General features: G+C 34.4%; 4 protein-coding genes across 7 annotated transcripts; 2 read left to right on the forward strand and 2 right to left on the reverse strand.

Moving 5' to 3' along the window:
* The first annotated feature begins 510 nt into the window (after positions 1-510).
* On the forward strand, positions 511-6,896 carry LOC143470924 (aarF domain-containing protein kinase 1-like). 2 transcript variants are annotated; one of them, XM_076969217.1, is made up of 11 exons: positions 511-1,101; positions 1,445-1,687; positions 3,507-3,683; positions 4,627-4,829; positions 4,954-5,101; positions 5,181-5,305; positions 5,551-5,763; positions 5,850-6,008; positions 6,137-6,278; positions 6,352-6,540; positions 6,653-6,896. In XM_076969217.1, the coding sequence occupies exons 2-11, from the start codon at positions 1,472-1,474 to the stop codon at positions 6,767-6,769; spliced, it is 1,689 nt and encodes a 562-aa protein (XP_076825332.1). In that variant the 5' UTR covers positions 511-1,101; positions 1,445-1,471; the 3' UTR covers positions 6,770-6,896. The 2 variants fall into 2 exon arrangements, with proteins under 2 accessions (XP_076825332.1, XP_076825333.1); XM_076969218.1 differs by lacking the exon at positions 511-1,101 and having other exon boundaries at positions 1,544-1,698.
* Positions 6,897-9,144: 2,248 nt separating this feature from the next.
* LOC143470460 (uncharacterized) lies at positions 9,145-25,524 on the reverse strand. 2 transcript variants are annotated; one of them, XM_076968610.1, is made up of 26 exons: positions 25,302-25,524; positions 23,723-23,841; positions 22,858-22,935; positions 21,424-21,480; positions 21,252-21,323; positions 19,274-19,361; positions 18,813-18,954; positions 18,250-18,392; positions 17,792-17,907; positions 17,512-17,645; positions 17,129-17,345; positions 16,609-16,689; positions 16,303-16,442; positions 16,022-16,180; positions 15,459-15,916; positions 15,041-15,363; positions 12,906-13,159; positions 12,643-12,816; positions 12,365-12,560; positions 11,107-11,250; positions 10,667-10,810; positions 10,215-10,384; positions 10,019-10,126; positions 9,673-9,926; positions 9,495-9,595; positions 9,145-9,370 (listed from the first exon to the last, which is right to left on the reverse strand). In XM_076968610.1, exons 1-26 carry the CDS (start codon positions 25,414-25,416, stop codon positions 9,218-9,220), a joined length of 4,140 nt encoding a protein of 1,379 aa, XP_076824725.1. In that variant the 5' UTR covers positions 25,417-25,524; the 3' UTR covers positions 9,145-9,217. The 2 variants fall into 2 exon arrangements, with proteins under 2 accessions (XP_076824725.1, XP_076824724.1); XM_076968609.1 differs by having other exon boundaries at positions 21,252-21,326.
* Positions 25,525-27,968: 2,444 nt separating this feature from the next.
* Positions 27,969-46,652, forward strand: LOC143470811 (uncharacterized). Of its 2 annotated transcripts, XM_076969089.1 has the most exons (15): positions 27,969-28,075; positions 32,089-32,267; positions 34,174-34,233; positions 38,049-38,224; positions 39,935-40,049; positions 40,181-40,334; positions 41,449-41,570; positions 43,176-43,258; positions 43,330-43,456; positions 43,532-43,663; positions 43,741-43,897; positions 44,446-44,555; positions 44,629-44,746; positions 44,864-45,021; positions 45,251-46,652. In XM_076969089.1, exons 2-15 carry the CDS (start codon positions 32,121-32,123, stop codon positions 45,266-45,268), a joined length of 1,677 nt encoding a protein of 558 aa, XP_076825204.1. In that variant the 5' UTR covers positions 27,969-28,075; positions 32,089-32,120; the 3' UTR covers positions 45,269-46,652. The 2 variants fall into 2 exon arrangements, with proteins under 2 accessions (XP_076825204.1, XP_076825205.1); XM_076969090.1 differs by lacking the exon at positions 34,174-34,233 and having other exon boundaries at positions 27,970-28,075.
* Positions 46,653-47,065: 413 nt separating this feature from the next.
* Positions 47,066-56,072, reverse strand: LOC143471315 (uncharacterized). Its single transcript, XM_076969760.1, has 3 exons — positions 54,874-56,072; positions 52,015-52,106; positions 47,066-49,036 (listed from the first exon to the last, which is right to left on the reverse strand). Exons 1-3 carry the CDS (start codon positions 54,950-54,952, stop codon positions 48,692-48,694), a joined length of 516 nt encoding a protein of 171 aa, XP_076825875.1. The 5' UTR covers positions 54,953-56,072; the 3' UTR covers positions 47,066-48,691.
* Between the last annotated feature and the right edge of the window lie 4,249 nt (positions 56,073-60,321).

Genomic DNA, 60,321 nt, shown 5'->3' on the forward strand with positions numbered 1-60,321 from the left:
CTGTGCGTGCACGTTAAACGTGCACGCGTCGATGTGTTTGTGTGTGTTTGGCAATCCGAGCGCTTGTGACTATTTAAAAATAACAGAAACAAAGGGAGCGACCGCTTAACTGGTTTACTTTAAGTTGATGCGAAACCACGGTGAGGAGAAAGAAAGAAATAAAAGTCGCACCCCTGCTTAATTGAAGAGGCAAAGAGACGCGGTGTTCCAAAGATACGCATACATAACAACTCTATACAAGCAGATTCAAGCGTCAAACGGAAAGGAGTATAGCTCACTTTATTCGTTAAAGCTGTTCGCTCGCGGCATGATGTGCACATTGTATTTCAAGAGAAAAATACAAAATCGATAGGTGCTCAGGTTATTTTGCTGAAAAGGCAGACGCTTGTATCTCGCGATACGTGAAAACCGCAGACAGATGGCGGCGTATCTGTTCTGTAGTTTACAACTCAATGCAATATTTTCTTTTGATAGCGTTGAAGCGGTGAAGTCTAGCGTTTCTAGCTACTCGTGAGTGTGTGTTCGTGATGTAAGTTAGCTTGTCACGAGACATCACGAATTAAGAGAGAAGAATATCAGCGATCGATTGAGTTTCTGTGAAAGACGACTGTGTGAATATAGACTAATGTTGATTTGGATTACCTACCAGTACTGCATGAGAACAGATACCGCTACAGCAATGGTATATGATACAGTTTTCGTTCCGTTTTGTAGCCTTATAGGCTACGCCTTACGATACGTGATTTGGTGATTAGATGTTGTTGTTTTTGGTTTTATAGATCTATTGATAATATTACAGATTTTTGCTATTTTGTAATATGATACCTAGTTAACTTATTGCTGCCAAAAAGAATTGAAGTCTAACTGTCCAAGTTTAACAAAGAACACAGGACTGTGTTACATTCAAAATTTTTCATAGTCTATGGTAGGCTATATAATCCTAACTCTTTCATTGTAAGTTGGCCGTAAGTTTTATTTCCAATCTCAACCATGTTACCATTTTCAGGATTTTTGTTGTAACTTGTATCTAAGTCTATAGTAATATGACTCTGAGATTTTAATGCTTTTGCCAACATATTTAACAAAAACTCAGTAATTTCGGTAAGTCTGGAATTTATCCATAAGCTTTTATAACCAACAGTTTGCTTCTAATATGCTTGGTTTTGATTTTTTTAACAGGATGAAATGTTTAGAAGCCTATGGTTATCGCTGTTTGCTTAACAGTGATATTGCATTGTGCAATACTTTCAAGTTTATTTAATATAATATCATGTACTTAGGCAGTAATATAGCTCCCGGCTGGGAGGTCTAATATTTAAACAGTGTTGTACTGTCGTCTGTATATATAAATCAGTAGAGCTTCTTACATGCAGGTAATCTAGTGCAGTTTGCTTGAAGTAATGATTAATAAAATTACTAATTGTGTTGCTGATGTGGTTTTTAGGATGAATTTTGCATAATTACTCAACTGATGTGGCGAATTGTGAAATGGGTACTTTGGGGAGCACCTGGTTCTCTAGGCGGAGTAATAGCCTTGGATTCACAAGATGTTTTAGATTTAACACACTATCCTATTTTTCGTGCAATTCGAACTGGAATAACAACAGCCTCCATCATATTAGACTACAAATGGTCTCTGTATAAGCTTGAAGTAGACAGCAAAGAATATGAAACAGCTAAATCACAGGTCTGACTGAGGTAAATTTATCAGAAACCAGTAAACGGATTTTATACAAAACCTGCTTACTTTGTACTGTTACTATTCAACTGCATGAAAAGTTTTGGAAAAACATGGCACCATTGTGTTTTCTGTAGAAAAAGACAAATCATACTTTCTAAAGTGGAAATTGAAATTTAATGGCAATATGCAGTACAGTACCATATTTATTTGGATATAAGTCACATCCATGCAAAAGTCACAACTTTAGATTAAAATATGGTACAAAATTTTTCATGTGTATTATGTTGGTTTGGAAATTGTATCTCAAAAAATGGGATTCTTTCTCTCTTTCTCTCTCTTTCTCCCTTGATGTGTCCTGCTCAATTAATGCCTTGACACACTTGAAATTTAAATTGATTTAAAGTTCTTAGTCCAAGTCCCAGAGTGACTTAATTGGCAGTCTGATTGGTTCAGTTTTACTAGGGATGTGCTGCAAAAAATATAATTCTGGTCCATGCCAGTTTGAATATCATAAAGGTTTCCTTGAAGGATTCCCGAATATATGTTTGTGTCAGCACCAAGTGTTAAAATGTCATCCAAAAATTGTCAAATTTTGCCTGCAACGTGTCGTAATCACTAAACAAAGTGCTATGTTTCAAAAGAATGGTTAAATGGTATGATTTGAAAAGCGTTATTGTTCCAAAAGTAAATAAACTTCAGTAAGAAAGTGTAAACTGTGGTTTAGTATACCAGAAAAATAGATCTTTATCAATTAATATATAAGTAATTTATACATACTATGTACGACTATTCATTTTCACCTGTGTTAGTATTTACGACAAAAAGAGGAAATTTGTAAAATACAGGTAGAAAAAATATATCCACAAGCTGGAAATGTGTCAAAAACAATTAGAGAATTCAAAGTAGGCTACCAATATAGAGAACCAACTAGTATATCTCAAAATTTAATTCTTATTTCTGTTTGTTGTGGTGAAGTGCTGGTGGTTAATATATAAAGTTTTTTAGACACGGTAATCTTGACAGCTTGAAAGTTAGTAAACTTTCTGCATAATGCGCTTCATTAGTCACAAAATAGCTGCAAACAGGTACTAAAACTTATGTGTGCGTCTTGTCTGGCCTTCATTTCATATTAAATGTAAGATAAATTTGTTTGCCATATAATCAAATCCAGGCAATTAAACTAATACAGGAATTTCATGCCAATCAGCAATTTATGTTGACTCAATTTATGCAATCAAGCAACAAGACACCAAATTTCATTGATTACAGCGAAACGAATACTAAGTTCTGCGTAGTAGGTCACACATTTTTTGTTCTTATTATCAAAATCTGATGGCAATATTAAATTAGATCAAAACCACTACCTTGATTGTGACAACATCTCTTAACTGTATTTCTATTTTTTTATATATATAGACAGAATTAAAACGCACATAATACCCTATTGGGTATTCCATTACTAGCACCTCATCATTTATGCCAGGTGTTTAAAAAAATATGTTCTAATCTCTAAAATCGCTCACGATTTGCCCACCTCAATGTGTATAGGCCAATAAATTTATTCTTCGTTTTTCAATGTAAACTATTTCTTGCTGTTATTCTGGTATCAGTTCTCGACACTCCTGGTGAGTGACCTAACCGGCTTTCAAGTTGATTCCAAATTTTTTGAAACATAATTTGCTATTGTGTACAATTATTCCAGTAGCAGCATAAAACATTGGCTTTCTTTTTTCCTTCTTTGGTGCAAAAAATTTTTTGTCAATACAAGCTTTTCATCAGGAGTAGGTTTAATTGATAATGTTTTTACATGTTGCCTTAAACACAGACTCATTCAAGATCTGCCAAGAAGATGCTTACGCTCTGTTGGAGAAACCGTGGAACTTACATTAAAGTTGGACAACATCTTGGCGGAATGGATTATTTGTTACCACCAGAATACACTAAGGTGTTAAAAGTTTTACACAGTCAAGCGCCGCAGAGTACCATGCAGGAAATAGAACAGGTATATAGGTAACTATTCTTACTAAAATTTGGCTTGATTCTTTCACTGAATAATAATTAAGCATTGTACATGTATATATCTTATTATTTTAAAATTTTTGGAAATGATCTATATATCTAGTCTTGTGATACTGTAAATAAGCAGAAAGTATAGAAAAAAGTTGCTTATAGCGAGTGTTAAAGATGTGCCAAAATTGCCTTTATTTGGGTTCATGCGAGCAAGAATGCCAAGTATTTTGAACTAAACAAATCTCAGTTATATATGTGTCAGTACCTAATGCAGTTTGCTAGTGTTAACATTCATTTTTGCCTGAATCTAGTGATAGGCTACTATTTAATGAAACTGTTTTATTATGGGTTCTTATTCTTCCATCTCTAGAATGTACGCATTAATTATATCACTACATTGAGCATAATTTTCAAGCTGTGCAGACTGTAAATTTTTTTCAGTACAGTTTTTTGTACAGATACAGTCTTTTTGCAAAAAGTTTTGTACAAAAAACAGGAAGATTGCTAAATACCGAAGCATAACTTCAGTGTGTTATCATCGAAAAGTGACATGTCAGTAGTAATCAAGCAATATTATCAGCATTTTTCAGGTTGCTTACATGTTCTAAATTGCAGGCTGACTATTGTGTTGGCATTTTTAAGTCGCAGAATTCTGTTCACTTAGTTTGCATTCAATTGTACTGTTGCTTTTTATAACTTTTTTGACTTTGACAAAAGTATTTTTTATGTTATGTAATTCTTGCTTTGATATGCTTTTGTTTGGTTAGGCTACTTTATGTGTTTGGGTAACTCTCTTGAAACCCTGGAATGTGCTTGTTAGGCTATGGGACTATTTTAATTGTATACAAACAAGAACGTTTTTGTTAGCCTGTATTAATTGTAAATATTGGATCTTTCCAATATCATTTAGTTGGAATTAATCACTGTTGTTAAAGGTTGTTAAAGAAGACTTGAAACTAAAAAGTTTGGATGAAATATTCACTGATTTCGAAGAAACTCCTTTGGGGACTGCATCACTTGCACAAGTTCATCGGGCCAAATTGAGGCGGGATGGAAGTAGGGTCGCAGTAAAAGTTCAGCATCCTAGTGTTCGTGACCTTGCTCATAAAGATATGAACATGATGGACCGTGCTCTCAGGTAGTCAGAGAGTCTTTTTATCCTAATGTAATGGCAGCAATAAAATGTTATGTTTATGATGTAAGTATAGAATGAAGAGGATATTGTTCTTATTTTATCTGCTTTGTATCTTAACTTTATGCAGATGTGTGAAGCAAGTATTTCCAGACTTTAATCTCATGTGGCTTGGTGAGGAAACAAGGAGAAACTTACCTATTGAACTTGACTTTACCATGGAAGTCAAAAACTGTGAGGAGGCTTCTGCTAATCTCAAATGTTTTAGCTGGGTGAAGGTATGTTTTAGTGCATTCGTGATTGCTATATAAACGTGCTGAATATACATGATGACTATTTTGTATTGCAATTTTTAAGCTTCCAAAAGTTTATCACAAATATTCCACTGATCGTGTTCTTGTAATGGAATACTTCGAGGGAGGTCAAGTCAATGATAAGAAATATTTTAAAGAGCATTCCATCAATTTCAATCGTGTGTCGAGGTAGGTTCTTCATACTGTTTTAAATATAATAAATACTACGCAATGTAAAGGTAGATTCCAGTTCACAATTCAAAAGCTTATGACTATATTTTTGTGATGTTTATTTTCTTATACCTTGTTCTTTGCTGTGTTGCTTTTCTGTGACCCGCATATGTGAAGTGCATATTTGACTATGGTAACCTTTGTAATTGGGTTTGCATATGTTTGCAATGCTTTATACATTTGTGTTATTAACTCTTGCCTAGGTTATTGGGAAAATTATTTAGTGAAATGATATTTGTTCATGGCTTTGTGCATTGCGATCCTCACCCTGGGAATATATTGGTGAGATGGCGACCAAAAAAGCAAACTTCCCTACTTCAAAAAGTGTGGTCCTTTTTTTCAAAAGATTTTGGAGAAGATCTCGAACTTGTATTGCTTGATCATGGTTTATATCGTCGGTTAACTAAGGAATTCAGGTAGAACCTGTTTCACAGTTCAAAGGGTTTGGGGAAAAGCATCAACCACGAATGTTTTAATTATATTTATTTTGTTTTCACTTCAGATATAATTATGCTGGTCTGTGGCAAGCAATAATAAACACAGACGTTAAAGACATGGAAAAATATGCTAGGGCTATTGGAGGTGGAGACCTTTACCCAATCTTGGTCACGATTGTAACTGGTAGAGCGTGGAAGGTGGTGGGGCAAGATGGCATTAAAAAGTAACTGTATTTTTTAGTAAAAACAAAAAAACATTGTTATTGTTAAGTATATTGTATTAAATTTTTGAGGCTATGGGAATACCTAGTTTTACCATCAGAGATTCAGAAGTACAAATTCCTGTTACTAGGGTCAAGTTCTCCAAGCAAGAGGATGATGCCATTAGATCTGGAGTAGGAGGCTTTCTCCCTGACATATCGCAAGTTCTTAGCAACGTTCCCAGTGATATGTTGTTAGTGCTTAAAACAAATGATCATTTACGTGGTTTGGAAGTAAGTACACCAGGTGATATCATGCTCCTAGTGAATATTACTGTCTCTAAATTAAGAATAACATTTTTTCAAGTATGCCTATGGAGTGCGGGGCCATGCTTCAGGCTTCTTAGACATGTCTCGTTGCTGTCTGCGTGCCCTGCGTGATTTGAAACTCGAAATGGCACCTTCCAGCCAACGAAACATCATTTTTCGCATTCAGTGCCATCTTAGGTTGCTTGTAGGTCTTGCCAAAATTTCGTTGTATGAGCTCTTTTTATGGGTGAGGTTTTGATACTTTGGTATAGATTGCATGTTGGTAACTAGATTGTCATCAGTCATTGCCTAATCGTAACTTTTTTAGTAAGGTCTTAATAGCATCATTGTGTTACTAGATACGAGAGTTTTCTGTTGCCAAAAGTAAGTCCGAGCAAAAGTCTCTAAAAGAAACCTTTCAGGACGCTACTGTATGCGAAAGCAACAACTCTTTTTCTGGCGAAGTTTTTGTTTAAATTACCGTTGTTGTATTAATTATTTATTATATTGGTTTATTTCTGTGTTTAGATAATTTCAAAGCTATTGCACGTGCCATTTTTAATTTTGTGGCAAAAAAATATTAAAATTGTTTTCATTAAAGAAGTTTGGTTTTATTCTGCTATGTCCCATTACAGTGCATCTATATTGGATAGTGACCAAGTTTGTTCCTTCAACTAGTGTTCTAAGTTAGAGAAGACGTTTTGGTGAGGAGTTTGGACGCTTTAAATTAGAAGTGTAGATTTGACTAAATTGGATATAACTACCGGTATACTACTTCCAAACTGAATTTTTTGTAATTGAAAACAAAAACAGTCTCTAATTTTTCAAATAAGACATGAGCAAATTGAGATATTATAGACAGAAAATAGGCGTACTAGTAAACTACGTGAAATACCAAAATAAAAATAAAGAACAAACCAAACCCGATGTTATGAGATTTTGTTAAATTTGCTTTCTTACTGGTTGAAATACCTTCTTTATAGGTTATATTTAAATTTTGGTTTATTCAAAATTTTTTTAAATGTTTTTTTTTCAAAATATATTAGTTGTTCTTTTCATGTAGGGGTGGGCAATATCGCAGTGCTATAAAATTCAAGTACATGTTTATACAAATCGGAATTTCTAAATAGCAAATTTGGTTTGGTATGAAAGATCTATATTTGTCCCCGGACTTAGGAAAGTTTTTCCACGTCTTAAACAGGGAACTACTAAATTAGATAATTTCGTAACAGACATGCAATGCATTATGTCTATAAAGTACTAATGCAGATATAACTACGTTAGAAAATTTCAAAAAGTAAAATGTAAAACCGGAAAATACACAACATGAAAACAACAATCGAGAAACGGTGTAAAATTCTTGCATGCATTTTCACACATTGGGTTTTCCAAATAGAAAAGTAAAAATTGGAAACAATTAAATAGAATCCGGAAAACTGCATAGAAACACCTAAACAGGAAATAAGCAAATTTTATTAGTTTAAAGAATAATTTGTCAAAGCTAGTTTCACACAAGGTAATATAAAAGGCGGAATTAAGAAACGATTTGAATTAATGCATTTTGTTCATTTTGTATTTCGATATTTCCAGTTTGCTAATTTCCTATGTAACTTTTCAATTGTTTAATTTTTTTTTCGTTTGGAATTCGTTTTGATTTTTGTAGTGAAATTTCACAGCGCAAGTTGTTTGTTATTTTCATGTTATATGTAATTACGGATTTAACATTTTCTTGTTTGAAATTTTCCAGTTTAGTTAATTTTCTACCGATATTTCTACAGTGGCCTGTATTCTTGTTTATTATCAAAATTAATAGTTCCCTCTTTGGAATATTCAAATGCATTGATTTCGGTTCTGCTACATTCCGTCCGGTTTGACAAATTTTTGTTTTATAAGTAACGCAATTTGTGTATCCATTTTTGCAGCATAAATTGAACGTATCTTTTACAATGTTTTCACGTAAACGTTAGACGAGATTAAGCTTCCTAGCTTCCACACAAAGAAGATCTTACTGCCTTTCTTACAATCTGGAATAGTGCCGTGTTAATTTAATCAATAAGTTACTCTAAAGCACTGTTATTTTAAAAAAGGTCCCTGCAGCAAATAAGGCCCCGAATGTACAAGCTTGCCCTTATATGTTCTGCTCAGAGCAGGGTAGGTTTTTATTCCGATGGGTTTTAGATGTCATTGCCACACTGAATTCATACTGATTTTTGCAGTTTGGCATATATTTGTCCAGTAGATTTGGTAAGAAAAAACTAAAAAGTTTCATTTGTGCACGATGGCACCATCTTATCAATACTTTAATTGTTATGTTTGAAAATTTCGTTAGTTAGTGACATTTTTTGGTACTTTCAAGCATTTTGTAACAACTGCAGCCTTTTTAGAATGGGATGCGTATGACAATTAATTACGAAAAGAAAATTTTAGTATATTTTTCTAGCCTTGTTTATGTGGGTATAGCGGGCAGGCTGAAAATGGCGGTAGTCACAGTGACGGTATCCACTGTTTCCATTTCTGTTGTAACTTTGACAGTTTGGTTACTTTAAACATTAGTACTGTACTGAATAAAATGTAAAAAAATTATCGAAAATTTAGTTAGGATGTTTATTAGTCCATGGAAATGGGATTATTTCGGGATAGGGATCTATGTTGAAAAAAGCTGCTGTTGTAACGGAAATGGAACAGTGCGTGACGTCACATCGATCGAAACTACTTCTACTTTTTATGCAGTGACATTCGTCACAATCGGGGTGTTGCCATGTCAACACAGCTAGCGAGGCATGGTACCAATTCTGTTATCCATGGTCAAACAAAAACCAAGCCTGGTATCTACAACCAAAAATCATGAAAATCGTGTTATAATTTTTATTAAATGAACATTCATGAACTGGAAAAGGCAGTGAAAGGGAAGAAAACGATGAAACTTATTCGCCATTGCTTTCTTTTGTGTCCGTGTCACTATCGCTGTTTTGACCGGTTGTGTCAGTGTCAGTTTGGTCAGCACTGGACAGTAAGGCCATGATCGCATTAAAACGATTCGTAGCTTCCTTCACGGTGCGTTTACACGCTTGTGCCACCTGTGAGAAAAGAATAGCTGAAGTGTGAAACCATAGCGTTGAAAAGCGAATATCTACTCAATTAAACACGTCGACTTAATTACGGGAACACAATTCAAAAACTTTCTGAAACATCACTGATTACTTGATGAAATGCTTGTTCAGTTGGCCCGAGTTGTTTGCAAACACTTAACAGCATTGTGTCTTCCTCGCGATTCCACGGAATTTCGTCATTTTCGTCCGGCACTACAAAAAAAATAAAAATGGTGAAATGCAATTCATCATTCATCAAGTTTCCGTAATGGGTAAACGGGGTTAGATACTTTTCGGCAGTCCAACTTCTGCTTCTAACGACGACTTGGAATGAGAAGGAGTTAAAGGCAAGGATAGACCTTGCGACGAACACTGATCGTTTATTGGGTCAAAAGAAGGAACAGAAATTGAATCATCTGTACTAGCTTGTATGCCCGTTGGAGTAATTGGCCTGTCAACGACGTCCACAAATAGAGCTGGTGTCATGTTGTTTGTCACAGGTGGTTTTCCACCACCCAAGCTCTGTAGACTTGGTGGAATAGTTCTAAACAATAAACATTGAAAAGAATCACTATGACTAAAATATCATTTCTAAACATCCTGTTAGCAGTTCGATAAAAGGTATAAATTCATTACACTGCTGGGAGAGTTGTTGCCGGAATAAGCCGCTTAAACGGGCTGCAGGAAAGAGCATCTTCTGATATAATACCAATATCAGTTGATGCGTTGGTGTCATGATTTATGCTAAAAAAACAAAAAACATTGCTATAGTGGGTTGCAAACAGCCAAACACACAGTAACTGCCCACACATGATAAATTAGAAAAGCTTACTCGTTATTGTCACCCAGTGGGTCTTCCTCTGAATCTGATTTGTTTTCATGATCAGCCACGCTTTTAATTTCGTCAGTTTTGTTGGAAAAGTTCTCACTGGTGCTAGCTTGTGCTTCCTGCCCCTCAGAAAACGGAATGATCACTCGTTCAAATTTGCTTGTCATCGAATCCTGTTATGTTACTCATGGTATCAAAATTTGATGTTGTTTAGTTACCATGTGCTTAGTTTACATTTATTTCTAAATTACCATCACTGTATGGGTGAACAAAAACACAGAAAATCACTACAAACCACACAGAAAATTAATACAAACCTAAAATACCAATATTTCATCACCATAATAGCAAACTTCACCCTGGCTTTTGTTGCTTGAATAATAAGATTTAAGAGAAGCACCACTTATTCTCTAGTAAAGCTCACGATGAGCCGCAGTAATTTTTACTCAAATAACCTTTATAAGATCATCGTTCCAGAAAATCTCCTCACATTCTCCATGAAGCCTACTTTCAGGTGGACGTTCATTATCAAAAAACATGAGGAACTCCTCTTGAAGGTAAGGTTCCGACTTCAGCAATGAAAGAATGGTATTCTTAACCTATTTTATAAAAAAATGCAATGAACCTATAGAGTAAACACTGACAATTAGCTAAAATTAGGAGTTTTATCAAAACTCAAAAACGAATGTGAACAGGAAGTCTTCTCAATTTCACTTTGGCAAAACTATGCGCAAGCACAACATTATAACAAGTCACCACAGGACCTTAACATAAGCTACTTGTAAGAGATGGTTGAAAATACAAACAAATTCCTTAATCTCTTATCAAGTGACAAGTATTATTCGACATTAGAATAAAGATAATGACCCATCAAAACACCAAAGAGTATTCTAACCTCATGTTCATTGAATATGACACAAGATGACATTGAATGAAATGCGTTAAGTATGCGGCCAAGATGTTGAGGATTGTCCTGAAAACGAATTTCCAACTGCCGAAGAAACTTTCTGGCGCGAGCATAAACTTGCTGTTCAGAAAGCTGAAAAGCATTTATTCTGTGACTCTACTGCCCTCTAGAATTTTCGATAACAGTGGAAGATCATTAAATTAAAGTTAAAGGACCAATTAAATTACTTGAGAGAAAATACACTTATTTTCAGCATTTAGTTAACACAGGTGTTTTCTTGTAGGTATTTTTGATGAACTTTGTTCCATCTAAATGATGCAGGTACTATACAATGTAATAATTGCATTAAACCAAGCGCTAGTAATGTCCAATTGTTATAACCATTTAGGCTTGCCACGGTACTACCCTTGGCCTTTTCTAGGCTTGTTTAATAAGTTATCATAGACATAAAATACCATAACCATCTAAACTCATCGAACTAGTATACCAACTTTTATCTTGATCGGAACTTAATTGCTTTACGTGTTTATGTGAATAAAAGGTTCTGAACTAACATATACCACTTTATAGTCCATGAGTCTTAAGGCAAAAATAACGTTTGAGATTTATAGCTTGTAACAACTCACTAACGAAGCCTCGATTGCCATTGTTGTTTACATTGCTATGAATAACTGTGTGACAAATTTGAGATAATGAGAGCTAGACCCTAAAAACACTGAAATTTTGACCTACAAAGCTTCAAGTTATTGATAGTTGTTTACTTGTATTTTAATAGATTGTTCACTGGGAGCAGCAGAGTTGCTACATGCTATCAAAGATTTTAAGCAAAGCGAATTCCAGTTACGGAGCTTTAACTATTATGGCATTTACAGGTACATACAAGGTAGCAAAACAAACTACATGGAGACTGAATATCATGTGCAAAATGACACAACTAACAAGCAGATTAGCAAAGGTATGGAAAGTAAGTATAAGTTAAATTGGAAAGAACTGTACAATAGATACTGTACACATACATTTCATGAAAGGAATAAGATCAAAACAAAAACATTTGAATAAGACCATCATGGGATGCATTAGAACGAACTGTATAATTACCTAAGCATGGAAAGGATACAAGAAATTATTGCTTTGAAGTTGTTTTTTGAGCAAAAGATCTATAAAGGTTTACCTTCACTGAGAGTTTGCCCTCATTACCTAAATGTCTATTCATTGAAAATTTAGTTGCTGTCGCATTCATACTTACCAATCCACACAATTGTGCTTGTTCAGGCAGAAGAAAGGGAGCAAAGCCCTGCAAAAGTTCAGGCCAGGGAGCTAAAAGTTTGGAAAGCTTTTTAAATAAACCTGGAGGGGATTGTGCCGTATCACCATCAAATTCAGAAAAAATTTCCAAAACATTTGTCAACACATTTGGATGATCTTTTAGAACATCTTCCATTCTGTACAACACAGCATATATTACATTCTGTAAGAGTGTTATGTGTGCCAAAGCTAAGTGTTGTCTTTGTAAAATCAGCTTACCGTGTGAGATATCCTTCTGCCAACAGCATTTCCTTTTCTACTCTGCTAGGATCAAGTTGCACAATTGTCTCTTCCTCAAGAAGTTTTACTTTCTGTGCAGACTGAAGCAAACTTCTACTCAGAGGATCACTTGACAATCGTGTTTTTTTCTTACCTGAAAGTCCTGGATGCAACCTATTTCCGAAAAAACAGAGAAATTCAGTTACATACCAAGTAAGCTGAACCACCTCTTATATCTTAAGAGTTAAGTTACAAATAAACACCTGTGCAGTCTTCCACCTAACTTCTTTGATGTGGTTTCCTTTCTCTTTTTCCATTTTGTTTTCAAGTCTCTTTCACTTCGGTCAGCCTGCCTCTTCTGGCCTGACCAGATTTTTTGTTCAGTTAAGGTTTCATCTTCCGATAGATCTTCAACTCCAACTGTATGCTCATCATGCTCATTCTCATCAAAGTCTTCTTCTGTCAATAAGATTTCATCGTCCAAGTCGTCAAAACTTTCTTCAACAACGTTTTTAGACTATAAGATACAGTAAAGATGCCCCTGATAAAATTATACTGCTGGTTAGTATAACTAGTTAGCTCAACATAGATAAGCAATCGCTTCCTCAATTTCCTTATGAACATTTGACATCGTCCTGATCTAATTATTCCAGTCGATTTTTTTTCTCATACTGCAATAGTTGGAAACCTTGCCGTACCATTGGGTTCCTAGTACATTGAGAATGATTGTAGTACTTGTAGTCTAAACGTCTGACTAAAAATGCTTTCTAGTTACTATTTTGGCACTTGCATTTGTTTTATGTATTGCCCAAACCATTTAATTAGGTTCTTATTATGTGACAATTGGATAAAAGGGTCCAATTTAGCAAAACAAATTTTTTGGACTGGAGAGTGTTCTTGATTATATTGAGTACAGTATTACATTATTTATAAAATGCAACATTGTTTAATTAGGGTGCATATTTCAAGTAATACAAATGAAATTAGTTAATCCCATGTGCAATCTGTCAGACATTTTTATGTGACTATACCTTAAGCGTTCAACCATTCTGCTCTAGAAAAAAGATTTACCGTATTTTACGGACCATAAGGCGCAATTTAAATCCTTTTTTTTCCTCATAAATTGATCGTTCGCCTTATAAGCCGGTGCGCCTAATGTATGGATCAAGTAGTACGGTAGGTAGGTCCGAGATCATGTCATCGGTAGGTAGGTTTACGGTAACCCATACTCCTTAAAATACGTTGCGTTCTATAGCCCGGTGTGCCTTATGGCCCTTATGTATGAACAAAAAACTATTCAAAGCAATTTATTGACAGTGCGCCTTATAATCGGGTGCGCTTTATGGTCCGTAAAATACGGTATTGTAACATCGTACTCCACAAAAGTACACTCTTAGTCTAAAAAGGCCACTTGAACTTCAGTAATTACACATTTAGTCTTCAGTTTTATCATACAGAATAATCACAATACAATTGTCAATTGATATATATAATCGCAAAAAAGTTGATATTGTATTGATATAATCTGTATTGAAACATACAATTACGATATGTTACATTTAGCTGCAACAATTTTTCGCGATGTCTTGCTTTTTAGCGCTTTTATCACACTGCGGTTATCACTTAACCACAAATGTTTTCGTTATACAGCTTTGCTCAACATTTTGAGTTCACCATACATAAAGAGATCTTAAATAAAGCACTACTGTACCTTTGTTTTTCCTAACCTTAGCTCCATTTGCATTTTCGTCTTTTTGACAAATAGAAAATGCAAGTTTGGACAAGTTAATTAGCATTTTGTGATGAGTTAATTACTTTGCAATTTGTTTTATGCCAGTTATGGTAGCCCAGCTACGACTTTGACAGAGGATTTACTTGTCACGCAGTAAAAAACATGACCTACAAATATGCTATTAAACACTTTGCTCAACAAAATATACAAATAATGATTTGCTTATTATAATCAAACAACGATAGCAACTGTGAGAAAAAATCTTATACTGCAGTAAAATAAGAACAAGTCGGCACTCTGAAGGTTAACTTTATTTTTGATTTTTCTACACGAGTTTTCGCAAATATAAGCTTGCTTCTTCAGATGTATTAAGAAAAATCTTATGTGACATTCCGCTTTATTCTGTTAAACGTTATGCTGCTTCTGCAACTACCCGATTTCATCTGTATCACCAAGATATTCAATTAAATCAAACTACCTTAATCAATAATTATATGTTATCATAACCTTGGTATATTTTGTAAACACTAAAAAAACTTTCTGTTTCCTTTCCAAGTTTTGATGAGGTTTTTATGCTGTATGGTGTATACTATTTCTTGAACCTTAGCACCATTTAGATAGTTTGTAATACTTGGTACATTGTAAGTCGAATTGTTAGAAACCAACCTGTACTGGAGGTTTCTGCTTCCGTTCAGGAAAGTTGTTTGTGGTTTTTCTTGCTTTTTGATGATTTGACTTGACAATCTTCTTTTTAGTTTTCTTACGAGTTTTCATGGCTGGAATTGTCTGTTTAGTATCATGATTACTGATCATGGTCTTTGAATGAATGTTTTGCGGAGTGATAGGAAATTTTCCAACAGTTGCAGGTTTATTAACTTGAACTAACTGAGGCTGCGTCAAAATAGCAGCAGGAGAGGCTAACACGCCAGTTGGCAAAACAATCGAAAGAGGTTTTTGAGGACTGAAAAGTATACTGGGCTGTTGGAGTACTGCAAAAATAAGAAAATGAGTTAATTAACATGGGCCATTTTAGCCAAGGGGTCAAACAATGTGATACTTATGCCGAAAAACTCACACACATTACCAGAAATGACGGCGGGTTGGACAGTAGGCACTTTTGTTACAGTATTTATGGATGGTTCATTTGTGTGCTTTGTGATATCAATATCCGAATATGTTGACCTTTCACCAAGTAATTTCTCAATATTCCCTGTGCTATTGCGGTTGTTCTGCATATGTTCAGTTTCATGTTGCAGTGCAATTAACCAGTCAGGTAGGTTAGATTTTTTTAGATTCAGAAGATTTTCTGCATTAGTTCCATGTCCAGCATCTGCCTGACAAAGTGCCGGAGTGGATGGAAGCTTCCCTGACTGTCGATACAGTCGAATTGGGTTGTCTCTGCTATAACGTCCTTGTATCTTTACATTCATCATTCGTGATCGAATCTGTTCAGGCTGTTTGCAAGGCATCATATATTGATGGATGAGTATGTGCCAGGGCAAGGCATGTCCTTCCATTTGGGCTATACCAAGTGCCATTAAACTGTAAAGCAATATTGCATATGGGAACTTTGCAAACACGTTTCGAAAGTAGTCAAAAAACAGTCAAGAAAACGTTGGTCTGGTATAAATATGTAATAATAAATACCTATCTTCACTTGAATTGAATGACAATCTTGTGTTGTCTGGAATATTTTCTTGTGGAGCATTTACAGGGAGAAGTTGGCTGAATGCAAACAATGGATTCTTTGCCATTAACTCTCCAACTGCTCTTCGCATGGGCTGTACAAAACGTTGTCTTTCTGTCCTAGAGTTTATCGCCACAAGTTTTAATATGTAGATAACATGACTTAAATACCATGTCAAAATACTACTAATAACATGCCATTGCTAGACACAGCAGGGAGTGGAATAACACACAAACCATACTTGCTCAGCCTTGTAACTGGTTCGCTTTGGGGGATCTCTGTAGAAGCAATCTTCAAAGCCTCTGCTAAACCAGGGACATCAAAATAGGATGAATTTACAACAAAATTTATTCGATCGTGTTGAGAAAGTTGTTGCAACTCCTATAAAGTAAATCAGTGAATTACAAAAGCTGTAACCAAATTTATAAACTAATAATCTAACATAATTAATAATCATGTCCCATAGCTAAGGAAAAGATCATTAACAGAATAACAAAAAGTTTATTTCCAAAATTTATTTAATTATACAATAATTTCAACTTCATACTTTCAAAACAGCATGAGATTCATCAACAATGCTTGAATAACAAGGAATATTGCGAGTTAATATATTGGTTTGAGTTAAAAGCTGAAAAAGTATAAAATTGTGGTTAGAATATTATTGTTAATGACATGGTAGGGAACTGCAATATAACAATATCAACACGAACAGTCAAATATATCACCATATATACAGTAGCTTAAAAATTATAAAAAATATTCTTTATTCAATAAAAACGTTATTCCTTATAAAAACCATTCTTTAACAATTTGATTAAATTCTTTAAAACTTTTGTCTGGTTCCTAAACTGATTTCATTTGAACCTTGGTCCTCCTATGGTGATTTGACTGATCAGTGGTGGCTAGTGTGCACTAAGCGATCGATTCTGATCACCGAGGAAAGCTATCTGATTATGTCAATGCAGTTAAAATTCAAATAGAACCAGGATATGGCATGTAAGTGTAACAGTAACCACCAGTCACCACCAATACTTTATCATTGAACCTGAAGTATCATTTAAACATACCTGAACATGCTGTCTCATCTGAGTAGATAATACGTTCAATTGATGCTTGGTAAATGTTATTGGCTGATTTACTTCATAGTTGGATGCAATGCTTCCACTAGTTTCAGAAAAACCAACATCTTTTTTCCTCTGAGAAGGTATTACCTTTGATTTTCTCAACATGGCTAACTGACTCTTAACAGTGTTAACAGGTTTGACCATTGGCATTGCATAATTCCTGATCATACAAGCAAAAAAGTACATACTGTATTTAATAGTTTTAAACATCAGCTTGGTCATTTCATTTTAAACTGACAAATCAGTATTGAACATTTCGACTAAATCTAGAAAAAGTTCATTTCTAAGTTCTAGCTTTACAAAAATAAAAAATCAACGAAAATAACTTCGAATAGGTGGAATTCGATGGAATAGGAGTTTCGGTAGGTGCGGCAGATGATATTAACTGTCCTTTGAAGTCCAACTCTTCACTATGATTCTCCTCAAGAAGTTCTTTCACTTCTTTTCTTGGAATATGAGTCTAAAGAAAAACTATAAATTATAACTTTATCTCGGTTTTTCAAAAGAATTTTACTGTAATTGTAGTTTTAAGTTTTAATCTAACACTACTAATTAAAAATTATGCTACTAACTACTACTTATAAAAAATCAATTAACAAAATATACTCCATGGTCATTTCTATAATCTTCTTTCTCATTGCATTCTTCGGATTCAGATTGAATAAAGTTGTAATCTGGATCCTGCTCACAATCATCATCTGCAGCATCTGGTGCATCTAATGCTGTACAAGAGATTTTACAAAAAATTATGCGACCCTCCAAATAAATGTTTATCGTTCTTCTGTCTTAATGTAACTTTGTACAATGTTGTCCACCTGGAAGCCACAAGCCTGCTTGGCTGTGTATGTGATATTATCACAGTAAATTCAAGCTGATATGATAAACTCATTTGCCTAGGACTTATTTCAGCTCGAGCCTAAATATTCAATATCTGATGGGCAAATTCCCATGTAATAGGCAATTGGGCATCTGTAAAATATTTTACTTTACAATGTATTAACTTGCGTAGGGTGAAATACTACAGCAGTATAGGACACCATGAAAAAGTTGAGAGAACAACATACCCGTTTCATCAAGCATTAATTCAGCCAACCACTTATGCCAGTCATCATCTCCAGATGGAGTATACATGTCATCTGTAACGTCAGGTGGTTTGAAGGCAGTTTCAATTTCAGCCATGGCGATGTCTAATAATGAGTGTTTGGATCTGCAAAATAAAAACATCCATTATTAAAAACAGTTAAGTGAAGCTCTTACTCAAATATTCCCCTTCTATACACGGTTAACCATACCAAAGCCATCAATAAAGATGTTCATAGTGGCTTTGTTAACAGACTACCTCCCTTGACCAATACCTCCTATTGGTCAGGTGTCTTGTGAGCAATTTAATAAGTGGGTAGTAGGTGACACAACCACATTTTTGAAAATCTTCCAGCCTTTGTAAAAATACAATCCAGGTCTGGTTGAACATAACTTTTGCCATCCCAACTATTTACCATCTTAACTATGGTTAAAGATACATTTCAAAATCAGTGCAATTACTTAAGATGCTAAATGTGCAGGGGATTAAGATATTTTGTCAAATAAGAAGATTGATAAGAATATATCAGAGATGGTTTTAGTTTACCTAGTTCGCTGTGCAATAATTTCTTGATCATGCAGCTCTTGCCGTCTATTAATTGCATCAAGTTCTTTTTGACATTCATCTAAATGCTGTAGAAAAGATTTCTGTGTCTCAGGTTCTGTTTGTTTTAATATGTCGATTTCACCTACAAAAAACATTTTGAGGTGAGAAAATTAGCGTACAACAGAAATTATGCTTAAACATGTTTTAAAACAATAGTTAATAACTATTGATTTAACAGAAATTTTCCAAGTTTGATAAGGGATATATTTAAAGCGATTAAAGACTCCGAAGAATAAAAAGCAATAAATAAATTTTATCCTATTTAAAATGAATTTGCAAAATTAAAATAAACAAAAAGCAATTTTGAATTTTACACAAATTTTCAGGGTTAAAAATATGTGCAGTAAAATTCATTTAACATGAAAGGGTGAAGCATATGTTAGACAACAACTGGTACATACTGCTTATACTTGAACATTCTATGGATGTATCCAGGTCATTGGGAGACTCTTGGGTGTCTTGTGAAATCTCTGCGTCCGCAATATACTCCTAAATAAGTTACATAATTAACTTCAGCGGAAACCACAACACAATGCAAAAATTCATGGTTGAATAACCGATTTTATAGTGATACAAATGTATTGAATTAGCTTAAAAAACATAACTGATGGAACAATTATAAAAAAAAAATTGGAAAACTACTTTTACAAAAACTGCAGGCATTCAAAACCACAAGAAAAGTTCAACAACTGGCAAACAGATTACATTAAACAATTATTGAGCTTGCAACTTTAAGTTTGTTTTGGGGAAACAGAGCTAAAGTTTATACCATTTTGCAAATCATATGGCCACTGGCCACCTGATTAATTTCACACGTGATCTCACTCTTAATGCTAAACATCTGTCTCTACTATTTAGATACCAACGTTAGTTTGTTGACTTCTTTCATAAGCTGAAGTAACAACATAACAAAAAAACAATAAAAAGTTTAACACGTCTAATACAGTATACGTTGACTGCTATAACCATTCAATGTATGTGTTTACCTCTACATATATTTTTTAAGCTGTGATACTAAATGTGAGTGTAAATGCACAGAATCGTGACGTTGAAGTACTGGTATGTATTACCAATTAGGAAGAAATTTCTGTCTCCAAACTATCACACTGTTTTTTACAGAACAAAATGTTTGTTGCAAAGTTGATATATGTGATAGAATTATACACTGGTTATTTGTTTGTGTGCTATTAAAACATCCATATACGCTCTTAAAAAGAACTAAGTTTAAATAAATATAACAGATAAATATTCTCGTAACAATTATTGGTAGGTCTGAACAAAATTTGTCTGGCAGCGAAAAAAATCATAGCCCTGACGGAACATAACAAAAACAATCCATATGCGTTTACAATGTGCAATATAAACTTTGGTTATATTATTATTAGATTTATTGTAGCTCATGTGTGCCTAAGATATGGCTATAAGATGGTATGAATATTCTCTTGCAGAGCAGAGCAACTTTACTAGGTTAACATATTTCAAAGAAATGCATGATTTATATTCTGGTGCTGAACAGACTATAAGTAAGTAATCCCAAAGTATGGTAACAAGAATGATATTTAGGTTAAAATAAAGTACAATATAAACATAGTGTTAGAAATGAATGACAAAAATTCGGTACCGTATTACAATTTCAAGTAAGAAAATGGATAATAGTATTGGTTTAGCAAGAAACTTATGTTTTCTGAAATTTCTATGCAAATCTGGATGATAATATGGACTATGAAGGAAACAGCTTCGGAAATACTAACAGGTAGAAAAAAAGTCTAAGAAAGGTATGTTTTATCATGGTTGACATCACAGGTAATAGCACGTATTTCTTTAACCAGGACAAAAACAATATCATCACATGAAAGTGCAATGGGAATAATAATTTAATGGGATGTAAAGGATTACAAGATAGGGCCTTTTTATCATTGACAAGCGTAATTTCCACAATAAAAGTCAACAGTTGCATCATTGCGCGCAAAATAACAGTATTCTGATTACAATACATTTTATATTTTTTACTATTCCTTGGAAACATTCCAGACAATGCAATTATAGCCAGATGTTGAGAAATATGTTATGGCCGAGACACAGTACTGTATCTTAAGAGTACTGCAGAAGCTCCACTGTATCTAAAAGATGCTAAGAAATTCTATAACTACACCAAGGCGGTTGTTTTGGTCAGCAATGACTCAGCATTGGTTTGTTTGTCAATAAAATGTGCAGGATAGCTCAAAAATTTTACAAAAAACAATCCATTAGATTGTGAGCCGTTCTGGTGGATTTTGCGCACAACAAAATGTGTTTACATTTAAAGTTTTCATAATGTTCATACTTTTTAGGCCTCAGTGCGTATTTTTAAAATATTACAATCTTTATCGATAAACTAACCTTTGTTCCAGGCTGGTATTCTTCATCATCGTCATCTTCTTCTGGCAGCGGAATCTCAGTGAACTTTGCAACCTGCTAAAAATTCTTGCAAAAATCGAAGTGCCACCTTGCAAATTTATTTTTATTTTTTTCTTGTCAGTGATTCACTGCATGCAAGTCTTTTTAATCTTACCTTTTCAAACTCCTTACATCTTTTAGTTGTTACTTTAGAACGAAGGTTTTTGCTTTCCTACAAAACATACATCAAAATCACACACTATTTTGATGTAAGTAAATAGACACAAATATATGTGCACAAAACACTTCTGAAATGGCTTGGCAACTCTCCAGACTTAAACCCAATTGAAAATCTGTGGACTGTAGTTAAACAGAAGGTTTCCATGAACTCATTTCATAAAGTTTGAATCAATTAAAAACTGTATTTACATTAGTGCAAGATGGCAAGTAATTTTATTTTGTGTGAATTTGACGTAAGAACTGTGCTTTCTAGATTATCCGGTATGGTTGGGACAATGTTTTTAGAAATTTATGTGGATAAGCAAAAAAACAACAGATTAATGAATTCTTATAGTTAAGTGACAAAACAATTCCTTTGGGTTTCACGTTGCCTTTTAAATATGAGGCCATCTCAAAATTTTTAGGTAGATTTACTGTTTGAAAATGAACTGCCTGCACAGTAACATTAAAGAAGACAGGCTATATCGAACATACAGTTTATTTATAGCTGTAGGAGACCTGAGGCTCATAGTTATTATTTTACATATTTTACTGTATTGTTACATCATAAAGCCACTCTAACAGGTGACCGGATAACCAAATGCCAATTAAAATTAAAACAATTGGGAAAATCTGAACTATGTGATACATAGGTTCTTACTCCCATCATTCTAACTGCCCTGCGGTAGCATAAGCATGTTTACATTTTCATGGGCTTACAATATACTCAAACACTATATCACTGAAGCTGTAGACTGCACAGAAAGAAAAAATATTAAAATTTATGTTTTTAGTAATGGAATGACTGTCACTGACATGAAGTTTTAGTGCATTGATGACAGTCATTGAGCTTAGTAATATGTGTAAAAACTTAACACAAAAAATTTATGACAAAATCAGAGTGCATATGTAACCAAACTTTTTCTCTACCAGGAACCTTCCCGCTTTACAGCTAGTCACTTAGCTCTTTTTGTCTCATAAACTTTTAATCGCATATCTTAGGTAAAAACATCCATCTTTTCACTACAAAGTTAAAACGTAGACTGCCCTAACTATTGGTCACCAAACTATCGTACCATTCACCATCATCAATCAACGAGGAAAAAGGATTCGCGGGTAGCGTGACATGCTTCGGGGAAAGGTTGTAGGGAACAAAGAAAAACGTGCACGTGTATATAGAACTACAATTTCCTAAAAACGATAACGGTCACAAGTGCCACAACGGTAAAATATTACTACACAACAACAAACTACAACCCAAACTAGTGCCTTAACAGTTGGATTATATAACATAAAAATGTAGTGCATCTTAAAACAAGTGCGTAAAAATAATCCCGTGACACATACACACAAGCCATTACTGTGGATCGGAATGTGAATTTATACTTACTGGTAATGGAGCAGCTGCGTTTTCATTATCAAGGTTGGCTTTAAGTAACCCACGAACATGTTCATCATTTAGCAACTCCTGATGGTTAAAATAATAAGTACATTTAGTGTTATACGACAAGTACAAGCAAAACAACTATTAATCATTACCAAACTGCAGCAATCAGTACAACAAAGGCAGAGATATTCGAACTTCAAAAACAAATTTGAAGAAACATCGATTAACTTTCAAATGTACCAAATGCAAGCACAAACAAAATTTATATCTTTTTTTATGAATTTGTCTGGTGACATGGAGATTGTTTTTCAAACAAAAACATAAAAAAATTTTACTTCCAACAAAGCATCTACACTATAGGTGGACAAGCTGGGACCTGCCAAAGGTTATTGTGCGACCAAAACAGAGTTTCTGTGAAGCTTGACAACAATGTTACGTAATTGCAGTTTTTAGAAATCATAGTAAGTGATCAATCACATTCTACCGACTCGTCAAATTCTTTCAATAACCATAAACCTTATTTTGTGAACAAACGACACCTTACTCTTTTGGTGTTGGTGGATATATTGTCAAATTGAAAAAATTACTGCAACATATGTACGATGTGTTTTGCAAAGAAAAAAACACCGTACACCAACAGCCATAGTTACATAAAAAGTTAATTTTGAATGCTGTGTTCTGCCATAGAATCTTTTGCCATAGAACTTACAAACTGGAACTTGCATACCAATATATATGTATACAACTTAAAGTATCTGTATCATCTTCAACTCAAAAGTTAAATACAAGTTTAAAGTTGTTCAATGATTTCATAAACATCCCAAACTTGTATATCAATAACAAAACTTAACTTATTACAGTATCATACATGGATGATGGTTTTGACATTCCGACGATTAAGTCCATGTTTCTTCAGTTTTTCTTCCAGTTGATTATCAATGTCAAATCCATGCAGCTCTGAACCTGATGAAGTTTCATCATCTGAATCTGGAATACCAACTTGAAAGTCCATCAAAAAAATAACACATGAAAACTGACTTTATTTGCAAAAAATTTTATACTGATAATGCAGCAACACCAATGCTGCTTTTAATTATGTTATGTACTCGTGCGTAGACCTTGTTTTTTTACAAAAGAAGGTCAAAAAATGGGTTGCGACAAAAGGGTTTGACATATATGGATTTAACTTTATAGCAGACAAAACCCATAAAAAACTGTACCAGTAATAAATATAACTGAGTTCATAACTGGGATGAGCCTTTTCATTTTTAATGATTTGATACAAGGTTCTTTTGCAATGAGTTGCTGAAGTTTTCTACTTGTTCTACAAAACAGCATTTGCTAATTAAAGGAAAGAACGTGCTTGGCCATAATCTAAGGAGCAACGAGTGTGTATGACTTTTGGCACATAATATAATCGATGCATTCAGATCCAGCCAATTACAACAAGTTTTTAAATGACAACGACAATTTCAGTTACATGAACAATATGCATTTATTAAACTCAGCAACTGGCACAGGGAGGTAGCTGTCTGGAGTTAGCAAAGTAAATCAATTCTTTTACTGACACACAAGAAAACTGTGTAAAATTTGTTTATATATATATATATATATATATATATTTTATCCAAAATTGGGCTCAGTGTACAATGTGATAAAATTTACAGACAAGGCAGGCATATATATTTTACATCCAATCACTGGCTCCAAAACTGGTGCTAAGCTCAGTAACCTTTTATTTTTCAGGCTGATTCAAGTCATGAGACAGTGTTTTCGGCTTTGTTAGAAACTTTACATGATTGTAAATTCTTAATTTGTTATCAAATTTAGTTAAAATAGCTTTAGCCCATAACTATTTGCTGGTGCCTTTGATTAATAAATACTAATGCAATAATCGCTTTTTACAAAAATAATATGACTACCATGACACATTACTTGGTACGTGACACAATAGAGTTGCTAGATCTTATTCGAAAGACACAAATAAAAATAGTTTAAATTCATATTAATTTAATATTTGGATTTCTGTTTCAGTTGGTACATTCCTACAAAATACTGTAAAATTAATCATTATACAAATATTATAATTAATATACGGTAGAATCTGCTTAACATGACCACAGATAATGAGCACCCGTTTTATATGACCATTTTGATACGGTCCCAAATTTTACCACACAAAATTATGCGTTTAGTTTACTATAACCAGTCTTTGGATATAATGACCATTTTTTCAAGCTTTTATATCATTTTTATCTGTCAATTATGCAACTTGACAGTGGCAATTGTGCCACATGTATTTACAGCTCATCTACTTACATTCACTTTAATGTTGCTGTTTAATTTCAAAGAAATAAATGATGAATTTGAAGTTTTTTTTACTCTAGTCATATCATATATCAGGAACAAAATCAAATTACTTCTACAGGTAATTACAGTATGTTAACCTTCATTTTCTGAAAATGTTTTTTGCTCATTTTCCACAAACGTCTTGGCTTCAGTGTTAGACTTGCTATCCCCTTTGGTGGACATGGAAGCCATCTTATTATTGTCTTCATTCATTGAACAACTTTCACTTGGAAAATATACTTAGGCCATCTAGTTTGCTTTTAATACAAAAACTTCCTACTAAAAGCAAAACTCAATCAACAAAAAAAGCTGAGAAGACAACACAATTTCATATATAGCATTAGACTTTTCAAAGTTTTGGCCACAATCCTGTTTAAGTGAGCATGCTTTGAAGGATGTAGCAAAACCAGTTATTTAAGCTAATTTTCAATTACAACAACTTTAACAACTTTAACAACTTTAAATGGCTCCCACTGGCACTATAGTTAAATAAGAAACAGGATATAGTTTGGCACTCTTAAGGTTAACTTTATATTTTTCGACACGAGCTTTCGCAAGCATAAGCTTGCTTCTTCAGGTGTACTATACTCTATACTGTACAGGTGTACTACTTCAATACGCCTGAAGAAGCAAGCTTATGCTTCGAAAGTTTGTCTCGAAAAATATAAAATTAACCTTAAGAGTGCCAAACTATATCCTGTTTCTTATTTAATTATATACAGGTTAGCACACTCTTTTTGAACGTTGACTGCCAAGTTTTTCTTTGCTTTCTATTGTTAGTTTTCATTCATCGGTGCTGCACAAAATTCGATTGGGATGAAAACATGTCTTCATAAGCTGGCACGGCATTTTTGCTACCATCGATAAAGTTTAGCGAGATCGTCTTATCGGGTCTTCCTCATTGCTGGTTGTGGTCATTCTGCATCAGGGATCTCTTACAAAGATTTTCTTTGGGCATAATTTACTTTAGACATTTCTTTTTTCTGTCATTGTGTATTGCAAAATGTTATTGTAGCATAGTTATCGTAATCACTAGTGTGTATACACCACAGTCGGCGTATCCACTATTTATCGGAAATACTGTAATTGAAGGTAATGTAGAGGCATGATTTCCAAATGACATTATTATACTTTTATTTGTTTTGTACTGTCTACCTTTTAGTGCACTTGTGAGCTTCAATATTGTGCTCTCTGTTGGCCACAGGAATGGGATTCTGGTCGCTAGGATGGAGTTTCTTTTGTGCGGTTTTCTTTAAACACCCATTTGTTGTGCACTTAAGATACTCATTGTCATTTTAATCTAACCATGCCACTTTATATATTTATTTCGGCTATTAATTCACCTGTTTTTAATGTACAGTGTAGTTGTTTCGTTGTTTGTTATTTTGGCCTTAAATTCGTTAAACTTAGGAATTATTTTGTGGGTTTGCTGGCCATGCTAACTTACCATCTTATAGCACAATTGCATAATTGGTATCTTGTATGTTTTAAGCTCTTGGGCTTTGCCAACTTTTCCTGCTCGTTAACTGTTCTTGAACATGTGTTTTTATTGAGTTTTAACTACAACGTTTAGCATAGTAACTTTCATTCCGCATAGGCTATAGTTAATGGCAAAAAATTAACAATACGATGACTCCGTGATAACGATTAAGGAAGGTTGCGTTGCTTCCCAGTGAGCACGAGCTGTCCCGAGCGTAGCCTACTTGTAAACAATTCCAACTCTATAACCCAACTTGTATAATTATTCTTCATCTCGTCTGTCGTACCTACGAGCACGCACACACACATATATAACGAGTTAGCAACAAGCATACCACTAAAATCAGTGCAGACACAATTTTACAATTTTAAGCAATATGTCCAAAAGACAGAATCACCGCGCGGTGGCATCATGGCCAACACACGTTTATTTATTCACTCTATTTTTCGTCTTCAATGTGGGTTAGGAGAATTTGTGCTAACGCATGTGTGAATGGAACTAAAATTTTTAATTTTATTGAAATATTAAGATTTTTTTCTTAACATTTGCATAATGGTATAGTGAGAAAACTTTATGTTATGATCATGACACATTAGATTTCTATACAGCTTATCACCCGGGAAACCAAGCATACGCCTGCCGCATTCATAGTGAGAAAACGCATCTGCAATTTTAAGTTCAGCTGATAGGCGAGATTCTTTTTTAGTTCTTGTGGAACTAAGAATGGGGCTAAATGTTCAACACTATAGGAAACGTTACTTATGAACAGCAGTATGTGTGGTGATGCTACCGATATGCAAATTATACCTTATGACAACGCAAAACGCAGGACTATATAGGCTAGCGTATGGTGATGGTGTCTCCTTTACTAGTGCTATAGGCTAGGCCTAGTACTTTCTATTACAAAGTGGTTGTGTAGCCTATTGGCGCTTCAAATTTGTTCACATTCATTAACTCTCAACACTGATGTTACACATCGTTTGTGGTTCAGATATGTATGCCCCCATTCAGTACATCAGCTGTTAAAGTGTCGAAACATGTATAAAGTTTTCTACATTGTTTTTCGCAATGAAATAAAGTGAATACTTTTTGGTTGATACAGTGTTAAAATTAATAACAATATGCTAGGTACCCATTTCATATTTATACTATTCAGTATGCGCAGTACTGCAAAAGCTGTTGTGATGTTTTGATCTCATTATCAGTTAACATATTTTCGCTCAAAAATGTTTTTAGCATCACTTAAAAGCAATTTTTTTTACCATGCCACATTATCTTATATTCTTTATCATTGTCTAGAAAAATTAGAAATTTTACATTCTTTTTTGCACAGCTATAGTATTTGCAGAGTATTTATATATTTACTGTAACTTAATTACACCATTTATTCAGGTAATAATGTGTGTTTTCTTAGAAGGACAGCTGTTCATGTCTTGAAAATGGCAGTTTAATTATTATTAGTTAATATGATTTCTGCACCTTTGTGTTGATTGCCTCAATATGCTAATGATATTGATAGTGGGGTTATTGTTATACTGGTGTAATGGAAGTTATTGTGATACTATTCTCAAATTACATCTTTGCATGAGCTGCAACAAATAAAAAACAATGTGAATAAACTGTATATTTGATTGATTAATTATTTTCCTGAGTGGCAATTGATAGAACGCCTTGCGTCTGTTGTATAAGTGTAATACCCAACAATTATATAAAGGTTTTTTAAGTGATAAACTTGTTTGAAATGTGGTTTTTGATTGAAAGCGAAAAAATTATTCAATGAGGAGAAATTTTAACTGTTTTATGATATTTTATACAGCTCCTTGGCTTTGATGCATGTGTTAGTTACACCCTGCATTTCATGCTAAAAATTGTCTGTAAAATGCATGTTTTATAGGTGACATTTTTGTGGTATACATTGAGGTTTTAGAAGAAAAACCATTAATTATTAAAAAATTTCATACAAACCAAATGTTATATTTGTTTTCTATCTTTGACACAATTAAATTAAAATGGTCGTTTTTAGCTTTAACACTAGATGGACGGCAATTTTCGTATACCTAGAACAGGGGTCGGCAACCTTTTGCACTTAAAGAGCCATTTTAACCGATATTCCACAAAATAAAAATCAATGGGAGCCGCAAAACTATTTTCACAATAAAACGAAAAGGACACTCTGTAACAAAACTGTCATGTGTCGCATTTATAAAAGCAGTTAATTCAGTAAGATTTAATTAATGTGATTACTAGGGCAACCAGTTTTTTGACCTAAAAAGTTTAAATTTTGACCTTAAAATTTGCAAATTTTGACCTTATTTTGACCTAAAAAGTTTAAATTTTGACCTTATTTTGAAAAACGCTAAACTGATAGTCTCTACACTGTCTACAGCAACTTTCTAATCTGAAGCTGCATTTAAAATTGACAAAACGCTTTTCTAGTGTTGCTTTTTTTTCGTTTCTGCGTATTAAGATTGACAACTTGCAGTTTCAAATGCAATGCCTTCACATCGTGACGTCACCAAACGCGCTGAAAGGCCTTCCCTCTCTTTGTGGCTTTGGTTCTAAGTATAATTTGGGGCACTGGAATTGTTTGAGGTACAAGAAAAGAGAAAAACGGAAGAACAATATTGCAAAATGGTTACAAAATTACAAGTTTAATAGATTTTGACCTAAAAAGAAGACCTAAAGAAACAAATTGACCGTATTTTGACCTAACGTATAACATTTTGACTTTATTTGACCTAATAACTTCTATACCACACGTCGTACACAGCTGAAATTTGTTTTGTGCTTGTTTCATAGCATTCTGAGCAGGTTAAAAAAAATTGACCATATTGACTTTTGGTTGCCCTAGTGATTATTATAATGTGCTCAGTGAGATAAAGACACGAGTGTTCTTCTGTTTGTTTCTACTGTAGCAATAAAATTAATAAGAGCCGCATCAGAAAGATGAAAGAGCCGCATGCGGCTCCGGAGCCGCAGGTTGCCGACCCCTGACCTAGAAGGACGGAGTGCGTCAATTGACGCAAAAGGTCAAAACGGCGCAAATCTAACGTTTTTTGTTGAGAAAACTGTGCTGTTGCTGCGAAAATACTTCTTCTATCGCATGTCCGCTTTGTGCATTTTAATTAACAAAAGCAATCGCATTGAAAATACAAGCACTCGTGCCTCAACACTTCTGTTTCACGCAACTCCTTTTTCTTCTTGCACTCTTCCGGGACTTCTCTCCTGTTCTGGCGCATTGTCCCTACGAGGCTGCACTTCTTTTCCGCAAGTCGCAACGCCAGGTCAAGTGAGGTGAAAAAATTATCGCAAGTGACGTTGTAACCTCCTTGAAAAAGCGGAGCCATGAGTTTCAGTACAACGTCGGTGGGCACACTCACGTGGGGGCTCCTTGCGTCATCTTTTCCAACGTAAGGAAAACCGTTGAATAAATATTTGTTTTCAACGTCAACTGCCAGCCAGAACTTTAGACCAAACTTGTCTGGTTTATTGGCCATATATTGGATGAACTTGCAGCGTGCCTTACACGGCAATAGTTGCTCATCCACAGTTATCTTCCACTGTGGAATGAATGCTTTTTGGCAGTTTGATATAAAACTGTTCCAAAGTTGTGAAGCGAGTGCAAATTTATCATGCAATAGATTCCTACGCCTTTCCGTCTTCAGATCGAAGCGAAGGAATCGTATGAGCTCCAGAAACCTGTCTCTTGCCATGGTTTGGGAAAACATCGGACATCCCCACGACCACCCCCACAAACTCTTCACAGGGAAGTTGGGCCCTCCTATCACGCCACGAGCAACCACCAAGCCGACGAATTTATCTAATTCATCTAATTTATCTAACTAAGAAACTCTTACTACACTTACGCTTCGATAAACTTCAAAAATTCCGAAATTAGGCTGCGCTTGTGACGAAACTACTCTGTTTTGTGGAAAAGTCGACTTGCATAGTTTGTCGACACGTTTGTCACACCTCTGTGTTGGCAGCTGTGACCTAATTCGATAAACCTGTAATTATCAGCAGAAAGAAAACAATGTTCTTTATCGCGAGAACTGGTTTTTGTACTGTGAAGTAACAATGCGTCAATTGACGCACCCCGTCCTTCTAGGTAGTGACCACGTTAATTATCTCTACCGGTAAAATAAAAACTTCATATTCATGGGTTAGTTACCTAACACTAATGTAGGAAAAGTCAGGAAATATCACGGTTTTGCGATGCACCACTTAAAAGTTATAGATGCACTTAGGTTGAAAATGCGTCAATTGACGTGCCCCGTCCTTCTAGTGTTAAGTACCTTTATTCAAATTTACTAACTATTATTTTTTTAAATATAGCTTGTAATGCTATTTTATACTATCCTGGATAATTGATACTTCTTATATCAAATTGATTTAAAACCAACAATATTAATAGAAATTTTCAAGATTTGTATAGAATCACTTTAAAATTTACTCTGTTTCATTCAATATGCTAAAGGTTTGGCAATATTTAAACATGGAGCTCTTATTGTGGCTCTTTTGGTTTGTTGTGGTAACAATCTATTGTTAAAGTAATTTGAGCTATTCTCTATTGTATGATTGTTTGTTAAGAATAGAGCTTCAGATCATTAAATCTCAGCCTTTCTTTTTATGTATGTCATGTATGTCTTGGTTTGTTTACCATGTATGTCATGGTCCTTCCACTGTTACATAACTGTAGATAAATGCAAGTAAACTAAAAATAGAATTTAAATGACATACCAACATTTTTATAAAGATGCAAATTTGTAAAACTAATAAGTTTTAAGTAGTCATATTCAATATAATGAAATAGACTTACTTTGTAAATATCCTAGTAAAACTTCTTAAAATTTGAGAAGTCTTTGAAGATGTATGGTAAATACTGAATAAAGACTTTATGTAGAAGTAGTAGAACTTAATGCTTGCAACACGTTATGAGATACTAAACAAATGATTCTCATGGAAGTATTTTCTTTTTGATTTGTCTGTTTAGGTAGAAACTTGCAGCAGAATTTTTTTTCACAGACAAAAATATCTTGTCTTATACCAAATCTGTAATGATTGCAAATGTTGTTTCTGGATTGGTGTAAGCTTTGATACTAAACATCAAAAAAATGTTCATGTCATCAGTTTTTTTGTGTGCTGAAGCACAAACATCTAACAAAAAGCATCTTATTTTCACTTGTGGCATAAATGTGTATCAAAGTAGTTTTGTAGTTTTTATGTATCACAGTAGTTCTTCAACAGAAAAATAAAATTGTGCGATCTTTCACTGGTGGAATAGAATTTTTGTAAAATGAGATATCTTAATTTAGGAACAGGATAATGTTTTCCAATATTCTTGCGGTTAAAGAAGTTATTGGAAAGTATGCTTTTGAATGGTCAAGTTTGTTTTTTATTTACAGAGTTTTATTACTTTTGCCACTAGTGCCTTAGAATGGGCTGTGCAGCAAGTTCAGATGTTCATGGTAATCAACAAAAGATTATAAAGGTTCATGTTACCTCTGCACCATTGGTAACGACTCAGTCACATCAGTTTGTGCCACCACCACCACCACCAGCTCCTGTGCCCAATTTAGGCAAGGTTGGTTAAAATTCTCATTTCTAACAAAGTTTATAGATTGTTGCTTTACTTTACATCTGTTGTTTATGACCTATTTTCTACTATGGATCCTTTTTGTGTCAGAACCAACTATGGACCCCCACAATAGATCAGTTTCTATTTTGCAACCTTTTTTGGCAATATCCCAAGTGTTAAGTGCAAACTAACATACACATAATGCCTTGGCCACCTACTTCACGATATCACGTTTACCTAAACATTTTTTTAATATTTGCGAACTTAAGTTTCCTTTTCGGTTTCCATACTAAAACCCAACCAAAACCTAGTACTAAATACTACAAAACTGCTGATAAACAAGAATTACATATTAAAGTAAATGCAGTTCTAGGTGGCAGTAACATGGTTTTATAGTACCAAATTCTGTATTGCACTACTTTTTCAGTACCATCAATACTTTTCTGAAAAAATATCGAATCCTTGTGATTATTTCCAGGTTTTGAGAAGTGTTTTTGTCAAAGGTTTAGTTTCATTAAACTTTATTCACAACTTTTGGAGCTCACTGTTCTTTTACAAATGCCTAATAAATTCCCTGGGACTTATTTTACATAGGTTTTGACCTGGAGTAACCTGTTGCTACTTGTTTTTATTCAACTGACTAGTTTATGTTTAAATTTTATGCAAATACTTTTCTGAATAAAACCCCGAAGTCATAAATGTAGGTACAGTATAAGCAAATTGTAAGTTGATTACCGTACACATTAACTTTTGGCTATAGCAGACTGCAGATCATAACCGCAAGTGATGTAATGGACAGTTTTTATTATGTCCTTGGTGAGAAATCAGTAGACGTTGAGACTTATAATAATTTTGGAAACTTTTGTGAAAATTTATTTGTTAATAAACCAAAAAAATAATTTCTTGTATAATTAATTTGTTTGTAAAAAATACTTCTGTGTCATGCTATCATATTTTTATAAATAAAAAGAAAAACTTTTGCTGCCAAATGCTCACTGCATTAGTTGTTTGGAAAATGTGTCATCATTTTTATATCCAACTGAAATAAAGTATCATTTTGAATATCACAAGTTTTGGTTATTTCTACCAACAATTTTGATTTCACGGAGGCTTGTTTTTGTAGGTTTGTTTGCAACAGTTATAATGATGTTAAAAGTTGATATAAATTTTGAACAACTTTTCGAAGTAGCTCCACAATGCTACTACGAACAATTAATTACGTAATTAAGAGTTGACTAAATTCTTGGGCCATAATAGGGATAAAAATTGCACTGCAGCGGCAGTGCAATTTTGCAGGAAACAGTCTACATCCTGCAATGCATGTATTAATAAACAAGTATTAAGACATAAAAAACTGAATAATCATCATATTGCACAATGTATTAAAGCAAACAGTTTACCAAAGTAATGAAGAACCTAAGTAACAACCTAAACTAAAAGTAGCAAAACATAACTGAGAAGGTATATTGCAGCAGACCACAAACGTCTATGGACCCCAGTTAAGAACCACTGATATACATAAAATGATACTCGTAGAAAATTAATTTATTTCTGTGATGTGACATGAAAATTAAATAATCTGCTTTCTGCAGCAATTTAATACAAGCAATAAACAAAATTTACGTTATCTTCACAAAATTTTCCTTGAAACCCACGGTAAATTTCTTTATTGTATTAACTAGCACCATATGTTAAATAGTTTTCCTCGTAATGCTGATTACCTGATTACTATTTACTATATGCAATGATCTTAGTATTTGCACTGAGTTGTAAATGTTGTTTGTTATTCATTTAGCATAACACTTTTTGTGAACAAATTGAACATATATAAAAAATTGTATATGTTTTTATCATTGTAAGAATTTAGATTAATTTTAAAATAAAGATATTTAATATTTTTGCATTTAAACAGGTGGTGCTTAAACCCCCTCGAAATTACAGGGGCACACCACGAGCTGGAAAGGATTTTGAGGTTAACTTTATGATTCGCTTGAAATTGTTCATAGTGCTTTGAAAAACTACTTTTTTCAACTGGTTTTAGATTGTTTTTCTTAACTCTATAATTTCAGTGTCTTTTTCCATACTTTTAATAAGGTTTCGTAGCAAAATGGGTGTGGTTACTTGCAGAGGTAGATGCATTGCTATTAATTTTATGTAAGTATCTGTAGTGTTTTAACCACAATACGGTTACTAAACTATATTTCAAGGCATACAATTTATGCTTTAACTAACCCCAGTCTTTGATCTTGTAGAAAGTACTCTTTGTACAACTTAGTTTAGAATGTTGAAACTTTTTGCAAGGCAACTGCAGTGAATTATTCACCATAAAGTAGTTGTGATAGATCATGTTAAGAGTCGGCAAATAGTAGGAGTAATGAGAGTGAGAAAATATTTAAATTTACAGTGTATCATACATTGTACATTGTGATTGCACTGGAAACGTTGTTATTAACTGCAGTACCTTCACCACATTACACTGGTTTTACAATACTTAGTGCTGTAACGTAACCTTATTGTGCATGACAAAATTCTTTTATAACAGCATTGCTTTGTGACTGTACCTACACTGTCTCAAAGTTTTTTGTCTGTCGGTTTTAGTTTTCGTTTGGTTAGCCATCTTACTTTCTGGTGAAGTAGCTTTGCTATGGTAGACAAAAAGACGAGAGTGAAATGCTGAATTCCATGAGGCATTAACCAAAATTTGTTTATGCGAAAAGGACAAGTCCTTTCCAAAGACAAAACAATGGAAAATCAGTTCTATAACAATGAGTTTCTATAATAATGCATATTAAGTGGTTACAAACCGTTTGAGTTGTGAGGTTCCAGAACCATTCTTTGTTGGTTGCGCAAAAATGTAATTGCTAATCCTTGGATTAAATGGAATCAGTTGTTACCATTAACTTTTCTGTAAACTTTACAATTAGGTTGTAATTAGCACTTAATTTTGCTTTCTTCGAACCTTGCAAAAATTTTATGAGTTTTTGATGTCAGAAACTCCCTATGCAAGAATTTTTACAAAATTTCTGCTATAGTAAACTATTGAAGCAACTTCATTGTGTTTTTCATTTGCAGCTATTTTGCATTGTACTAGTTATCTGAGGCAGTTTATAAAATGACATCTATAAATCGAAGATACAATTAAACATGGACATCTGGAGAATTCCTTTTTTCGAAAAATTCAACTCCATTTTGCCTCACTGTTTGTGACAAGAAATCATCAATGTATTACTGCTTAAAAATAATATCACAACCATTTGTTTGAAGCAAAACACTTATTTATTTAAAGTAATATGATTAGAGCTGATACAATTTAGGCCCATTGAATTTTAATTGTGTGTTTTCCACTTATATACCAACCTCTGCTCAATCTCAACACAAAAAATGATTTAATTAGGTACGTGAAACAAAGTGATTAGAGCATTAAAGTCACACAATATAATGCTTAAATGCAATATGAGACAATGATCATGAAAATATTTTAGCATATGTTTTTATTCTCTGTAGCATCGAAGGTTTGCAAAAACTATGTGTTGAAAGAAAGCAAAAACTGTAATTGACTGGGCGTTGATATTCAGTGTTCATGGTTAATTTTAACTTACAAAGCTTAAAAGTTGAAGGTCAAACACTTACCAACAAGTTGCGATTCTAAATTTATGCAATTGAACAGAACGAAACCACAAAGAAACAACTCCAAATAGTCATCCTATACCTGCCGTTTCATTAAAAATCTATGACATCATCGATAGCAATCAGATATGTTTGTCACAGTTAAAATGGCGGATTTTAAACCAGCTGAAACTTCATAATTGAATATATTCATATTTAATTAGTTAAGTTTATTGGTGTTGTTTTGTTTTAGTTGAAAAGACATATATTTAAATAGTGCAATAAAATTTTATTCTGCAGCTACTCTTTAAAGTTTAAACATATACTATAAACATAATAGCTGAATTGAGATTATAAACAAATTGTATTGGACATTTTTATTCTCTTACAACCTATTCATAGCATATTCATGACAGCCATTTTCAGATTTGTTAATAAAAACCAGGCATTTTGACTTCTGTTAGTGTCTAAAAAAGGTATCAATTGTACAGTAGATTGTACTAATATATTGTTAACACATATAACCATCTCACACGGGTGAGTGTGTGTGTCAATAATCATGATCCCATACATTTTCACTTTACACTTTTGCCTGAAAAACATATTTCTGCACTTTTTGTCGGGTGTTTTCAACCACCAAGCCCTGAGTGATTCGCTTTTTAATCATGAAAAAACGCTCAGTCAAATACAAATAAAAGATAGAAATTAAAAATGAGAATACCGGAAATATATAAAACTAAATAAGTACTCAGAGAGTTCAGACGCTTACCAAAGTGGTTCAATGTTACTGCAAATGGCATTGTCGGATGTACAGCTCTGTTTTATCAAATTAATTTGTTACATGTATATGTTGTACTGAAATAATGATTGCTTACTGCAATGTTTGGTTGGTACTGGGTAAACACAGATAAACGCAATTACTTGTAATCTATTGTTATTATTAATTCAAGAGGTGCAAGATATGCAAAAAGCAAAATTTATCATGTTAAAAAAAGCTTGTCACAATTGATTGATTTTATCAGTTCTTATTTGTATGATTTTTGTACAGTCATAAAAACTTTATTAACAAGTGTATTTATTAACAATTTTTGAGTTATATTGCTAAAAGACAGACATTAAGCAACATTATAAAATACTTTAATAAAATTTTAAAGACAGCTTACCAACTATAGCAAGGAACAATTGACTAAATTTAAGAAATGCTAACCCTTGGATTTTACATAGAGGCTTAAAGCTTGCCCTGGGTCAGGTATTTTTTCTGTGAGTGTAGGAAAATGTTCCAGAGCAAATGCATAATAGTAGCACAGAAATGATCTTGTACTTATTCATGATCAGGCTTTCATAACATGGCAAATTATTTTTGGTTTTGCTACTTACTTCTGCATTAACAACCCCAATAAACACAATATAACATCTGTTAGCATATTGCATTGGAACTAGCAAGCACTGTTCTATTCCGCAATTTAAACATCCGATTGTGACAAAACTATGTTTTATTTCTGACAGTGCCATATAGGGTTAATGACTAATGAGCCGCTTTGTGCCTATTGTTCTGTTAGTTTTTCTTTCATAAAATCAGGTCACAAACAGCGTGGCTAAATGTATTCAATCAGGTTTGGTGGATAACAAAAAATAAATTTAAATGATAAGATTAACTATTTGTCGCTTAAGATAGGGATCTTTAAATCTTATTTTAACAAAAAATGCTTTGATCGTATTTGATATCATATTAGGTCTATGGCACATTTATCGTGCACAGAATTGGTCTATGGTGTGAAAAAGGTCGGGAACTCCGGCTGTACCTAATCAAATTTGATCATAAGTGGTGATTACCATAGTTGATTGTAGATTTCAGCTTGATACATTTGTTTTGGAAGTGATGCTGGACTAGAATTGAAGCAATACTAGATATTGTTGCTGCTAGCTTTTATTTATAAGTTGTACTAACATACTTAGCTTTTACAGGTGGTTGAAATACACATATTGTTGCAATAAAGATTTGTCTATGATAAGCTGTTTTAAGTAATATCTCCTGTTTTGTGTGATCGATAACTGGGTTTTGGTAATATGCCAATAACATCTATAAGTTGTTCTTACAAAAAAAAGTAATGGAAAATGTATTTCATAAATGTTCAGTGTAAAAGCTCATGATGTTAATATATATGTGTTTAACTTTAAAAGGGTGTTCTTATCACTGAGGAAACCGTAGGAGAATTTCAAGCGTTAAATGTTGCAATTGCTGACTTTGAAAATAAAAACGTTGTTGCCCGCCTGGAAACATTGACAAAGCAACATGCTTCACTTCAGAAAGAGATCAAGGATTTATCTGACCAACACCAAATTCTGGATGGAAAAACGTGGGTGATATTGTGTTGTATGTCATAATAGTAACAGTTAAATATTACTATTAAAATATTTAATACTAGCCTTGCCGTGATTCAGACATGTGAATAACTGCATTTAGGTATACTGGGTGGTGCAAAAAATAATATCACTTTTTGTTTAAGAATTTTTCATAAAATATGAAGGTTCTTCACTTTGGTATGCGTCTTAACTAGGGCTGCGATTTTAGCCGATTTTCTTTAGAGGTTAACCGGATGGCATGAGCCGTTAGCTGCTGGAGTCGCTAATTGTGCTGTCACATTGTTAATCGCTGGCAAAACTGTGTTTTATCATTAACCCTAGGATCCATACGCGAAAAAACCATGTTAATGTATAATATGGGTCAATTTGACTCTTATTGTTGTGCCAGCTAATTTGCATTCGGAAAAGATTTTCTTGTGAATTGTTTTTTAAGCTCCAGAAAGATCCATCTTTTCCGGTCTGATGGTTTCTATTGGATGCTGGCGATGAAGTGTTGAGAGGAATCTCATCTCCCTCCTCACTTGAGGATTCATTATTATCTATCGAAGATAAAGATCCATTTACCTCAGTATCTGAATGGTTGTATATCATCTGAGTGACAGTTTATTTGAGTGACAGTTCATTTGAGTGACATAATTATAGTTCATTTGAGTGACACATTGATAAGTACTGTTTAATTCATTTGAGTGACACATTGATAAGGACTGTGTAATTCATTTGAGTGACAGATTGACATTTGTTGTTTAAGTTGCAGTTGTTGTTAATTAGTAAGTACACAGATGACAACACACAGAAGACAAAGTTTAGAATACTATCCACAAAAAAACAACTAAGAATCCTCAACCATCTCGTCCAATTCTTCTGTTAGTTCCGCAGTTGGTCCGATCTTCAAATTACGCGCAATTCGGCAGAGGAATACTTCCTGTGGAAAGTCTTCTTGCTGGGAAAACAAATTTCCAATGCGGGTTTCTTTTTGCCTTGTCATACGCGATCGGCGCAATGGTGTCGATGCACCAAATTCAAGGCGAAAGAGTTCTTGGGAAACTCTATCATGCTCGCTTTGAAACTCTTCAATTATTTTGAAAATGCTTTGGTGGTATCTGTTGACAATTGCATTGAAGCGGTGATGCCAGGCCTCCTGGATGTTATTTGTACGAGCAAGACCCGATTGTTGCATTACTGTAGTTTGAACAGTACTCACCAATGTGACACTCAAATGAACTGTCACTCAGTTGAGCATGAGTTATTTGTCACTCAAATGAACGTTAAAAGAATGTGTCACTCAAATGAGCTGTCACTCAAATGAAGCGTCACTCAGTTGATCAACTACCATCTGAATAATGAGTCTCAAACGTAGGACCAACATAAGTCAGATCAAAGGATTGCAATACGGAGATTAGGAGACTATTTTCTATTAAATGAAATTTGGAGTACTGTTTTCTATATAGCTCTGAACTGAATGGCTTGTGTGTGAGAATTTTTTGTCCAGAAATTTCTAAAATGCAACAATTTTACAAAATTCAACTTAAAAAGCTAATTGAGGTTAAATGTAAGTTGAGGAAAAATGATTTATGTTCACATAATCGTTGATAGAAAATCAAAGAACCATAGCTTTAATCATTTTAAAAAGTTTTAAAATGAAAAGTGTTATTATTTTGTTTGCATCACCCAATATATATCATTAGAATATAATAAAACTTTAGGAAAAAAGAACATCAAGATGTTACCAATATGATGGCTATTGTTGAGAGTTCATCAGTTTTCAAATATTTTTCGTCACAATATGATTTCGATCAGCAGCTTACGAAAGAGGAAGAAGTATGTTATACATTATTATCATTATCTATAGCTTTTTTCATCCTAATAATAATTCTTATTTCTCATGCAACATTTCGCTTAGGTATCTACAGCTATTTTTGTGGGAGATCATTGTTTTGTTTTTGAAACAGGAATATGTCCAAGCTCGAACTGAACAGGAGAATTGCTATCAAGAGCTGATAAAAGCACAAACACAGCATGCAAAACTTTCCGCGGAGATAAATGGTTTAGAAAATGAAAAAGTTGAGCTTATCAAGTTGTATGAAAAACAAGATAAAATATTGGGTTCGTTTTGAAATTGTGAATTGTGTATTCTTTGTATGAGATTATGTCTGAAAACACTAGTAAACAATTTAACAAAGTATCATATATTATAAAAAACTAATCAAAGCTGCACACTTTGCGTTACAAAATTATCTCCTGCAAGAGTTATGCACTTTTTCATTCTTAATCTCATTCCATTTATGTGCCCATAGAAAGCATTTTTCGAGATGCTCTGAGTCATTCCTGGCTTCCCCTTTGTAATGATTTCTACATTTGGAAAGTGCATTCGTTTTTGCTGTGGTAATAGGAAAAGGTTTAGGCAAAAATTGTTTTTTATTATGCCTTCGCTTTCCAAAACTGCAAGGCATTGAAATTTTGTTGAGTTGCAGTTCATACTCATCATCTTCAACGCCTTATTTAATTTTTTTTTTATATAAGGAAAAAGTATATAAGTTTTATATAAGTTAGATTTACCAAGATTTCCAAGGTAATTCACCTACTTTCGTAGAAATATTCATGTTTGTTTTCTTTTTTGTGTCTAAAGCGTATAAAGTCAAAACTTATACCATGATGAAGGTTGCTTTGTAAACAAGTGACAACAACCTTAGGCAAGTGCAAAATAAATAGCTTCAGAATCACAAACAATGAAAGTTAGAGAGCAGATATTTTGTAGTTAAGTTGCAAATCTGGACATTTGACAAAAAACGCTTTTTATCTTAGATGAGCTTTCTACACGTGTACTCAGTCAAGCTTCTTTTTTGGCATACATCTTCCTTCTACAGTAATTCTAGCAATTTAAAACTTTCTCTATAAGTTTGAGATGTTACATTTAAATTAAAACAAATAAAAATAAAGTCAACCACTAAACAGTGGTGAACTTGAAAATTACTATTACTGTAATATTAGAAATCTTTGCAGTTGTATGTTATTGTTAAAGTATATCAAAGGAACAAAATCATAACTGCAAACAATTATTTGGCCACGATTTGGTTAGCTGCATAAAAATTAATCACAAGTTTTGCAAAACAGATATTCTTTTCTCGTATATTTGTGTAAGATATTAAAATTGTATGTTTGTGAATGAATTTACGCAAGAAAAAACATTTGATTAATGAATTATTCTCTGTTTTACTAGAGGATATTTTTGGTGGATTGTATGGCAGTGCATTGGAAGATGAACTGGAAAATAAGTTTGATAATATGCAACAGAGACATCAGAGAATCAGAGTTGCACTGGAAAGGTGGAGACATTGTGAGGTAATGAAACATTCAATAACAAAATACCTACTGAAAGGACTTCTAAAAAGTGTCACAATAAGCGAATGTCATTGCAGACAAAATTAAGGAAAATAATGGCAGACTAATATGATGACTATTGAATCAGCTATTACAGTGTAATACAAAGACTGTGCGATATTGTTTGGATGTAGGGAACTGCATGTGATATGCATATAAACCCAGAAACCAGTTTTAAGTTAACAAACACAATGACCTGTCTATGTAAATCAACCCCACATATGTTTTTCTGCAACGTTATTCATTTTTTTTTTAAATCCAAGATCGTTGAATTTTCCAAAGATTGAAAATCAAACTTACACAAAAACAAAAGCTACTCAAATAGTCCTTCGTATCACCTTGCTTAGGCATAAGATCAAATACAGTAATGTACTCTCCCATTTTGTGTCACCTCAGTGCCCTTAAACTGTGAGTATGAGTGGCCCTTTTAGTGTAATTATGATGTCTACTATTGCCATGTTTTTCACTTTGTCATTGTCATGAGTTCAGTAGAGTCATATCAGGGCTGTAAGGGGATCACGACATATGGCCGTGAACAAACTCGCCGGCGACAACTGGTTGTGGACAACTGACCGGCAACAAATTGGCCGGCGATCAAATTAACCGTGACGTAAACTGGCCGGCGATAAAATTAACCGTCGATAAATTGGCCGGCGATCAAATTAACCGGCGACAAATTGGCCGTCAAAAGGTCAAAATTCTAATTCACTATCTAGTCGCTATCTAGTCACTATCCAATTTAGTATGTGTATTGCAGTCAAGGTTGCCACTCGTAGAGTTTTTTGGCCCCTTGTAGGGTGTAGAGGGTGACCCTACGGGTTTTTCACCTTTATTCATAGATTTCCTATTGTTACATGCATTTTCCCGGTCTAGACGAGTTGTTTGATGAGATTATGAAACAATGTGTTGTAGCCTATCTCATGTAGTAACAATGGACTCATTGCAATAACAATGGACTCATTGCAATAACAATGGACACTTTAGTTAAGTAAATTGTCAGATTGAAGCTGTACGTCAGGACTCCCACGGTCAATTTACCTCCCGGTCAATTTTCATTCCGGTAAGTCTGTTCCCGGTTAGTTTGTTCGCGGTCAATTTACATCACAGTCAGTTTGTTCGCGGTCAATTTACGTCACGTTCAGTTGACCCCGGTGAGTTTGTTCGCGGTCATTTTCCCGCGGCCATATGTCGTGGAACCGCTGTAAGTAACCACGAGTTGAAACAGTTCTTTTTATATCCTTTGTTTTGTCCTTTCTTTTGGTGTTTCTGAGTTCACCCATTCCCTGTTTCAATAAAACTAAGTTTTATATTGAAGTTATGATCTGGTGAAAGTGTAGAAAGTCTGTAGAAAGTTGTATGGACGTCGAACACAATTATGGTCATAGACTACGACCCTGTATAATATATATCAATCCACAGTGCCACAATTGTGCAGTTGGTGGGAAGATTTTACAAAACTGTTACAGATATTTATTTATTTTAGTATACGCTAGTTTGTTACCCATTGCTTTTTTCATTATATTGCACTTTGACAACTTCAACTTAAGATGATGTGCTTTTGTTCAGGCCTTGGTAAAGGCAGCCACAAGTCAACTAGAGTTTGGTTGTAGGAGATGGTTTGATATCCAGCGCATTCCACGCAGTGGGAAGTAAGTGTTCATAATATTGCTTTGCAAATTAAAGGATTTAAAGACACCATCTTAAATTCTTTGTGTTTTAGGCATCAGATGGTGCGCATACAAGCAATCAGTGAAGCACGCAACTATATTATTGCTGCATCTCGCAACCTGACAACTGCGCAAAGATATTTGCTTCCTGTTACAATTCCATATTGTGGTGCAAGCGAAGTCAGTTAATTTCTAACTTTAACTAAGTACGATATTTAATAAATACCTAATTTCATTCATGCTGGTTTCTTGTAGGTGGCTACATTGAATAGAGCAATCAATTTTATTTTCATTGATGGAATGTCCCGAGAGAGACACAACCACGCTTTGCAAGTTTATCAAATCTCCCATGCAAGATCAATAATGCTACAAAAATGGGTTGCCAATGTAATGACTACTGCTGTATTTCAGTGAGTTAGTCACAATTAGCGTTGCTGATGTCAACGAATGTTGTGTTTTAATAGGTTATTGGAACTAAAATAGCTGTGGATCTGGCGGATGTTCGTAATAAGACCAGGGAATGCAAACAGGCACTTCGTGCAGAAAGAATTCGATTGATAAAAATAAAATTCGAGGAAGATACCGGGAAAACAATTGATTTAAAAGAATCACAGATTGAAGGTACGTCACAGAGCATTCATTTCTTTCAACTCTGAAAGTGAGCGAAATGTCCAAAAACAAGTTAGCCTTAAATCAAAGAGTAGATGATCTTGGATGTTGACTCTAGCCTAATCTAGTACCGGTAACTGCGGTAAGCACAAGATTGTTTTACCAGTTCATGTACTGTTATCTGTGACATTCCTATGCTGAAAATAAACATTACCTGCCACAAATCATCTAACTATGGAGACATATTCCATTCAAAACGCGTTAGCTAGCCTACCATACTTAATACAAACCACGGACATCAGGCATTTGTTTTTCATCGTAACGTCATAATTACCGCCCTCCTCGTCATAATAGGAGACCAAATTTACGATATAATTTTGGCAATAACTCCAATCCATTGCATATTTTTAAAAATCCTTTCACCAATGTTTATTTTTTACTGATAACTACTCTTTGATTTAAGGTTAACTTGTTTTTGGACATGTTCCTCACTTTGAAACTCCTCGTTTTAATTATACAGCATAACATAATGTATATTTTTATTCATCTTGATCTGAAAGCCACAAGCGAACCAGATGAAGCTGTGGTTATAACAGACGTGGCTGAAGTTGATGAAGTGGAAGGTGGTCAGAATTTGGATGAACAAATACAACAAGCCAAGGCTGATAATGTACTGCATTGTGACTTTTGTGGCACCCACACTTGCAAAAGTTCAAGTTTCATAACTTTAAGTTTTTTGTTAGACTGAAGGTGAAGATGGGGTTGTTGCAGTTGCAGTAATGGATGTAACAAAATCTGAGGAAGCTAAGAAAACACCAATGGATGAACTGGCACCAGCACCTTCCCAAAATGAACTGTTTGGTTTGTATGATAATAACATTTTTTTTATTGCCGTAAAGAAATAAATTGACTTGCATTATTTCAAGGTTTCGTTATTTGATAATGTGTATTTGTATGAATATTTTTATTTCAACTCAGGTAATTTGGACTCAATCATGGCTTCATACACTGAACAGAATCAGAGACTTGCATATGAGCAGGAAACTGACCGAGCAAGGCAGGAAGCACAAGTGAAAGAACGCTTACGTCGTCGACGATCCCAAAAAATTCGTTTAGAAGCCCAGCAAGCCATACAGGTATTTCTTTGAAATTCTTGCAACTGTTGAAATAGTCGAGTCTTTTCTCTTAACGTTAAGTTTCTTTATGACAATATGTTTAACGATAAATTTATGCAAATTATACTGGAATCGCAGCTAAGTGTATTGAATGTTCGTTCAGAAGTTGAAAATACATGTCTTTCGTAATGATAAGTTCAGTGATGATACTATTCTTGTTAACATAATTTGGCTTCTTTATCCCGTGCAGGCTGAAGATGTCTTGTAAAGAACAACTCATTTGGACAGTGGTAACTAGCCACTAAACCATCCCTCAAAAATTAGAGTTATATTTTTAGAATATTTTTTTACATAATATGTTTCTTTTAAACAGCTGTAGAACGTAGTTTTTGTTGTGCATAGCCTTCTTATACGTCCTAATTTATAGAGCCGATCTTGATGCTTTGTCGGTTTGCACGTTGAGCGCTAGCCTTTTACTGATAAGAGAAGCAATGCGATAGCGTGGGTCAATACCACAAAGTCATATGGCTCAATGAATGATAAAATGCTTCGGTAACAACCGGCTAAGTAGGCTACTCCTGTCGAATCATATTGCCTTTAATTAACCCTTTCAGAGCTATAGCCGCCATCTTCTTTGACTAGCAAGAGTTTTTTGATCGCTTGTACTTAAGAATGCAAATGTCGATCCACTTCGATTCTGTTTTGCATTGCAAGCGTTCTGGGCATCGGATTGTAAAGTTTTCCCTCAGGAAAGTAGAATATGAAGTTCTTTACACAATAAAGAAAGAAATGTTGACAGAATTAGTTTTTATTGCATCTTACGTACTCAACTTGACGATATAACGTCACGGTGCTTGGTCTATGTACCGTACCATTTTTGTGGTACCGAACCAAGCTACGCGTTACGATACCAGAGCTAATTTTTTTGCTTATTAAAATTGAAAACACCCAACTAAAAAGCACATGCGAACTAAACTAATGAAGTATTGTATCGAAACATGAGCCGGTAGCGCAGCGAACTGTGAAGCTGCTCAGAAACCGGGACTGAACTGCAGCGGCTCGTGTAACGTGATTGTGACGTAGTATAATCCGGGATTGATCCAACCTCTCTACTTACCGCTTTATGTCTGCAATTAAAACATAATCATTGTAACGTTATGATGCGTATTGCCGATTATGTTTCTCTTGACTTGAAAAATATGGGTAAAGCTCTTTAATGCAATCAGTACCGTCATTTTTTCATTTATGCCGCGCTAGTGCCGAAGCTTTAGTGTAAAAGTAATGGTGGCGCTAAAGGGCAAAATGATTCTATTGCTTGCATAAAAGTTTTTACCAAAATATGGCCGATCTAACTATGCGTAAATTTGATGGTCGTTTTTATTATGTATTGCTAACTTTAATCACTGTACTTCTATCACTGTTACGTTTTATCTTGTTATTTTTACAGCTTATACAATTGTAATCAACATGACGTCGCATTTGAGTTGTTTTGTTTTTCGTTTTGCTGTGATATGATAAGCGATATTGAAACAGTAGAGCTAATTTAATCGTTTTGTATTTACACATAATTTAAGTGTTATATTATAATCTGTACATAGCAATCACCAAAAAAATATATCGCGTTTTGTATGTATTAAAAAGTTTCGCCCGTATTTGCATACTGTACGCTTATTTATACAGACACCCAAACGCAATTGAGTGTTTCACTAGACGAGTGAAAATATGGTATTATTATGTACTCGACATATGAGCTACACAAGACTCCGATTTGTTTTAGTTCATCAAGTAAAACAACGACGAAAGACCTCCATTTGATAGGATTTTAGAAAATCTCACACTTTTAAATAAAGTATGTTACCTCTGGAACAAAACTTTGTGAAAAAAATTGGAATACGTGAAGTGCTTAAGAACTAAGAGATTTAAATTTCGTGTGCAGTTTGATCAAAGACTCTGGCCTGAAATGTATTTGAGAATTGGGAAAGGTGGGCTAAGTTGCGCATGTACCCTTTTCTCCAAAACTATACAACGTCGTGCGTAATGCTAAGCGGCTTAGCGCCACCCTTTTATTTTATTAACAATGCCTTTAATAAGATCCAAATATATAAAGAAGATTTCTATATCCTTTTGCTTACATGTTGGTGGTAGTAAACTGTTTTGTTTTACAACATAGGAAAGTTGGAAGAAAATATAAAACAAACTAATTATTAACCAACCATGACATTATGGAAATCAATTTAACGCAAATTGTAGTGTGACGTCAGGTTTTTGAAGTTAAGAGCATTGACTGATCACAATCAGTAAATTGACTCGAGTCACAAATTAAGTTGGCTCAACTTGACTTGAGTCGGAAAATAATGACTACTCATTACAGGGTCGCCAATTTATCATCAGAAGGTCAGTCAAGTTTTTATGTTTTTTTTGTGTAAGTTATAGTGCAAGCATGCGTATGCTTCATTATTGCACTCAAACGTTACGCCTATCATCTCTGTCACAAAATTTCCAATTAACGTTAATTTCGATAACTGAATTTTTTTTTCAAAAGTTCATCACAAATTTATTCAGCTAATAATGTTCTTTGATGTAGGCTACGATAAAGTTGTTTTTCACTATAGCTTCTTGAGCCAGTAATAAAATTGAGGTTGATGAATATGCGCTATTGCAACAAGAAAGTTTTCAAAATCACATAAAAATGCTAAGTGTGCTACGCGCGACAAAGCTGAAATTCACTAATACGACGCCCTCTATTAGGTACATAGGCTAAAAATTATAAGGCCTACTACAGTAAAACTAAAAGTGCTGTTTACCGTAAACAACTCAATGAACAACGATCAATTTACTTTTTCCTCGAAACCGCAGATCTTGCTTAATAAAAGGCATTTTCCCATAACGCAGATTTGGTTAATAATATGGCAAATTAATCATTGGAAACACCATTTGACTATAGTATATAACTATATAGCCTACAACACGGCACAGTTTTTCATTACAGTATGTTATCCAGCAATTCAACTAATGGGAAAGTAAACCTAGAACATTTCTTCTGAAGGACTGTTCAACCCACGGCCACAGGCGTAGGGTTGTCCTGACTTTGGAAAACATATGATGTAAAAATTAGCGCGTTAACGGCCTATGAACCTCACCCTTTAATGCAATGGTTCCCAACCCTGAGTTATAGTCGTAAGGTTTCATAGGATCGGTGGATGTCTTGACCATTTTCAGGAAAGTAAGCTCATTAGCTCGAAGTTAAAGGGTTCTACTGGATTACATCGAGTTATACAAAGTCTCCAGTTAACCGAAGTTATGTGGAAATATCTATGAAAAAGTGACTGAGGAATAATAAATGTTCTTTCGAAGTCAATTAACGCAACATTTCAATAGGTGATTTGCCCGGAGTGATGAAACGTTCGTTCGTGTTATCCGCATGACAGTAAAAGATTAATAATCTTAATAAGATTAGGCGGAAGATTTTTATAGCAACTATACTATATTACGACAAGCAAAAACTATGAATTAAACGAACTTTTGGAATCGTTTATGTGTAAGGGTCCCTTTAAAAAATATTTTTGGGGTGGTCGACCAGCAAAACGTTGCGAACCATTGTTTAAATGGCAGGTTATATAAAACCCTGGTTTAATCTCATTCTTTCGCTTTTTTAAAGTTATAACGGCCTTTTTCCTGGTTTGCTCGACCGTCAGTTCCTGCGTTCATCTTCCTCTTTTAATGGAGACAACGCTTCTTCGGTGTAGGATGGAAGAAAGGAGACCCGTCTCTTTGACTGGTTCTGGACGTTATTATTTTTGTCGCCATAATGTTCGTTAGTAGTTTGTTTTTGTAAACGAAAGTTTGCTATCAATACGCGTTCTTCCCGCGTCAGTTCCATGTCGTTTGTAAGAAGGTCGTCAATTACTGGCGCCGATCTTGCGGGTGCAGAAAGTCGTCGCGTGCGCGTTTTATTTTCCGTGTGCACCACTTTCGGAACTTGTGCGTAATGCACTGATGCTCTTCTATTATTTTGTGCTTCACGTCTTTTTGAATCCTACAGAAGAAGAGTAATAAGCTATGCTAAATAATATTTCTATGCAAATAACTATGTTAAGAAAAACATTTCTGTATAGCATTTTGTTTTCAATTGATCTTTCTGGTGCGCTAAGTAGCATTTTTATCAATAGCAACCATCATTGTCTCTACGAGGAGACTCACCAAACGTACGTGACTTTTAAGGCTTTATGGCTATTCCACAAATTTATGGGGATGAGGCAGGCTAGGTTTCAAGCAACACTTCACGGCAGATTAACCTCTAAGCGTCGGTCTTCAATTCACAAATAAAAAGACTCTCAAAAATGTGTATTATGATTAATTGCACAGTGATATCTTCATCTTGGTTTCATCAACCATCATACACGTAGCCTACATGTAAATCTGTTTGTTCCACTGTGGAATGCCGTTACAAGGCCGGCTTGAATCACATACGGCTATGCAAAAAAACAAATGTGGATGCGTTGCTTTCAAATGCATTTGAGTACGGCAATCAATCGCAATTAATGTCTAAACAAAATTCGCACGGTTTTGCAATGCAAGTCGCCGTAAGCTGTCGCAAACGACGGTTTTTGTGCTAATCGCATCCAGTTTAAATGGTCTTCGCTCTTACCACACGTCCTGGTTTGAGAGCCTATCCAGTATCCAGCTGTTGCGTACCAGTTTGTGGTTTTTATCGGTATTCATTCAAAGGCGCTACTAAAACGAACGAACAACACGTGTCAGCATCTAAAAACAAACAAGTTTTGAGCAACTTTTTCAAGTTAAAGCGGACAGTGTCGTACAATTTTCTTGCGTTACGTCACACTTTCCACCGAAGTGTCTTAATCAAGGTCAAATTTACCATATGTTTTTTGAGATGATGTTCTTAGTACATTAAATATTTTGACTATTGACATTAGAGTAACATGATTGAATTTTCGCTTCCACTCATAAAATTAAAATCGATTTCTCACAGTAGACGTAGACACAGTAGTAGAAATTGTGACGTCATTATGTACATGGTTCCTTGAATTGTACAGGTTTATGGTTTTGAAAATATGGTAAGCGGTAAAAGCCTCAAGGTACAATCCACAATGGGCATTGTTCGCAATTTGTACGATGTATTTCATTAGCGACTATTTGCGCTGCGACTCCTTGTGACCTTTTCTGTACAGGTCGAATCCGCTTAATTCGGACACCGGATAACCCGGACAACCGCTTTATTCGGCCAAAATGCTCGGGAACGGAACAAAAGTAAAAATTGAACGTAAAAAACTCCCGTTAATTCGGACAATTCTCCGCTTAATTCGGACACAGGTTCGCAATTCCTATCGTTACATCGTTAGGTTATGAAACAACAAACAGTACTTGGTTGGTTTTAACACAAGATAAAGTTGCATTATGAGTGATTATGGTGAAACGATGACGATTAATGCGGTAACAATCGACACTGAATTCATATAACGCCGTGTCAGCTTCATAGTCGCTTTTACTTCGGTACCATTGCGACCATCTTGTAGAACAGAATGGTACAGAAAAGTTTAGAAGAAAAAGTGAAATTGCTCACTAAAGTAAACGAAGAAAAAAATGACGACGCTTCCTTGACAGTTCGGCAGTTAGCTGCGTTGGTGGGGATATCAAAATGTACTTTGCAAGATTGACAGAAAAATGATGCAAATCTGCGTGAACAACGTGAAGAGACTATGCTTCGTGGACGAGGTTTAAAGACAGAGAGGAAGCGGCTCAGAATGTGCGTTTTATGCGTACTCATTTACTCGTTCTCTTGTGCGTTTTATGCGATCAGTGCCAATTACTGCAGTATAGCGCAGGTGCAATTCATTTATTACGCAACAGTACAGTATTTTAAATGCGTTTTCTGCCTTTATGCATGACCATGAAATGAACAATCGATTGTCCGCTTAATTCGGACAAAGCCGTTTCTCCGCTTAATTCGGCCAAAAGTGAGCGGAACCAAAGTGTCCGAATTAAGCGGAGTCGACTGTATATCATTTGTATTTCCACTTCAACATTAAACGTATGACTGTAACCCAGTATTGTTGCAGATGAAATATTTTTTGCAACAGTAGATACAATAGAATAGTATACAATAATAATAACAGTAGAATATTTATTGTACGTATCCTGACGCATTTGTTAAATCGGTATACAGACAAGTGCGAATGCGTGAGTGCGGAATGCGAATGATGTACACTGCACACTGCACAAAATGCTAATGCGACTTCGTTGTACAACCAACTTCAGGATTGTGTTCAAGGTTTGCATGTTTAGATTTTAGAAGAAATTATCGGATACCAACCTGGAGACTATTGAAAAGACATTCGTCGATGTAGAATAAAAATTGTTTAAGTTAAACTCTACATTATTTGTACAAAAATAAGAACTTATATAGGTCACCCCAAAAATAAGTCTACATTTGTAACGTTGTTTTCCTGTTACGCTTGATTTATCGTGCTGCAATCTTTTCCACCTCCGGCCAGAAGCTCTAATTATTTTGGCTACGTCTTGCCAGTTGCTATAACCAGTCCTATTACCGATACGAGTACTACTGTGTGGACGTGCCCAGTGTCACTGTTTGTACTACACTCTGATGTAGTAAACTGATGCAGGTTTGTTCGACCCAGCAAGAGAAAAAATCAGCAATTCATGCCGTTGCCGTTCATGGAGTCGTTGTTGAAAATTAGCATACGTAAATTTGTTTTTACTGTAATATCTTCAAAAATTTCTCATTTTCATTTTGATTCGTCATAAATTTTGAGCTTTTCTTTCTAATTATAGTCCAGTATTGACTTTATTGCAACCATTTTTTTAATGTTTGCAGAAAAGCTTGCTGTTTTTTTCTTTGCACCAAACTTTAAACATAGGCCTATTTTTTGATTTGGTACTCTGGTATTTACAATAGCTTTCCATAACTTGTTTTAAGTGCAATGTTCTATACAAGCTTACACGTTAGTTGTACGCTGTAGGCCTAGTATGTACCTCAACATCTCTTGGGTCCATAATTCTTCGAAGCCCTTTAAAACTTCCTTTATCATTTGACAGTGCTCCACCGTTACTTATTTTGTGCAAATCTGAAAGAAGATCGTCGATAGTAATTATTCATTTACCATAATTACAGAACAACATTCAACTAATTTATAGAAAATAGAATAATATGATTTATAAATCATATACAATTCAAAATACCCTGTCGGTTTAAAAGTTAATTAAATATTCCTTGGTGACGTTTTAGTTACTTATTTGCAGTTCTGGCAAGGTTAATAGTTAAATAATTTGTAAATCGTTAAATACTTGTAAATATCTGAAGCTTAAGTCATGATTTAAACAAATTCATAAAATGTTTTGTAAATTGAATGAATTTACACGAATAGGAAAAAAAGTCACATGAATTTTTAAAAGTAATAAAAAACAAGTAATATTCACAAATTTAAATCAATCAAAAGTAGCAATTGATTTGACAGGAAACCCACTTGAACTTCTAATAAGAAACTACATAAGTAATCTTGGAACAAATAACTAACTATCCGTCGGTCACTTTGCTTCCACTAAGTCAGGGGTCGGCAACCTGCGGCTCCGGAGCCGCATGCGGCTCTTTCATCCTTCTGATGCGGCTCTTATTAATTTATTGCTACAGTAGAAACAAACAGAAGAACACTCGCGTCTTTATCTCACTGAGCACATTATAGTAAATGAAAGCATAATCATTCCTTTTTGTGACGTCATAATTAGTCGATTAACATAAAGGTTGTTTTTAGCAGTCTACTAGCAGCAGTTAGACTAGTTAGAGAGTGCGCATGCTGTAACAGCCAACCAACTATGAGTAAATCTAAGAAAAGAAAAGTGTCTGAAGAAAACAGAACGTTCAACGATTCGTGGACAAATTCATTTGCTTTCATTGCTTTCTTACTGAATTAACTGCTTTTATAAATATGACACATGACAGTTTTGTTAGAGTGTCGTTTTCGTTTTATTGTGAAAATAGTTTTGCGGCTCCCATTGATTTTTATTTTGTGGAATATCGGTTAAAATGGCTCTTTAAGTGCAAAAGGTTGCCGACCCCTGCACTAAGTAAATTATTTATCATAAGTGTGAGATGCAGTGCGTGTCGGCGCACTCACGCAATAGGAACAAACAATCAAAGTTTGTTATAAATTCTCAGTATACATGTTGCTAAATAGCGTCCATAAAATTTTTTCTTTTGCCAATTTTCAATAAAAAGTGATTCTTATTTTCATATATGTTTCATTAGTGATATGATAGATTGTGATGATATTGTAGTTTAATTTGCATGATAGTAATTTGCAAAGCATGAAATGCTTTTATCTTTTCTGTTAACATAAATGTAATACTATCCAGTTTATTTAACGTTGCATTTAATAGAGTGCTAACTGAATATTACACTGTATGAATAATATTAAGACCACAATTTTTATAGGGTACAAATGCCCTGTCAATGCTGGTTGTGCTAGATCAGTGTTTCTTGACCATTTTCGTCCCAGGCCCCACTTTAGCTTATAAAAAATTGTACACAACATCATCAGTGGCGTAAATAGCATTGCGTTTAAGCTGAGGAGGGACAAATGTTTTTGAAATCTGAGTCTACAACTCCAGCATTTGCTCACCTCGCACCTCGTCCAAAATGCACGAAGTGCAAAGATTTTGGGTTTTTATGCTTCAAAAACGGCTTTACACCGCCTCGAAATGAGATGTAAATATCACATTTATTCGTAGAAAGCTACAGTCGACTCCGCTTAATTCGGACACTTTGGTTCCGCTCAATTTTGGCCGAATTAAGCGGAGAAACGGCTTTGTCCGAATTAAGCGGAAAATCAATTGTTCGTTTCATGGTCATGCGTAAAGGCAGAAAACGCATTTAAAATACTGTACTGTTGCGTAATAAATGAATTGCAGCTGCGCTATACTGCAGTAATTGGCACTGATCACATAAAACGTTTTCGTTTACTTTAGTAAGCAATTTCACTTTTTGTGCTAAACTTTTCTGTACCATTCTGTTCTACAAGATGGACGCAATTGTACCGAAGTAAAAGCGACTATGAAGCTGACATGGCCTTATATAAGTTCATTGTCAATTGTTACTGCATCGATCGTCATTGTTTCACCATAATCACTCATAATGCAATCGCATCTTGTGTTAAAACGAACGAAGTACTGTTTATTGTGTCATAACCTAACAATGGAATTGCGAACCTGTGTCCGAATTAAGCGGAGAATTGTCCGAATTAACGGGAGTTTTTTACGTTCAATTTTTACTTTTGTTCCGTTCCCGAGCATTTTGGCCGAATAAAGCGGTTGTCCGGGTTATCCGGTGTCCGAATTAAGCGGATTCGACTGTATTTAATGTACATTCTTGAAACGCCGTATAAAAGTATTTGAAACCCGGTTATTATACATTTTTCTCAGCTATATTATAGCCGATGAGTTGTCACAAACAGGGAATGCGAAGGACGAGAAAGAATAAAGATGTAAAAAGTCTATATGGCCCCCAAACATCTGGTTCATGAGGGCATTTAAAACAATTGGGTTCATGAGGGGTGGGGAAATGGCCCTTTTCCTTCGTACGTTATTGAACAGATACAATTGCTTTCTCATTCAATTTTAAAGTGAATGTTTCAAAAAGTGATTACATATTTGTCCATTAAATTTGAATTCACAGACTTTACCAAAATTTTGTCAGGCCCCACGTTAAGAAACACTGTGTTAAGTAATATTTCATTTAAAAAATCAGTTAAAGCCACATTCGAAATAATACCAACCGTTTACCTCAGATTAGCATTTAAACATTTTTTCAAAAAATAATACAACTAAAGTTCCACTTACTTTTGTTATGTGATTTTCCATCGTCAACAATTGCTATCTTTCTCACAGAAGGGTTCGAACCTCTTCGAGACGAATTCATTCCAAAAAGTTGAGGAATTTTTACACATTGAATAAACCTGTCGTTCTACTACTTTTACGTTTTCCTACTTATACTTACAGGTATACTTAAAGGCAATCTCTTCCAGTTTGTCTGATCTGATCTGATTCAAATGACCTGTGAGAGAATATTGTCCTCAAAATCACGCAATGCGACATTTTGACTGTGGACAACGCTTCAACAAATTCAATAAATCTTTAAAAACATTAAATATTTGTTTTCTTCTCCACTTGTTCCAAATAGCGTTTACTAAATTTAGACAGGGGTTAACAACTCTGTATGTTTGGCCGTAAAAATTTCATAAAGAAAGTCGTCGACTTTTATTTAGCAATTAATATCAAACGTATAATATCAATTACTTTTAATCAATCAATAACTCGGTGTAGAGCAAGCGGTACTTATTAAATTAGACAGAAAACGAACAAACACATTTGATTTATGCGATTCATATCGATATCACCTTTTTTAGTCTAAAAAGTTTGTCTTCCCTTTTTCTGCGCTTTTCGTTACAAACAATGTTCAAAAATATCTATACGCCTATCTATAATATTTTCAGTAATGTGAACTGTAGTTACATGCTCTGAAGTAAAATGTTTGGAAGGGTGTTGAATTACATCTTTGACTGATTTATTTTAGTCTCTGCTAATGTCGACGTTGTCATGGTCGATCGTTGGTTATTAATCATCGTTGACATGTCGCTCGCAGCTCTTGGAACAGTACACAAACGCCTCGCAAAACAAATTTGCTTGGTCGCTGTACTTGCTAACATAAAAACTTTCACAAAGTTAATCACAGACCAACAAACTGCATACTAATCTATTTCTTATACAGTTGGTAATAATATTTCTTTCTCTATATCTAAAAAAGTCAGAAAACGATTTAGAGACCATGTAGTGCCGTTGAGCGCTTCAATATAAGCTGTCGGTTTGTTATCAGAAAAAGCTATTTATTTGTTACTACCTTAATGAAAGTGGTAAACTTTAAAGACCTGAAACTGAACTGTGTTGACATTTATTTTTAGCGTTTACGGTATGAATCACAATCACAATTATTTGAAACTCTTCGAAATTACGTTAAGGCTCTACATTTTTCTTAATCAGATTATCGGCTGGCATTGTATCGTGTCCTGTCGAGTTTTCACTCTTGTGTGGTGAGATTAGATGGGGTCTTTGTTTTTCTACCTAAAATAAATATTAGGTAAATAATTAATGAAATATGACCCGATCCATGTTTGCTTTGTCCTGTAAGAGTTTATCATGATAAATGACTTATTTGCTTGGTCGATTCCATCATCAAAGTAAATGTAAGCTTAACAATGATAGGTAAGGATAGGTCTAACAATTTATGATAAAATGCCAAATCACACAGTTTAAAGAGTTTAATGAATTGACTCGTTGAAAAGTTATCTTAAAATATACTTGTATTCTTAATTATTCGTGCAGATGTTTTATGGTAGCTTATTATCAAAACCAAATCAAATATAAGTGTTTCCGTTAGTATACGATTGGTCTAGCATCGGCTGTGCAGAAGGGATTTCAACATTTTTTGCTTCATCCATGTACAGATTTTGATGGTATCGAACTACGAAATAGTATCAAGTTGTTTTCAATGTTCTTCAGAGCTTAAGTAAACTATCTATCGAACATTATTAAAAAGACAATTAATATTCTGCCGATGTTTATAAATCTTTTCGACATAAGCAAACGGAAATTGCACACAAAGCATGTTTCAGTAGCCTATATATAGTTATACCAGCATTCATGTTGTGAATGTCTAACATTTCCACAACCAGCACGTAGTCACAGGAATATTGCAAAATATACATAATCATATAAACATTAAGTGAATGTCTTTACTTGCTTCAATTTTGTATACAGCTCTTTACAGTAAAAGTGGACGTTTCCTATACACAGGGTTACGATAGTGTTCTTATTTCTAAGATTTGTCCTTATTTTGAAGGCTTGTGTCTTAGAAAATATTTTTGTCCTTTTTTCCAAGAAATGTCTTTATTTTCACTTGCATCCTTATTTGTGTCTTATTTTTTAGGCAGAGGAACCTATTTTAGGCATTTCAACACCTTTAGTATACCATTTTGAACCAAAAAGATACCAAAATGAAGAACATGCAAATAGTGTCTCGATATTTTTTTTTAGAAACGTTGATTTTTTTTAGAAACGTTGAGTGGTAGCATTCTTCTTTCGTTTCCTAGTCGTCCTTATTTTGAGTCCAGACCGATGGTAACCCTGCCTATACACCTATGCATGCATGTATTCAAAGCTAATAAAATCTAAGTTACTGTCTATCTCATTCGTCATAAAGGTAGGACTGACGATCTAGTAAACGCTAGTAGTAAACGTATAATTAATCGAATAATTTATTCACACATTATCACGTTTTATGGGTCAAAAGACCTTAACTTCTACAGCTGTGGATATAGTTTAGTCGGTTCCAATCAATGGATGTTTATTAAATTTAAGACTGTATATTTTTCTGAGTAAGCGTGATTTTCAAGTCAACTTTCATCGTTTTGGAAGATACACCCGAGGTTATGTAATGAAGTAATTCTTTGTTTCAAAGCAACTTTATTGACAATCTCACCTACAACCCTCAGGAGGGAAGGCCATGAATGACGTTTAATATGAATATGCGTTTATTTACACACCGGGTAAATTTTCCTACTTTGTAATGAGAGTGTGCGGCCCCCCGGCTTCAACATTTTTTCAAATGTGGCCCTCAGTACAAAAAGTTTGCCCACCCCTGACATAGACTATATTGCTTTTTGTTGCAGCCTCGGCCGGCTGGTGCAGGTCGCAGCCTCATAGAATCACATTGATGTCAGCAAGTCGATTCAGATGACTGTTTTTGGTCGTGGTGCGGTCTCTCATTTTTGACTATATATTGTTGCTTTTAGCGCGAAACTAAAGCATTCTATGGCACAGCTGCTAAACAGGAGATCTAGGCAATTACGACTTTAACAAAATTGGCAATATGCTATGCAATATGAAACCGACTGTTAGTACTGCTTCTTTTAACATGAAAATATACTTCTTTTACGTATTTTCACCAGATCTGCCGTTTCGTTAATACACTAGTTTGGTGTGAGAATGAAACTGTACAAAGCTAACAATCGATATGCCAGTTTCATGTTTTCTGCCTATTGGTGTTGTCATATAATATTTGCTTCCTTATAATAATATTCTTATAATATTAGTCTTATAGTATTTGCTATTTGTATGTCAAAGAAGAAATTAAGCTATGTTTACACTTTATTGTTATAAAACGACGTCATGCAAATGTTCGAGTACCTATTGGGCCAAAAATAACTTCGTGCATGCAGTGAACTGATAGAGCTAATAAATCTTTATTTTCTGAGAATATTTTTGTATATAAAAAAGTTTTCAGTTACCGGGGCTCGAGCGGTAAAAACTCCGCATCACAGAGTTTAAACCGTGCAAAAACTTTCTTCAGCATTGGGCCATGGCTCCTCAACTTTTTGGGATGGCGTTCATTGCATTTTACCTGCTTGTTTTGCATTTCCGTTACAATATATATAACTACGAAAGTTCCTGTTACTGTTATAAATTATAACACAATGATCATAATCAAGAAAAAAGAGGGTTGACCGCAAATATTGTGTACAAATATAGTAATCTTAAATTAGATGTCTATAGGTTCTCGCCTTGACTACTCTGACTGCAAACAAATGTCCTTAATTTTTATTGCAATCAATTCCATCATCACTGTAACCAAAAAAGCATAATCATATAGAAAGTTTCATATAGTAAATGTTGCAAGGAATTATGTTCCGAACTAATTATGACATGAATAGGGGGTTACGGGCTCACGGCCCCTATGTACTGTAACACAAGCTTGGTTCATCAGAAAACTTAATTGATTGTATATAGCAAAGCATAATTGACAGCGCTTTACTATACAACATTACGAAATTGTTCTACACAGCGCTCTAAAATTGTTTGCTGTGAATTACTAATCCCTGCTGTATTTATTAAATACGACAATATATTTCACCTCAAGACGTTTTTGAGCGGTTTTTAAAGTGTGAAAGCGTAAACGTTTTTGGCTTCGACAATTTAGGTGGAGGAGGCAATAATGGGATTAAGTCTAGTTAGCAACCGGTTCGCCTACTTACCCATTTTTGAAGGTCAACTTATTCTTGTATGGGTATTAAAAAATACAAATATTTAGGTAATAATTTTATTTGCCATAATAATCCATATACTTCCGTATAGACAGTGTATTGGCTATTATGTGAAGCTGCAGTTGAATGTTTAACTCTGGTATCATCGGGTGAGTGGTTTTTCCTTAGCCACATTTTAACCGATTCTTTTACGTTCCACAAATTATGGGGAAGCCTAATCAATTTTATTATCAAAAGATTTGATACTTTATTAACGATGATCTTATTAGCGATATATGAGATTCATTGTCGAAAATCCTCGTTTTGCCTCAGCAGAGCTCAAAGCAATCTTATTGATAACATTTTTATCTTTTAGTATTTTATCAGGAGCCTTTTGATTTCAGCAATTTTGTATCACATTTTCAACATAGTCACTGTGTCTAATTTTCAATCGTTCACACAGATTTCATGATGGAATTGTAGACACGAGTTGTAAACAATGACTCAAGCAATGCCAAATGATAACATCTGGAAAGTCGTTTGGAAGCCTTTTGCTAACTTCAGATAATTTGCCAAGCATCACACTTGCTTCGTCAGAACACAAGGCTATTAAATTGCGTTTCAAATATTGGTTGTCAAATCCTACTTTGTTCAAACTTTTAAGCAAACTTACATATACTGTTTCGGCATCTTGTGCTTCCAACTCTAATAAATCTAAGAAAATTGCAAAAAATTATCATCTTCAACTTTAACGAAAATGATCAAAACTGCTTTACAAGATAATGTTGAAGCTTCATCAATAATAACGAAGATTTTCAGATTTTGTTGAATTATTTTGCCAAATACTGTTTGTTTAACCCTATCCAAACCGGGTTCGTTACTTTACTATTTTAACTTGGTGTGGCCGACCCTGCACACACATATTCAATCGTAAATTACTCGAAAACTATACATCGTAAACTGATCGGATTTTTACAGGTTAGTAGCAAAATCATCGGGCTTCCTTTATACATCATAATTGTAAAACTAAAGAAAGTGCATTTAGTGTAAATTAAGTATTTCTACAAGTGATACATTTCCAGAAGTTTTTCTTTGTTACGCCGCCTTCCCACTGTGCTTAATTGCCAGGAAAATCAGCTGTTTGCGAGAAGAGAACACATCCATACCAAAAGAAAAAAGTCTGTTTGGCGGCGGGAACTTCAGAAATATCATA

Source organism: Clavelina lepadiformis, chromosome 9 (genome assembly GCF_947623445.1).
Source record: "Clavelina lepadiformis chromosome 9, kaClaLepa1.1, whole genome shotgun sequence".
Taxonomy (NCBI): domain Eukaryota; kingdom Metazoa; phylum Chordata; class Ascidiacea; order Aplousobranchia; family Clavelinidae; genus Clavelina; species Clavelina lepadiformis.

Coding starts and splice junctions, on each gene's coding strand:
- LOC143470924 (XM_076969217.1), top strand. CDS start 1,472: ATGTGGCGAATTGTGAAATGGGTACTTTGGGGAGCACCTGGTTCTCTA. Junction 1,688..3,506: donor ATGAAACAGCTAAATCACAG/GTCTGACTGAGG, acceptor CCTTAAACACAG/ACTCATTCAAGATCTGCCAA. Junction 6,009..6,136: donor GGGCAAGATGGCATTAAAAA/GTAACTGTATTT, acceptor TCCTGTTACTAG/GGTCAAGTTCTCCAAGCAAG.
- LOC143470460 (XM_076968609.1), bottom strand. CDS start 25,416: ATGAATGAAGACAATAATAAGATGGCTTCCATGTCCACCAAAGGGGAT. Junction 17,646..17,791: donor ATTATAGAAATGACCATGGA/GTATATTTTGTT, acceptor GTTTTTCTTTAG/ACTCATATTCCAAGAAAAGA. Junction 9,371..9,494: donor CTGAACAAGCATTTCATCAA/GTAATCAGTGAT, acceptor CTTTTCTCACAG/GTGGCACAAGCGTGTAAACG.
- LOC143470811 (XM_076969089.1), top strand. CDS start 32,121: ATGGGCTGTGCAGCAAGTTCAGATGTTCATGGTAATCAACAAAAGATT. Junction 41,571..43,175: donor AAAGGTGGAGACATTGTGAG/GTAATGAAACAT, acceptor GCTTTTGTTCAG/GCCTTGGTAAAGGCAGCCAC. Junction 43,898..44,445: donor AAAAGAATCACAGATTGAAG/GTACGTCACAGA, acceptor TTGATCTGAAAG/CCACAAGCGAACCAGATGAA.
- LOC143471315 (XM_076969760.1), bottom strand. CDS start 54,952: ATGAATTCGTCTCGAAGAGGTTCGAACCCTTCTGTGAGAAAGATAGCA. Junction 52,107..54,873: donor TGGAAAATCACATAACAAAA/GTAAGTGGAACT, acceptor ATCTTCTTTCAG/ATTTGCACAAAATAAGTAAC. Junction 49,037..52,014: donor TGGACCCAAGAGATGTTGAG/GTACATACTAGG, acceptor CTTCTTCTGTAG/GATTCAAAAAGACGTGAAGC.